This window comes from Ostrinia furnacalis, unplaced genomic scaffold (assembly GCF_004193835.3).
Source record: "Ostrinia furnacalis isolate ACB-3 unplaced genomic scaffold, ASM419383v2 OfSCF0631, whole genome shotgun sequence".
Classification (NCBI taxonomy): domain Eukaryota; kingdom Metazoa; phylum Arthropoda; class Insecta; order Lepidoptera; family Crambidae; genus Ostrinia; species Ostrinia furnacalis.
The window spans coordinates 153,585-225,673 of NW_021130870.1; the positions used below are offsets into that span (position 1 = coordinate 153,585).

General features: G+C 36.0%; 7 protein-coding genes across 7 annotated transcripts in view; 4 read left to right on the forward strand and 3 right to left on the reverse strand.

The window, feature by feature from the left end:
* Nucleotides 1–6,824: 6,824 nt before the first annotated feature.
* LOC114366408 (tetra-peptide repeat homeobox protein 1) lies at nt 6,825–10,696 on the reverse strand. The gene is made up of 4 exons (XM_028323277.1): nt 10,619–10,696; nt 8,457–8,753; nt 8,027–8,176; nt 6,825–7,754 (listed from the first exon to the last, which is right to left on the reverse strand). Exons 1-4 carry the CDS (start codon nt 10,628–10,630, stop codon nt 7,536–7,538), a joined length of 678 nt encoding a protein of 225 aa, XP_028179078.1. The 5' UTR covers nt 10,631–10,696; the 3' UTR covers nt 6,825–7,535.
* Nucleotides 10,697–24,224: 13,528 nt separating this feature from the next.
* LOC114366411 (tetra-peptide repeat homeobox protein 1) lies at nt 24,225–26,095 on the forward strand. Its single transcript, XM_028323280.1, has 3 exons — nt 24,225–24,268; nt 24,484–25,176; nt 25,644–26,095. The coding sequence occupies exons 1-2, from the start codon at nt 24,251–24,253 to the stop codon at nt 25,138–25,140; spliced, it is 675 nt and encodes a 224-aa protein (XP_028179081.1). The 5' UTR covers nt 24,225–24,250; the 3' UTR covers nt 25,141–25,176; nt 25,644–26,095.
* A 480-nt stretch (nt 26,096–26,575) lies between these two features.
* Nucleotides 26,576–31,674, forward strand: LOC114366403 (uncharacterized). The gene is made up of 5 exons (XM_028323271.1): nt 26,576–26,829; nt 28,376–28,470; nt 28,970–29,143; nt 29,743–29,896; nt 30,643–31,674. Exons 1-5 carry the CDS (start codon nt 26,793–26,795, stop codon nt 30,756–30,758), a joined length of 576 nt encoding a protein of 191 aa, XP_028179072.1. The 5' UTR covers nt 26,576–26,792; the 3' UTR covers nt 30,759–31,674.
* On the reverse strand, nt 31,482–55,999 carry LOC114366404 (uncharacterized). Its single transcript, XM_028323272.1, has 5 exons — nt 55,902–55,999; nt 36,729–36,828; nt 35,615–35,779; nt 33,490–33,619; nt 31,482–32,344 (listed from the first exon to the last, which is right to left on the reverse strand). Exons 1-5 carry the CDS (start codon nt 55,928–55,930, stop codon nt 32,247–32,249), a joined length of 522 nt encoding a protein of 173 aa, XP_028179073.1. The 5' UTR covers nt 55,931–55,999; the 3' UTR covers nt 31,482–32,246.
* A 1,068-nt stretch (nt 56,000–57,067) lies between these two features.
* On the reverse strand, nt 57,068–62,039 carry LOC114366389 (uncharacterized). Its single transcript, XM_028323253.1, has 4 exons — nt 61,935–62,039; nt 61,430–61,594; nt 60,814–60,943; nt 57,068–57,185 (listed from the first exon to the last, which is right to left on the reverse strand). The coding sequence occupies exons 1-4, from the start codon at nt 62,037–62,039 to the stop codon at nt 57,076–57,078; spliced, it is 510 nt and encodes a 169-aa protein (XP_028179054.1). The 3' UTR covers nt 57,068–57,075.
* Nucleotides 62,040–63,547: 1,508 nt separating this feature from the next.
* On the forward strand, nt 63,548–66,037 carry LOC114366409 (uncharacterized). The gene is made up of 4 exons (XM_028323278.1): nt 63,548–63,706; nt 64,110–64,250; nt 64,510–64,699; nt 65,375–66,037. Exons 1-4 carry the CDS (start codon nt 63,599–63,601, stop codon nt 65,527–65,529), a joined length of 594 nt encoding a protein of 197 aa, XP_028179079.1. The 5' UTR covers nt 63,548–63,598; the 3' UTR covers nt 65,530–66,037.
* A 959-nt stretch (nt 66,038–66,996) lies between these two features.
* LOC114366406 (uncharacterized) overlaps nt 66,997–72,089 on the forward strand; it is a 13,210-nt gene continuing 8,117 nt past the window's right edge. The window contains exon 1 of the mRNA XM_028323275.1: nt 66,997–67,199. Coding sequence (XP_028179076.1) covers nt 67,092–67,199 — 108 coding nt within the window. The 5' untranslated portion in view covers nt 66,997–67,091. The remainder of the gene's footprint in view (nt 67,200–72,089) is intronic.

Sequence of the window (72,089 nt, forward strand, 5' to 3'; positions counted from 1 at the left end):
ACGGCACACCAAGTGTAATATTCTCATAAGTAAATGATGTTATAATTTTACGACAGAACGAATAATGCCGTTGTGCTGGCGACCGTACTATAAGCTATATTATATTATTACATTACAATCTAAATATATAAAAGGAGAAACTGACTGACTGACTGACAGATCAACGCACAGCCTAAACGGCTAAACGTAGGCACTTGAAATTTGGAAGGGACGTAGCTTAGGTACCGTAGAGGTGCACTAAGAAAGGAATTCCCGCAATTCCCACGGGAACGGGAATTAGCGGGAAAAACGGGATTCACGCGTACGAAGTCGCGGGCGGCCGCTAGTAATAAATATACTATACAGGGTGTTTCTTGTAAGGTGTCAAGCCGAAGGCAGGTGATAGGTGAGGACTAGACCTATCGATTTCACCCCCATGTATGTTCTACAATTTTTCGTAGTTTAGAAGTTATCGTTAATTTTGTGATTTTTTCAAATTTCAGGACCTAGTGGCTTAATTTTTTTTATCTTTTTTTTGGGTTGACTTTTCTCAGATTTCTTTTTTTTGACAGATTCCCTATTAGTTGCAGATATTTGAAAAAAATAATCACCTTCCTATCTTTGATTCAATATAAAAAATTTTTGTTAGAAAAAAAAAAAAATGCTTTTAGCAAAAACATTCTAAAATTTTTCAATTGAAATGTATAAGAAAAAAAAAAGAATTTCCATAGGTCCAAAATAATTTTAAAAACTGCGCAGTTTTCTAAACTTTCATAATAACANTAGGCAACTAGCCTATTGTAGAAGCTATCAAGGTGTTTTAGGAGTGTTTTGCAGCTTTCAATTTAATAATATATTAAAACGCTATTTTCACTCTATATCGAGTGGTTTAGTTATATTTTTGTTCGGGAATAGGTAGGCACTAGAAATTAATTTCCGTCACGCTCTACATTCGATTGTAAAATCGAATTTAAAAACAAACTAAATAATACTCGTAATATGTCTCTGGACAGAAACGAAAAGAATCTTACAAAATACGCCAGTTTAAAAAACTCGGCAGGCTGCAGATTGAGGATCGCTGGACTAGGTAGTCTCCACTCTACATTTGATAGCAGTAAATTGATACCATTTGTGGAAATGACTAAAACTTAGACAGGGGCTTTCGGGACGTGTGGGTTTTTATGATACAGCTACAGCTACAGATAAAAATTAAAATGTTTAAAAATCTCGAAAAAGGAAGTTAATTCGGAAAAATTGGGACATAAAGGTTTTGACTCGCTTCAAGGATAGATTTATAGAGCTGGCTGTAATGAAAGCAGTGTATTACCAAACTGGGACATGTTACCTTTGTATGTCCCACCCGGCTAACATAATCGAATCCAGGCCTTAGGTATTAACTGAAGAAAATGCTACATTATAAAAGTTACAAATTACATAACCTAATAATTTATCTAAGATTAGCTATGATTTTTTATTCTTATTAAATTAATACTTAATTCCGATTAAATGTAAGCTCTCTACTCCTATGATTTAAAACGTTTTTCCAAACAAGCGCCACACAGAGCGACATCTGTGAAGTTTATAAGGCACCTCATAAGACCTAGGCACAGCTGGCGAGCTAACGAATACGGTGCTCAAGAACCTTTCTATTTAGGGCTTAGGTATAATAAGTAAGTTGCCTTACAGTGAGTGAGTGAATGAATGAAACATCGAGTGTCTGCTAGATGGCGGAATAATTCATTGTGCGCATTTACAGCTGAACAATCGTGTATCAAAGATATTGAATTATCCTTCATTATTTTTAGAGTGCGGTTTATTTTGTGAATTTTTATAAAGCACAGGGCACTTATAGGACAATTTTATCACATTTATGGATAACGGTCATAATTTATAGAGGCCATTCATTAAGCTCATCTGTGAAGTTGTGTGATTCTTTCCAAAACATAAAAACTGTTAGTACTAATTTATTTATTAGGCTGATCTCTTCATATCTGTACCTAAAAGAAAAATAAACATCGTAATTACTAAACATGTTTTACTTTATGAGTAAACCCGTTATTACAGGATTTACAGGCTCTATTCTTAATAGGGACTTGTAATTTATCATGTTATACATCAAGCTGTATCAGTAGTAGACAGTTTGCCAGTTCCTGTTAACTAAAATGTCATTTCGTTTTCCAATTTGCAGGAAGCTAACACTCAGTCAAGAAACATGAAGTCTTCGGACACCGTATGACGTCATGCGGAAAATTGTGGTGTGCGAATTCGACCGACATACGTCACAGTGTGGTATCGTTCCGATAAACACAGTCGCAGTGACACTAAACCCTACTGCAACTTTTCACCGTTATGTAACGAGGTGTGTACAGTGACCAAGTTTAAAATTCTGGTGTAGAATACCGAATTAGAAAGAAAAAGAATCAGATATTTATTATAGTTTAGCAGTTTTAGCTTTAGTTCACGTAGATATCGGTCTGTCATAATGATGACGATGGGTTTTAAGAAAGTATTTAATAAAATATGGACGTCCTATGGTTCAAAATTAAATGATGATGATGATAATTTAATAAAATATCAAAATCCATGATAATAATAATCTTAACTTTGGAAGAACTTTTAATTTACTGATTATTTTTAAAATTTAATTCACTTTTGAACGTCCTGTTATATGCTGCCATAAGAAGGCCCGTCCGTATGGACGAAAAAAAAACATTGAACTCAAATTACAATATAGGATTTGATTACCTACGGAAACCAGGATAACTTACAAAAGCTTATAAAAATACTTTCCTGTTACATTTATGGTCACCCCAACCTCCATAGCGTTTAGGCTTCGAGCGCGCACGCGCACGTAGAAACCCATAGCTTAGTTGGGCAAGCGTCCTTAGTGCCACGTGTAACGTAATCCTGTGATCTAATCTATGGTAATGCAGCCATGCCGGGCTTTGTAGGTCGCAGAGGAGCTATTAGCTAATTTAATTGACGTTTGTTAATTAATTTGATTTTATCGGCCATTTGCATAGACGTTGCAGGGTTGTAAGTATTTCAAATGTAGATTGAAGTGAGATTTTGAGATTCATAAACTTTTGTAGCTACTTGAGATTTGGGTAAATAAATTCTGTATCAAGGTGATAGACAAATCAGTTTTATGGTTCCAACTTCCCAGAGTCATCATCATCATCATCATCATCATTATCTTAGCCATAGGACGTCTACTGCTGAACATAGGCCTCCCTCAATGATTTCCACAAGGGCCGGTTGGTAGCGGACTAGCGGCCTGCATCCAAAACGCCTTCCTGCTATATTCATGAGGACGCCCTACACTGCTCTTTCCGGTACGTGGCCTCCACTCCAGACGTGTTCTCAAAGTACTGGTAAAATAACTTCAAGAATCTGTCCTATGCTGACTTCACTCCTGATAATTAAAGCTCATACGAATTTTATGTTCAATATTAAGTCTGTACTTATACAGTACATAATATGCTTTATTCAAGGGTTGGGCATACAATATAAATTTTAAATTATCATACTCAAGCTATGTTTTAGTTTGATGGGCTCACAAAGTAAAGGCAATATGGTCACGACTACAAATGTCAAATTCGTGTACGTTGATCAAGCCTTATGTCATTCGCTGACTTATCATTTCCCTAGGGTCTGTGTTGTGTCTATTTAGGACAAAAGGTTGATATTGTGCCATACTGATCGTAGATCTTTAATAGCAATAGTATTATACAACTTACTTGCCAACTACATATTAATATTTTAAAAGTGTATTCATATTGATAGCAAATCTTTCAATGTGGAATTCTGCATATGTTATGATATTAATCTAAACTTTATGGTTTTTATATGCTATAAGCGAAACCTAGTAAAGAGATGTCGGATTCCATGCCAGTTGTCGCGGATTCGAACCCCACATAATAGATTTATGTGCTTGAACATAACTTTATTTTAGTGTGGCTTTGATTACCTTCAATTATTTCTCATGCTCATTACATTCTACATTTTCACCCATCAAATTCCAACCCATTACTACCTACCAAATTCGTATTCATAAAAATTGAATATCATTATAAAATGCGGCAATTAGGCAAGAATAGCGCTACAGCAAAGTTTCTTTAATAGGATACCCTATTCATCGATAATTATAGATATCTCTCACAAATCCATCCTTTTTTTATGCATAACAAGGCAGGTATTTGACCACAATCGCACCTGATGTTAAGTGGGATGCAGTCTAGGATGGTCATTACTTAGTCCTATTGTCATAGTCCTGTCATTACTTAACATGCCGCAGAGCTTAACTTGATACGCTGTCGTATGAACAGTCAACAGCACATTAGGCTTTACATTTTCGTTGAAAAATAGCAGTTATCACAACGCCATTAAGATGCCGCAGTATGCCGCTTCATATGCCGTCACCTGTCCAACCAGTAGCAGCTTCCGTATACCCTAAACTGGTAGAGCCGTCAGCCCAGAGTATGTTCCTGTCTAGAAAGCCGCCGGTATTGGACAGGAACGATGACGTAAGCCGGTCTAGATCGAAGGGGAAATGATATGGCTGCCTTTGATCTGGTCTAGATTAGGTACCTACATACTTGATGAGTATCAGTGTAATCAGTGTTACGATGGTTGTTAGCAATTTTGTTAGAAGTTCGTAATTTTCAGCGTATTTAGGGCAATTTTTTCAATCGCCAATTTTAATGTGTATGACTCAAGAAAAAAACTAGCAAAATGTTGACTTTAGGAAAAAATATGTTGCGAACGGTGTAGAGAAAAGATTCATGAAAATATGGACCTATGCATATCTACTTGAGTAATAAAATGTTAGTTAAGGTAAGTGCCCCCTACTTCGGTATATTAAGGCTCTTACGACTTTAACAATTTATTTAAAAATAACCAAGGATGATATCAGTATGAAAGCTTTTGTATGCTAAAGTTTGGTCTTTTGACAGTAACTTAATACATAAATTATAGTTATATTGTTTAAACTTTTTTTAATATTAATTGTTCTGCGGACCTCTTGTTTGGATCCTGTTTCGTGATAAAATTTTGCTCTGTTTCTAAGTTCGTGAACTCATGTCCCCTATTTCGGGATAAAGTTTTACGAATCGAGTTAGGATATTTTAATAATGATTAAGGGTTTAATAAATTTATAAACGATAGTATAAATTTAGAATAAAATAATTCTGTGAAATTGACGATATTACTTACCTGAAATATTCATGAGAAATAATGTGAGTCTGTCTAGCTAGGTAGGTACGTACCTTCGTATAAAGTTTTGATTTATTATTCTAACAATATGTGAAAATATTTATATAACCATCAGAAATATAGGGGGGCCTTACCCCCCCCCCCCTCCTCCCCTTCGTACCCATAAAATTTAGATTTTTTATTTCTAACGATGTGAAAATATTCATACAAGTCTAAATTTAAAAAATGAGGGGGGGGGGACTAATCCCCCACCCCTGGAGCTGCTTCAAATGAGGGTAGTCCCCCCCTGAAAATAACCCCATGTATACGCCAATGACACATAATAAAAATTCATTAATTTATTACTTAGGTAGGTAAGTATTAAAAACTAAAAAATATGTCGATTTCTTTGATGTCATGTGTCATACAAGTACCTAACACTATACATTTATATATCACGAACTTGGGAAAAAGTAACAATAATTACGGTTCCTTGTTTCGTGATACTGATTATTCCAAATTCCCCAAGTAAAATTCATGGATTATTGTCAAATTGTGTCAATTAACTATTATCTATCCCATATAAAATACAAATAAACCAAGATAAATAAAACGAATCGAATTAAAACCAAAATTACGCTCGTAGAACGTATGCTAATTTATCTTAAAATTGGTCATTTATGTGAACTTTAAACTCGTGTCATATAAATTCTAGTGAACGAAACATATACCGAATTTAGATCATGAGAAACTTAAATAAATGTATTATTTGTTTCATAACTTACATTTCAATTATCATAAATAATTATTTAAAAACCAAGCATCAAAATATTATTCATAATAATTATCCTTGATTCGGTAGTATCACGAAACAGGGGACACCCGAAAAATAATATGTACGCTATTTCGTGAGTCAATTAATCGCAATTTTAAAGGAATTCTACGTTTTCATATAACTTTTTTCTAAGCCAAATCAATTGTCAAGGAACACATGAAACCACTATTACAAGCTTTATGCAAATGGACGTTACTTCGCCTTTTTATAAGCTTAAGAAGTTGGAGCGCTAACCTTACGGTGAGAGAAACATTTTCACGCCGCACGGCTGTTTTTGGCTCTCTGAGAGTTTGAAGCTTCGTATTGCTCTCATTTTTGGCGCCACAATGTTGGTACTTGGTTTTTTAGATAGCTTAAATAATAGAGTTTTTGTAGTAATAAAGAATTTTTATAAATAATATTCCATTTGCTTATTATTTGAGCTAGAAAAAAAACTTACGAACTTACGTACTATCACGAACTAGTAGCCGTTTACCTTACCTACCTAAACTGCTAAGTTACCTAAGCGTATGCTTTGATTAGATATTTACTACATTTATCAATAGGTTAATTAGAAATGCACGATGGAGGTTTGACCCACAACTTGATTTAAGCAATGGCTGAGCACAATGGGCTTGCAAGAGCAGGAAGGGAATTGAGACATTATTTACATTTAGATAGTAGAACCTGCCACAATTGTTCTATGTAGTTCTTATAAGTTGGTAAGTTTCATTACTGGAATAAACTAGTAGAGTATTAGGTAATTGGGTAAATATTAAATTGAAACTAGGTAACAATAGGAAAACAAATGAAAATGCGTCTTAAATGTCATATATTTTATTACAAAAGTCGTCGTTTATTAAATAGTTTTTAGTCGACTGCGGTCGAAAAAACTTATTCATTCATTGAAAACTTAAACTAGAAATAGAAAATCTATATACAAAAGTACGTATAACCAGGTACAAACATCCACGTCCCGTCATTGCCCCAAAATTAAACAAAAGAGATCAAATGAAAACATATGAAACGGTTGAAAAAATACTGGCAACTACTAAAATTCAAAAATGAAACTAATGTGGTAACTAAAAAAGAATACAAAACAAATGATAGATAGTACGAGTCTGCTAAAATATCAGTCGAAAGCTACACCCAGATAGTTAATTTTGATCCCATGTCCATTTTCGTTAAAGCTTTGAACAATTCTAGTGTTAATGGACCTTATATTTTACTCCCTTTAAAAAAGGACGGTTATAGCGACCTTTCATTGCACTCTACCCACCTCCAGACGGAAGAATAACTATGATGCATCGTCACCGAACCAGCTTACAACTAGGCTAACCTACATCACATAAAGTAAAATCGTTTGACTGTTTAGATTCCTTATAGAAATGCCTTTACATACATCGATTCTTTCGTAGACACTCGTTTTTAATTATTCTGCAATATTAATTGAACATCTTACAAAAAATTTCAATTTTTTACTTCAGTCAGTCGAGATTATTGCAGATCGTTACCCCAAAATATAAACGAGTGGCTACTCGTAAATCTTTTACCAAACTTTAGCGTGAGAAGAGAAGCCATGCGCTAATCCATGTCCGAGGCCTAAGCCGTGGGCGAGGCCTAATCCGTGGGCGAGTCCGTGGCTTTCAGCCAAGTACGGGCCGGCTACGGGCCCGTGCGCTACGGGGACGGCTACGGGCTGAGGCACTGGCACGGCTACGGGTTTAGGTACGGCTACGGGGTAGGGCTGGGGAACCGGCACTCCGACCTGAAAAACAAAAAATATATTTAGCATTATTTTAACTGCTACCTCAATTATTCAACTCTAAATAGGTAGTTCAACCGTTTTAAACTTGAATGAAATAGCTACAGTAGGTACTAAATTAGCGCTGTTATGGCAAGTTGAAACAAAAAGCTGACAAAGGTGACCGAGTTTCTTTCGCCAATCTCAGCACCAGTGAATTTAGGATTTATTTGTATACGTTTTCTAAAATGGGCCTTTAATGTAATTTGAGTTTGAAACTAGCAATATTTACATACTTGTTTGATCACTGGGACGGGTACAGCGTGTGGTACAGGGTAGGGCACCGGCCTGTCGACGGGGACGGCCACGTGCTTCTCAACGGCCACGGGGTAAGGCTTGGGCACGGGGACGGCGTAAGGCCTATCTACGGGGTAGGGGACGGCGACCTGAAAGAGACACAGGAGTTGTGTTAATTCAAGATTCTTAAATAGTGTCGTGATTTAAAAAAAATATTCAGGATAATGAATGAACGATGGTAAGATATAAGATTTATTGATAACACTTCATTCAATGTAAATGAAAATTCATAAAATAATGAAGGTAATTACAAGAAATTGGATCAACAAATTAACACTGAAAGTGACAATGAAATGAATGAATTATCCAGAATTGTTTTACAATTTAACCCGATGATAAAAACAGTTCGTTTATAAAACAACAATATACCTTAACGGGGTATGGCACAGGCCTGTCAACGGCTACAGGGTACGGCGCTGGCACCGGCACGCCGACATGCTTCGTGACTGTAGTATGGACGTCCGCACCTACAATAGTCCCCGAACTTAAGGCCAGGCCTGAGCCCAGGCCGCCCAGTCCGTAGCCGTAGCCGTGCCCGTAGCCGTGCCCGTAGCCCAGGCCGTGGCCTAGCGCAGAGACCCCGTAATGGCCGACCAGGCCGCTTCGCTTCTGCACGACTTTGCTCGGTTCAGCCAAAACCGACGCTGTCAGGAAGAGGACTGCCACCTGAAAAAGAATACCTAGGTGAATTACGTGTACAATAAATGAACATAGATGTTCATTTAGCAGAATAGTGGCAGAAGTATCGGCATGAGTGACAGATGACTGTCTCCATCCATTCATATCAGATTAAAAGGTCAAAATAATAATATTATTTTATTATATTTACTTTTAAGCATTAAATATGATCAAAGGTATGGCGTGTACACCATAATTATGTAGAGAAAATGCATTATGTTCACGGTCGTATCAATAAATTAAATAAATCTGTGATAGGCAAATAATAAAGATAAATTATGTTTACTTTATATACAGAAACTTGTATAAAAGTTTCCAAAAGCATTTTAAAACTACATTCTCTAAAGAAAGCTCATTCAACAAGTATTCCATTCACAGGCGGAAACTTCCTTCCGTTTGCCAAAACTTGAGGTTGCGTTGCATCAATCGCATAATTACTGGCAGACAATGCACCGATCGCTTTTACTCGTTACGTGGTGTGACTCCATCGCACCATTGATATTCCCATGGCGGAACGAAATCGAAATTTCGTGCGTGCATTGGGTAACAAAAAGGATAATTTTGGCGTTTGTTTTGGCAGTGTTATGGTGAGGTTATGGCTATTACGTATTCGGTGTCGTGACTTGTAACCTATTGGTGACACTGCAGTGGTATTGAGGGTACAGTCAGCGTCAAATAGTTCGTGACATCCAAAGTAGCCAAAAAGTTGAAAACACCTTATTCCAATTGTAACAAAGACGTGTTGCGAACTTTTTGGCTACGTTGGGTGTAGCGAACTATTTGGCGCTGACTGTAGGTAGGTACTAGTAGGTAATTAATAGTTATGACTAGATAGGAAAGACTACTGAAAAGTAATTTATATGCAAATTATTTTTTGTTTATGTTTAATACATTTTACATGTAATATACAACATTTAAAACCACAATGACTTTTAAATGAAAGTCAACTTTGCAATAAAATATATTACTTTACATGAAACGTAGTTTATGAAAGTACATAGGCATACATAAAAAATCTTGTAATTATTTAAGTATTTTTTAAAATAATTTATATGACATTGTGTATAGAGAAAAAATAAAAAACTAGGCTGTAGGCACTTCTATTCAATCTCACTTATGTTATATTCGGTTTACCTAATCTGCGCTTGGACAAGTTGCGTGAAAAAATATCCGCACGTAGCGTACCTACTAGCGTCGTTAGTGTGAATGCATGGATCATGCCTTTGCCTTCTCTTATCGACAATAATGAAAACAAACATTCACGCGTCATTTTTGTAACAAATAAATTAATAGGATTTGTTTTATAATTATATTAGCTATCGAAATTAAATGAAGGAAATTAATTTTGTTTAGAAAATCATAATTTTTAATTAAAAAATAAATGTTTTATGCGGATGTTGGATGATAGGTGATAGGTAGGTAAATACACATGTTACAAGAATTAAAATATTTGTTTTTAAATTAAAAACTTAAGTAGGAACATCAACATGTACTTCGATCGACCTGTAAGTACCTGATCTTGAATATTTCATCATTATCATTGTTTCGTTTATCAAACATTTTTTGTTCTATGGCTTAAAGTTTTTTGAGTACCTCCCAACCAACTTTTGATTTTAGTTATCTTGTATTGAAATTATGGGAGGACATTTGCTCAATAATTTATGGGCCAAAATTATTAATCTTCTTTTATCCACTCGCACGCATTTATGAAGCTTTAAATAAATCTCCATGCAAGATCAACAGATGTTATTTGCTTCCATTTAAAGTCCGTAACAAATCCTCAGATCCCTAAAATATTTATTACCTAATTCATAAACTAATTTTATAAAATGTCATAACTCATTAACACTTACAAATGCCTTCATTTTCAAAACAATGTAACACACGCACAACACTACAAAATCGATTACGTAATTAGGATCACCGTCCACTGCGACGCGCACTGGTCATGTGTGACGCGTTCCACTCCCGGGACTTATATAAGGGACACCGTACACGACCCCACTATGCTATTTTGCCAAACGCAGGTATTTGCGACACTGCACTATAACTGAGAGTTACGGTTATTGGGCCAATTCGGGACTATGCATGCATTTTATGTTAAACAATTAGCTTTTATTATTTTAGCCATATTGAGCCAAAAATGTTGCAGCCTGATTTTTTTCAACTAACACTTAAAATTTCAATCAATGTACGACCGCAAATCCTTCTTATAAACTTAAAAAAACAATACAAGAAATTTTCACATTTGATAAAAAAGAAAATAAAACTGTTATGACCTAATTAATGGTCAATGGAAATTAAAATTATGACTCTTATACAACGATTCACGGGCGAAATAAATTACCCATATTAAGGAAAGTCTGAAGAAATGATTAAATAAAATAATCAGTGTAAATAAAAGTGCATTATGGAAATCAAATTGATTTCTTGCTATATTTAGTCATTTCATGTAATGTCGGATAGCGAGAGTCTAATGTAACCTCATTTAGCCGTTTCCCTGACCATTGTAATCTGAACCGTATCTATACAGTATTCTGAACATTGTTGATACAGTTTCAGGGATCACTCACTAAGTAAGGAGGTCTTGGTAAATTGGACAGTAAAGTGATATAAATTTTAACAAGGATCGGCGCAAGATCCTGGCCCGTCACTGTTAAGTGATATAGCGACAGTGAAATGTCGCAAAGTAAATATTTGGTTAATTGATCAGAATATCCTATAAAGTCCCGGTTATATTGCTAGGTAGAATAATACGTCATGTGAATTTGAAACTTTACAATCTGTCATGAAATATGATTTCAAGCTTTAGAAAACACGTGAGGCCCTGCCTTATAATCGTAAACAAACGTCAATGGCTAATGGTTCAGTTATTGGGGATTGATTTAAAAAAATATACCTACTGAATCCGCTAAAATTTTAGCACGGAAAAACCGCCATAAAAACATTGTGATTCTCTTTAGTTATCTTTACTATTAGATATCATTCATAATTTTGATATAAACTTAAAGTCATAAATTAATGTTTTCATGTCATTTTCTAGTCCATGTCGCAACAATACACAGTGCATGGTGTGGCCGCAGCCTTTGAAACTGAGCAGTACGTGGTATTGTCGTGAATGTGATAACCGGCTCGCTCTTGACAGAGCTACTCATACAAAGTTGTATTAATTAGAAGACTTCAGCTTCACACCAATATGAAAACTTTATTGTCATACCATGTCGCACCGAGTCACACCGCGCGTGGTGTGGCCGCAGCCTTTGAAACCTGAGAACAGTATTGTCGTGAACGTGATAACCCGTTCGCTCTTGACAGAGCCCACGCGCAAGCAAAGGTTTAATTACGGTTCAAGGCGAGGGGTGAATGTTGTCACGAGCTGAAAAAGCTTTCAATTATTGTACTCATACTTACTTAGCATTAACTTCAGCGTCACAGTCACAATAGTACACGTATGAAAGCTTTGGAAGCTTTTTTGACTGTTTTTGTTGCATGTCGTAGTGCATCATTAGTATTTCCATATTTTCCTTATGCAACTTTGGATCAAATACAATTAGTAACTAGGTAATTTATATTTTTCCGTATAAATAGATACTAAACTAGTATTATGACTTTATGTAAAATGAGAAAATTTAAAACCAAAACAACTTTTTCTTTATTGTCTATTGGTAAAAAAAAATGCTGCCTGCTTATTAGACGTTATCGCAATACTACTAACATAAATAGAGTCAATAATAATTGTAACTTTTAAATAAGTACTAGGGTCTAAGTTACCAATCACTACATAGGTACAGTAATAAATGTGATAATTGCTCATTTAGCTAGTTGCTAACCCCATAATCAAGTTAACTATTGAGCCACTGACGGATACCCGTTAAAACTAAACTGCTGGCGAACTATTGCGGACATACAAATAGTGTTTATTATTATAGGCCTGCTGCAGGGCTAATGGGATGTCTGCCGGGCCACACTCTTGCATAATTTGGACATAAATCCAAGCTACTTCGAAATATGGGTCAGAGTTGCGTCAGCATCCGTTTATTTGAATATCTCCTATGTATTGTAATTACGATACAAAATTGCCTTTCCACCGTTGTGGAGGTGATTAATTATTTGCTACAAGATATCCAGCCAATTAGTTCTCAAACTTCAGGAAGAGATCCGTTTAAATGGCGAAGCGTGTATGTGTGCGAATGTATTTTTCTTAAAAGAAAATCCATTTCCATATGTAGTTTTTCTCAGTTTTCCAGAGTTTGAAATATATCCGGGAAAGTTTACCAATTTTTGTCATAAGACCTTCCTCGGAATTGGTCTAGCTAGAATTCTTTAGTAAAATCCACGGCTACTCTGGAATATGGGTCAGAGTTGCGTCAGCGTCGGTTTATTTGAATATCTCCTATGTATTGTAATTTATTTTCTTGTCCTGTGTGGTGTACAATAAAGTGTGTTCTAATCTATCTTAATTATGGCCTTTCCACTGTTGTGGAGGTGATTGATTATTTGCTACATGATACCCAATTAGTTCTCAATCTAGAGAAGCCGCTAACGCGGTTGCTGTTGTAATTTTTTTGAAAATTAATTTGTTTTCCAAATTATCCGGGAAAATTTCCATTTTTTTTATAAAAAAAATATTTTAAATATAGGTTAGGTTATCTAGTAAGAAATAGGTATATGAGCGTATTGCACCACTACGAATACACGCATCATGACGCATGCTGCCTGCACACTGCGGTGCGTCATGCGTGTGTATTTCACATCACGCACAGTCTGTCTCCAGCCTTATTTGCCGTATGAGATTTATTTATTTATTTAATTAATCACCAACAAGAAGAGTATAACAATTTTCATTTTCATTGAACATTATTTTCATTTCATTATTTTTGCCCTTTCCTAATCTCTTCTTATTATTTTTATGTACAACTACCACAATAACTATTTCATCAAATAGCAGCGCTTATTTCCCTGTACACGATTTAATGGCACCAGTACCAGTTTCACAATTGAGCTGGCGAAATGTAACAGATCCTTAGCGGTGTGGCAACCGTGCGGTCAGGCGATCCTACCTGATATAATCTAATGCCTTTTTGGATATGCATTTTTTATTGTTTTACATCATAACAAAGTACTTAATGACTTCTTTAAGTTGAAGCAAGTATAACGTTTACATGATTTTGAAAGACGAATTTAATTTTTTCAAATAACAATTGAAAAAGGCATATTTTAAATTTGACAATTTAAAGAGAAAATAGGTTTTACCTGCTTTGTTTGATATGATTGCAATCTCTCTGATAACAATTTTGAAGGATGATACTTATTATGATAACATAATTTGTAGATTGTAATAGGTAGGTACTCTCTCAATTTGAAGGTTCCATGTTCTATTCCCATGTGGATCACTCACTGTGTATGTTCTTAGTTAGGTTACGGGACTATTCCTACCTCTCGTTCCCACCGCTGCAACTCCTGTGTAGCCAGGATCTACAGCTTGACCGCCAATAAAACCCAACCAGTGAAGGTAAATTTTGTTCCGGGGGAAAGTTAAACTGTCATTGGACCCGCAACGTAATTAATCAGAAGAACATAGGAGGAGTTGGAATTTAAGGTTCGACTTCTCTCCATTGCAGAGCGGATGACAGGTGACAAACATATTTCATTTTCCAAAAGCTTCCTTGCTCCGTATGGCATTTAATAAGCCATCGATCTGACATGCCTTGTTAATCGCCTATGGCGTCCACACCAGGGTTGTGACCTCAGTTGTTATTAGTTACAGAATAGATCCAATCCAGCGCTGGTGAAGCAATACAGGGTGTTCAACTGTGGCCGGTGGCGCTATCGGCCACGCTATCCGATGTCCGTGATGTAAGGGCTCGCTGTAATGGTAAACTGGCGTAAACAAAAAAACATTATTGGAAACTAAGAAAAATTCTTCTGTCTACAATGGTAGTTTTTCACGTGCAAGGGCAAAAGAAAATTCAATTGTGGTAAACTTTATTGTGACTTCGATCGATCTGCGTCTCAATTTCATCTGATGACGAGCTTAAGGTCATTATCGCTTAAAGGCACCAAGAATAAGAGGACACGAAGACAAACCATAAGCTTTTTTATGTAGTTACGAGTGATTTACCTTTTTCAAATATTTGGAAAAAACTTCAATTACTTTTCATGGACCTATAAAAAAAGTCGGACGGATTCTCATCAACAAAATACTGTGACATTAGGATACACCAGCTTGCCTGTACGTACAGGCCGGCACGCACACATTCACACCCTGACGCACCACTTCGAGTGCAAACTTCACACAGTTGACACATTTAGGCGGTGAAAAAACAACACGAATACGACATGTCTTGTGTGATGAAATTGTGTAAAAACCGTTCTGTTCGAACAAACAAAAATTAAGGAATCACATTTCACAGGTAAAATAATAATCCAATCACTTATTTCCCGACATTAAAATATTGAAATAAAAAATAAAAAAATAAAAAATGTATTTATTAATTATTTATTATTTGTAGCGCGAGTTCCGTCCGTCTTTTTTTATAGGTCCATGTTACTTTTCATAAGAATGCTACGCGTTTCAACAGTATAGCACATTTTATAAAAGAGGATGAAAGATTACAGTTGTAAAATCATTAAACGACTTAAAAAAGGAAGAGGTTCTCAATTCGGTTGATAAAACTTTCTTTAATTAAGTTCTTTAGTAAATTAAATACTACCAAGGCGCAAAATAATGTCTTAAAACTTATGTAAGGGCTGTTTTAAATCTTGGGCACGTCTAGCATAAACGCTTTGTCTGCAAGTTCACCTAAATCCTGTAAGTTGAGTAATGAGCCACAATAGGAGCTTACGGCTTATGTAACGATCGTGGGCTGCATGCTTAGCCGCTTTGTATTTATCTAGGGCTAGATCTAGATTAGGCAATAAAAATACACCTACATTTACATATTTGGATTTTCTACAAAGTTGGTCTAATAACATGACGAAAGGTTATTACTAGAAGAACACGAAACTATATATAATATAAATAATTTGAGAAAACAAAAGCTTGTGATCAGGCTTGGTCAAAATTATGAAAATTGGTGTTTTGTTTTTCACATATTTATGTATTGCGTAGTGCTTAACATAATGGTAAAAAATATTATTATGATGTTACTTTCAGACACAAAAAGTGTCTAATGGTCACAGACGAGAAGAGCATGATCGATATTTTGATCTATAGTTGATGGATCTCATATCTCGTAATCGTAAAAACAACCGTAAATCAATATTTATTTCCAAACGTTTTTAAGTACGACCAACACTCTCAATTTAATGACTAATCTATAGTATTGGAGACATAAACTACACCGTTTGAAAGGGACACCGTTCCCACAGTTCCTAGATCTAGATTAAATAACAAGGTCCCGTCCAAAAGAGCCTAACTTCTAATTTAAATTTAGGGGAAATTAAAGTTAATTGGTTTGTGATAAAGTAGCTTTTCTTTTGCGGTAAAGAATCCATGGTTATAAGAAGAATGCTGCGACGCTCTACTTTCCACAGTTCATAGGCATTTCGGAGCCAAGGACTCTGTCCTATGTATACGTAGGTATATTATGTATAATAATACACAGTGGTCGGACTGGTCTGCCATGTAATAGTTGTGAAAGATCATTCGTATAAATGGATGCGGAATTTAATTTGCTGGTATTTGAAGACAAGACTTCATTCTGCTTGAAACAGTCACGAATTCTACAACCGTTGCCAATAATAAGGGGATATAGAATTGTTTAATAACTATACATATTCGTTACCAATACTAATAGGTACTCCCTTTTGGTAATTTTTACCACAGCGTTATCAAGTCCCAAATTAAGTAAAACTTGTACATGGGAACTGACAAAGTTAAACACATTTTATAAATACTTATGTACAGTCGCGGAATGAAAAGGTTCGTCACCTTAGTGTCGGTTTTCGCTTGCACCAAAGAGTCAAATCTGCCAACATAACAGTGCAAGAAACAGTGCTGCTAACATTTAAATAAATATGACGTTTGCTGACGAATAAGGTTTTGCTTGTTTATTTTTCTATCCCATCAGTGCAATGCAATGATGACATTGACCAATTGACAATATAATAGTCTTTTTTATTTAATAGACATAATAATGGCAGGTTGAACCAACAATAGGTTTTAGTTTATCAATCATAATAATCTTCTTGACAAGATAAATCGTCAAACAACTTTGATCTGAATAATTTTGAACTTTACTGACGAACAGTTAAAGATTATTTTCTGTAATTTGAGATTATTCTGTAACATAGTTTCAAAAGGTAATATGTGCTCGCGATTCGTTGAAGAAATCAATTTGAAAACTGACGAACCTTTTCATTCCGTTACTGTACTTACTTTTTTTAAATAAATGCCTATGAGGTCCAATACCTATAGAGAACAATAATTCAATAAGGTATGTTCACGCCGATAAATATTTGCTATGTTCGATGATCGCACTGCGCTCTATTTCGTCTCGTAGTAGCTGAGCTCTCAGACAGAGAGCCAAATCGCCTATTTATAATATTAAAGATTTACAATATTTAAGAATTTTATATGATAAGTACCTACTTTTGTTCCTTAAGATTAGTATCATAATGACGTCATCTGCATCAGATGCATAAAATTATCAGCATCAGCTAATGAACCAAAAGTGTGCGTCCTACATTACAATACGAGGGCTGCACTAAAAGTATCGGGAATGGAATATTTCCACTGTTCCAGTCATATTAAAATCTATTTAATTGCAAACTCCAGGGTTTTAAAAATCGTATACCATTTATTTATTTAAAAAAAGATTCTCGGTCGTATCACAAGGTCTTGTCAAACTTGTTTAGTCGTTGAGAAAATGGAATTGACTCGAGAAAATTCAAGAGCGATGATTTATTATGACTTTTGAAGTGGTTTAACACAAAAACAGTGTGTTGACCGGATGATTTCTGCATTTGGTAATGAAGCCCCATCCAAAACCACAATTTATCGCTGGTTTCCTGAATTTCAACGTGGACGTGTCAAGCTCAGTGATGATCCCCGTCAAGGTCGTCCAAAAACTGCAGTCACCTAAGAAAACGTTGATGCTGTGCGTAAGCTGATTGAAGAAGATCGACATGTGATATACCGCGAAATTCAGGCAACTTTAGACATTGGCATGAGTCAAATACAAATAATCTTGCATGAACAATTAGGTGTAAAAAAGTTGTTTTCCCGATGGATACCGCATTCGCTCTGTGAAGAGCAAAAAGCGGCTCGCGTTACTTGGTGCGTCAGAACTCTCGGGAGATTACATGCAGGATCCTCAAATGCTGTATACAACATCGTATCAGGTGACGAATCATGGATATACGCGTACGAACCCGAAACAAAAAACCAGTCACGAGTTTGGGTGTTCGAAAATGAATTAAAGCCAACAAAAATTGTTCGTTCACGGAGTGTTGCAAAAAAAACGGTGGCCACGTTTGTCTCCAAAACCGGCCATGTTGCGACTATTCCTCTTGGGGGACAAAGAACGGTTAATGCAGATTAGTATGCTAGCATTTGTTTGCCACAGGTCGTTTCTGAACTCCGTAAAGAGAACTGCAACCGCCGCATCATCCTCCATCACGACAATGCGAGTTCTCACACCGCGCACTGAACAAAAGAGTTTTTAGAGCAAGAAAACATAGAATTATTAGTCCATCCGCTGTACAGCCCCGACCTAAGCCATAATGATTTCTATACTTTCCCTAAAATAAAGAATAAATTGCGTGGTCAGAGATTTTCATCACCTGAAGAAGCTGTGGAAGCCTACAAAACGGCCATTTTGGAGACCCAAACTTCCGAATGCAATGGTTGCTTCAATGATTGGTTTCGTGTATGGAAAAATGTGTCAAATTTCGCGGAGAATACTTTAAAAAGCAATAAATACATTTTTAAATAGTAATGTTGTTTCACTTCCTTGATTCCCGAAATTTTCAGTGCCGCCCTCGTACACTAAAAAATAATCATGAAAAAGTCCTTCCATGCAATATACCTAGGTAGTTAGATGCCACCACAATATATTATAAATTGCATCATTCAATTAAGTGTTTAACCATGCGAAAATCCGAATGCCATCAATCAACACGTCTATGCCGACGTTATGGGCACGCGCATTACATCAGAGACGAGTGGGCCAGACAAAAATGCCGCTCGCCTCACGATCACACTGTAGGCTACTGGATTAGGACTTTCCTAGAATGTCCAGAAGTTTTCCTACACACATAATAATCAGATACCCTCCCACAATAACTGTACCATCCCAATCGCTAATGCAAACCTTATGCTTCCAACTTTAGGGTGCAGCTAGCTGCATGGTTAAGTTTGTCGAACTGCAGACGGCTAGGTGCGGCTCTTCATATCGTTTTTATTACATTTTCACCGGCGAATGACATAATCCGATCATACCAACAGCTCTCGTATTTGGTTCGGTGCAATAGAGACGTCCTCATAACGTTTTTACGTGCGTGGAGCTTAATTAGAAATGTATAATTAGCAAACTAATTATTTAATTAAGTGGGTACGTGTATTATAAATATCGTAAATAGACTATGTTAAATACTTATTTATATTATCTTTTGAACAGATAATTAATTACCTGCCTATTTTTACAGGAACGCTTTTCTGCTCAACATAGCATTATGAAAGACACTATGATTATACAGGGTGTTAGGTAAATGGGTATATGAGCCGACACTAGCCCATGTTAACATATGCATATAAATGGTATGGTGAAGTCAGAAAATTGATATCATAATTTTAATTTTCATACAAATCTGATTTTATAAATTTTATTTTGTATGAACATTTCAAAAATTAAAATGATGATATCAAATTTCTGACTTCACCATACCATTTATATGCATATGTTAACATGGGTTAGTGTCGGCTCATATAGGTACCCATTTACCTAACACCCTGTATTTGTTAATTAATAAATAATCAACTTTAAAACCACATAATTTGCATACAAATAATTTGTGTTTCCAAAATACTAATCTAGACAATAGAAAAGGTGACCGCTATGGGCTATAAAGCATCGTATGTCTTGACTTGGGCAAATCAGAACGATTGACGCCACAGAAAGGCTAAATTGGGAATAAATTGCCAAATCAATTACTGAGTACTACCGTGTAGCAAGTGCAGGTCTTAATCCAGGTCATAAATCTGTATTCCAATAAGTGCTGGGTCAATTGCAACGCGGACGGTATGCTAAGTCGCGTTATTCACAACTGCATATTACAAACTGCCCGTCGTGTTACGGAGATACCCGTCACGTTTGTCCACACTTCACTGGAGCATGTCACATGATGACACTGCATTTGAATGAGATGGGTTTTTTAACAAGTCGCACAACCTTACATGCAGTCTAGGAATGCACATGAAAAGGCGATGATCCGGTATTTTTAAGTCACACTATATCTTTGCCCCCAAATATCTGCTTTTGCAAATTTTGCAATCATTATGGGTACCTACTGTAAAAACTACCCATAACAACCATTGGAACAAGTGCCAAACTTTGAAAATAAGGACAATGTTTTTGATACTATTATTTTGAAAGTAAGGACATGATAACAATAGCAGTCTGTTACGGTGGCAGTATCGAATTTAAAAAGCTTTTTCATAGGATTTTGCCTGAAAAGATATTTTCCCCATGCTTGTTAAAAGCGAAATTGCTCTAAGCAGCTCATTCTTTGATGCTAGAAATTAAAGCGGAGGAAATCTTTTCGCACTTTTTCTTTACATCCTAGACATTTCTAAGAATTTTACGATTATACTCGTAGGATTTATAAAACAAATTAGCGAAGTATTTATCGGACGTGCCAGATAAAGTTACATGATTGTCCGTTGCGTCAGCGGACAGGATAAATAAAAGTGTAAAGCGCTATTTGGAATCCGCTTAAAATACTTCCTTACTTCCATGGAAACTTTATAGCAATGTTTGAAGACATTAAAATTTTGAACTACTTTCTGAATAAAAATATGTTTAATATTTTGACTCTACATATTAAGTGCTGAACTGAATCAGAGATGGATGTAGTTTTTAGAAAAAAAAGTATTTTTTCAGAATTTTCAGCCTAAGTAGGTAACTATTGTATTCAATAGCTAAAGTTATTTTCCTGAAAGAATTTTGAAAGGTAGAATAAATTTTTTTCACGACAGGTCAAGGCGCTGTAATAGCGCGTAGATAATTTTATGTAAAGACAGTTGAAAGACTGATAATTAAGTAGAGCACTTCCGTCCCTAACTCTTGTGCGTTTAAGCTGATAATAAAATTTTAAAACATTGACCTATTAAGATTACGTACTTACTACAAATCCGAGACATCTCTTGAGATAGTATCTTGGATACTTACACACTTCTTTCTACACATACTTTCTACTACATAGCTCGTAGAGCTGATGGCCGCTGGGGCAGGAAAGTTCTTGAGTGGCGACCACGAGCCGGAAGACGTAGCGTGGGCAGGCCTCCCACTAGGTGGACCGACGATCTGGGAGGTGCCTGGATGCGAGCGGCGCAGGATCGGTCTTCGTGGAAATCCTTGGGGGAGGCCTTTGTCCAGCAGTGGACGTCTTTCGGCTAAAACGAACGAACGAACTTAAAACGGAAAGGTATTGGGGGCAAACCCATCTCATAATGTTTAAGGACGTAATTTTAAGTAACCTACCCAATTAACTATCATTTAGCCTTTAAGATTTTATAAAGAGTCTTAGGGACAGGTTGTTATGAAACAGGCGGCTTCAACTCTTACGCATTGTTTAGATTTGTGACAAGCAATAAATCGGACTTAGTAGCTTAACTTAAATCGTAAAGTGCAATGTTGTTTGAAACGCAAATCGTATCGTTTCCCAATTCTCAATATAATTAATCCCATCAAAAACAATACTTGTCAAAAAAACCAAGTCTCGCAACTCAGTTGTTCTACGGTAAAAAGTTGTGAGATCCATGTAATACCAAGTCCAGGCCAGGAAATCTTTAACGTTTTACATAAATATATTGACTTGGCCATCGCACTAAATAATTTAATTTACACGTGTTTTCATGCGATTTGATGCCAAGTGTAGAAAACTGGACCGAAATTGAAAAATTTTACTCGACTTGGCGGTTGCACTACCGTGCCCCCAAATCTGATTTTTTTGTATTTTGTAGACAGCAGTTATGTATTTAGAAAACTGGACCGAAATTGAAAAATTTTACTCGACTTGGCGGTTGCACTACCGTGCCCCCAAATATTTTAGTTTTTCCTTGATTCATACACCAAACACTACTTATATTCCAAATTTGAAGCTTCTAGGTCTGCTAGAAGTGCCTTAGAGTTTTGATGATCGGTGAGTCAGTGAGTCAGTGAGTGACAAAATTAAGTAACTTTGACCCGTTATAATTCTTAAACTGCTGGTTCAAATTGAATGAAATTTTAAATATACCGTGTCTTTACAATGCCTGCATAGCTAATGAAAATTCAGCCTTCTAGTTTTATCCACAACGAAGTTACAGGCAGTCGAAAATGGCCTGAATTGCTTCGAGAAAAGGATGGTACGGCCGTGCCGCTTTTTTGCTCGACTTGGTGGGGGCACTGCCGTGCCCCCAGATTCTTAAAAGAATAAAATTATTGACAAAATAGGCCCACCTTCAAAAAATATTGTATAATAAACCTTGTTTTTAATTGCTACATGATCTTTTTAATCTAATTCTTCCATGAGAAGATTTGTAATAAATCGGGATGGTGAAAAACAGTTTACAATAAAAAAATATTATTTATTATGCTATTTATTATTATTCAGTAAAAATAACATAAAGTCTCATTATAACACAACACAAGATAACACCATGCACAAATGTACTCACCTCCTTAACGATTTCAATAGATAAACGGATTTTCATGACCACCGCGTGGAACGAGATTTCACTTCGCAGCTATCTTAAAACAAAGTGGCCGATTTTGGTTTGGTTAAAGATATTTGTCCAAAGATATTTGGTGACGTGTGTCAAAATGATAGCCCAAACGTCTATTGATTGTGATTTTAGTGTTGCCAGTTCAAAATGTTGAGAAAGTTGCTTAATTCGATCAACGAAAAAATGACCATAATTGGTGCCGTGTCCATTACTGGTGCCGTCACCCTACCGTTTATTTTCGTACAAATATTGAGCATTTGAGTCTAAGCATAAACAAACTTTTAATGCTCGCAGCGATTATCGCCTGAAACAACATTGAGCTTAACTTGGAAAATCTCACGAGGAAAATAACTCCGTCTTATTAGTGCGCACACGTCACATTCCTCCGCGGATATTCTGTCGCGTAACATAGCTTCTTTAGGGCGTCGCTTTTTCAAAATCACATATTTGTTTTAATTGAGCGGCTTGTGAAAAGATCTTGCATTAAAATAGCTTACCTAGCTAGGCTAACTAAATTACTTAAATGTTAGGCTTAAAAAAGTATTTTTACAAAATGAAAAATTTGAAGAAAATGGTTTGAACACTAATTGCATAGGGAACGGATTTTTGTTTTTTTGTTTATGGATAAGTAGAACTTTTTAAGCTGAGAAAATGCGTACCTGGTACCTTATGATTGCAGTATAGCAGACCTACTCAAATTATACTTTAAAATGAAAAGGCCTTTTTTCAAATCTTTCGTAATCGCACATAAATTCAGAGGTAATCTTGTACTAAACCTTAGCGATTCTATAAGTCGTTGCGTAACAGCGGTTTGTCGGCAGATTACGTAGAGGTCTAGTCCAGATCTAGTTCTATGCATTAGTACTAAGTGCACACCCTACTAGTTCATTCGATTGAGCCTTTATTGTAGAAAGTAAATACTAAGAGCTGTTACTACATACCTTGAAATTGAAATAATATGACATGGAAAAGTCTAGTGATGATATGATTAATATTTTCATTATCCCTAAGGTTTTTCAAACAGTCTTTAAATGGCTTTTATATTAGTTAAGGTACAGATAACAGATATAGGTATCTTTTATTATATTTCACTTTTTTTTCCTTGTTTTGCACCCTCGTTACTCACTAGTCGTCCTCTTTAAAAACTAAACATAATATAAACTATGGCGAGTAGAGACAATGAAGTACCAAATACATTACTTCTTATCAAACGCATCATGTTTTTTCCACGAATAAAGGTGGTACTTAATACAAATTCTCCTGATATTAGGTATGTCAGAGGGATGACGTAATGCTATAAACGTTCGTACTATCTGTAAACGCATCTGTAATTGAAACTAATACTCAGACTAATGTACCTATGTAGACTTCTATGGTTTTATCAACTCCATACAAATCCGTTCAGCTTTCTTCTGCTGCAGGGTGTAAGCTGAACTGGGTTCCGCACATGCTCCGTCAATGTGTAGCATGTGTGACGTTTATAAATACATTTACTTTCCACGCCTCTCCACTTTCCTTCCTCGCTTCCATCGGGCTGGTCCACTCGATACGGAGAATGATCCGATTAACTTATGTGAGTGTCAATAAACCTAGCAAAAGATTATTGATTTAACTAAATTACCAACCAAGTAATTTATGTACGCGCCGCGAACGTGTTAAAAATATAGAGTGCCAGAAGTGGGCAATAAACTCGCCCGCGAACTAAAGTGTCTCACATTATCAAACAAAGTTTGAGTCAGATTTTATGATCAAAAAATTTTAATAACAAAACGCCTTCTCTTATTACAGATACTACTATTCCTGTGCTTCCACCATGTCCAAAGCGCGTCACAAGAGAAGCGAGAAGCTGGAGCAATCGCATCTGGTTACCCGGTCCGTCACACTTACTCTGAGCATCACACCCGGGTAGCCGTACCGGTCCCGCAACCGATACCGATCAGCGTCCCGCGACCGGTCCCCTACACCGTACCAGTAGGCGTACCGGTTGACCAGCCTCGTCCAGTACTAGTCCCGGTACCACACCCCGTGGCCCACATCATCCACCGACCGGTAGCAGTGCCGGTCGACCGGCCGTTCCCGTATCCGGTAGCTCAGCCCGTGCCGGTCACTATTACTCAGGGAGTCGCGATACCGGTTCCCCAGCCGTATGCAGTTAGTATACCTGCTCCGGTACCAGTGGGGGTGCCACAACCGGTCCCTGTGCCGGTTTCCCCTGTGTTAGTAGGGCCAGGGGTGGTCGGTGGAGGTGTGGTCGGTCCAGCCGTTGTGGGACCTTCAGCCGTAGTCGGGCCTTCAGCCGTCGTGGGTCAGGCCGTTATTGCGTCACCGGGAGTGGCAACGGCAGGAGTGGTGGGCTCGTCTGCCGTAGTCCACGGTTCTTCTGCTAGTAGTTATGGTCATACAGTAGTAGCTTCCCATGGCCATGCCATCCAACATCCTTATTAACTATAATAGAGGTTCGGGGGTAATTTAGTATTTATTACAAGCTTTTTATTACTTTCACATGTCTGGTGTCTGTCGTCAAATCTTGCAACTTAAAATTGACCCACTTCCCGGTTTCCTATTGAGCTGAAATTTTGCATACATGTGTAAGTCCGATGACAATGCAATATTATGGTACCATTGAGCTGGTCTGATGATGGAGTCGGGAGGTGGCCATAGGAACTCCTAAACAAAACGGCGGAAACTCATCGAGTTTGGGTTCGTTGGATTTGTCTTTTCGAGCACTTTAGTGTTAGATAACGTCCAGGGTCCTGAGATTAAGATATAACTAAAAAGTGTAAAATAAAATTATAATAAAAATAAACTTTTTTAAAAACAAGCTTTTATTCTGAATTTCGAAAGCTTGTAGCGCAAACAGAGAAAAAGAGGAATAAATTCCATGCGCGATACAAACTTTCGAAATTCAGAATAAAAGCTTGTTTTTAAAAAAGTTTATTTTTATTATTTTTGTTATGAGTTAGTACAAAATCACCGGTGCCAATAGAAGGTAGTTAGTTATTCAAAATAAGCCATACTTTAGATGTTAATATTTATCTGCTATTCACTTGATACGCTGTCTCTAAAGTCACTGAAAATATCTTTGCTTATCTTATTCTGTCCAAGTGCAACCATGTTGTTGTCAAATATTTTAATCAGTTTAGCCAGAAAGACGTTCGATTATACGGACGAAGGTATATCAAGCTACACGCTGGGGCATCTTATACAAGTTGCAATAAGTGCTATTTTGCAATAAAAATGTAAAGACTGATGTACTGCACAAACATAAACATGTAGTAATATCAGCTAAGTTATTTTTGTAGCTTTTATTTACGCATATATTTTACTTTAATTTATTTTAAAGCCTGGTTTAATGTTTAAGAAGTTTTGTAAATGAAACTTAGTGCCCTAGTTAATCATACCACCAAATTACCTGTAAATATTTAATAGATAATTAATGTTTGTAACCTGTTACCTAATTAAAAATAAATATTTTGTAATACTTGACGTGTTTTAATTAATATCTATAATTGGGAGTTTTGTAGTTATTATTTGTTCAACCCGCGAAACTTCTTAGCACCTAAGCCCTCCTGAAACCATCGTTTTTCAGCTGAAAGATCATGTTTGAAACAAAGACGATAAGAAACATAGATATAGAAAGATATCTCTTAATAATTAAGTACCCGACTGCGCCAGAAGGAGGGTTATTTAATTTTACACTTTCAGATATCATTATTTTTAACGACTTGCGTATGAACTTACTTGGTACATATACGATAACAAATTATTTCTTGGTAGGTCTTCTATACTACTTAATACGCAAACACTCAAAACATCTTACAGAATCGAGTCCAATTAAATTGGTAAAACAAATCAGTAACAAAAACATATCGGTCGAGGATAATCGTGTTTACCTCGGCTATCAGACCGTCCATTTGTAATTTTTGATACTGTGATAAGATCCGCGCTATCAGAAACGTGATCCCTGATAAACAGTATCAGTACGTGCTAGACATCCGCTGGTTGTATATTGGTGATTTTTAAAGCTAAAAAATAGTTTCAAAGTGCACATAAGAAGTTCAGAAAGTCGAATTAAGAAAGTGTCTGTGAGATACACCATGGAGTACAATAAGGTCGACACAAAAATGACGTCAAGTGAGTTTGAATTTTATTAGGTCTTGATAAGGGTTTTATTATTCTTTCTGCCGGTGACAAATTAGTACCTAAGTACCTACTCTAATCAATATACACGATGCTTCTGTAGAGCTATAAAACGCCTGTATAGAATTAGGGAGACAGTTTGATCTTGTATGTTTTACAATTTCGGTTGCACCAGGCGTTTAAACTTTGAATTGTTGTTCGTTAAAATTTTATCGCAAAAATAACTTACGTCCGTATTCTATTCACAAACTATGAGGTCTCACAGTGCGCGTGGACACACAGGGTGACATATAAACCAATCACAGAGCTCTATTTAACGCTGTGCGTTCGATTTGCTGCTTCACATAAGCAAGCATCGTTTGTGAATACGGGCGCTATTGTAGGTATAGTACGCCCCTTGTTAAGAGTACTAATTGAATTATCATACCAATTACATTTATGTACTTCTTTATCTACTAGTTTGTGCCTTGCCGTAATTGGCAATTACCATGTAATTATGCGTTAATTGTTGTTGTAAAATAACACCTAAACACAACAACATAAGGTGCCACAGTTATCTTGATGTGCCCTCGATGTTAGGGAGATCTTTGCGAAGTACAACACTGCCTATTCTGAATATCGATCGGTATTCTGGTTGTAATTGTCTCCTCCCTTAGTGTACAATGGTACAATGATAATTTGCTTAAGTACTTGAAAAACATATTGCACTTCCCCCAAAAGATTCCTTCCTAATGGATGCAGGACTCGGAGGCGAACTGTAAGGAAAATAGCGGCGATCACAATAGATCGGTACCGGTTGCAGTGATACTAGGACTTTATTGAACTAGAATAGCCGCTCAACATAAATAAAAAAAATAAATAAATAAAAAGTACTTGAAAATATAATTTATGCATTGGTAAAGACTATACTAGTGTTGTAAGAAACTCGAGTGTTCAAAAATAGCAAAAGTTTTATTAAACAAGACTCCAAGACTTGAGTTCCATTCAACACGTAGCGTAGAGTCATTCACACTAGAGAGCTGTTAGCTGACATCTGCTTTTTATCTAAATAAATTACTATAGATTACGGTTATAGTTAATACTCGAGTTAATCAACACTCGTGTTATGCAGTCGGGTTCATGTACTTGATATGGGGAGATAACCCTTGACTCATCTTCATAGTAGACTGAAAACAGTCTACTGGCTGTCACTTGTAAGCCAGCACTGCACTGGACCGAGTAATCGTTAGGTACCGGTCCCCTACAGGATTTTATCCTATGGCTAAATTAAAGTGACAAATTGGTACCAAATAACAACAGTTTTGCTGAAGTTGCAATATTACGAAGGCATCAAATAACATCAATTTTTCAGTGTACCCTAGTTCTATTTCAAAACAAGGGGTGGTCTCCTTTAAGCTTACGGTTATTCCCCCGTAACTTCAATGTAGGTACCTACATTAATTACTGTCATAAGATCAATCTATCTAGATGATGACGCATTTCAAGTAGTAATGTTTCGTACCATTCATCCATTAATTAAGATATTTTTTGTATATTTCAGAGTTCCCATTCTCAATGGAAAGCTTACCACGGCAGAAGAAGTTTGTCTGTCTCTCTCTCAAGTTTGGCAGTATTTTTGCAGCGTTAACTGTTATAGTGAGTATCTTCACGTATTACATATTTTGTGGCATTTAATACTGGGCAATAATCAGTGCTTAGTTTTAATATTGCAAAATGACTCATATCGCTCTCGTGGCTTTTATTCGTGGCGGCAGCTTTGCGTTTAGATTCTGAAAGGAGCTTGATTCTAGTATTTAGAAATATTCATTTTCCTTGTCTATAGTATAACTAGTATACTGATTACAACTCTAGTTTTAGACTTAAGAACCAAGCTTTTACCATAACTCAATCGAATCACCAAGGCTTAACCATATTTCTTTTCGGGCAAATAGGTTAATTCAAGCTGTAGGCTTAAATTCTCAACTGTGGCAGTTTTCTTTATGTTTAACGGTTTTTCCCAGCTTGTTCCTGGAGCCTGAGCACGTTCAAGATGAAAAGTGCCCCGTTGATCCTGAAATACCCAGGGCCCCTAGTAGGTTAAGATAAGTCGGCCTTGCCAAGAGGGGGTTATCCACAACATTTTTTCTTGTTCCAGCTATACTCAGTACTAGCTTTAGCACAATGCGCCGCAGCGCTGGGCATGCTTCCCAACCAGCTGGAGGCAGAGAACGTGGCCAGCATGGCGATGTTCGGCATCATCATCGTCATCACCATCACCCACGCCGTCACGCTGTTCCTGAGCGCTGTCATGCTGGTTGGAGCTTTGTGTGTAAGTAAACATCTTACGCCTACGTTATGTATTCACAAACATTACTATGAAGTGTCACAGGGCGCGTGGTCGCACAGGGGGTGACACACGAACCAATCACAGAGCTCAATTCTACGCTGTGCGTTCGATTTGCAAGCAACTGTGAATACGTATGTTAAACCTACTCCCAAGTCGTAATACCGTATAAGTTATTTTAGGCGCTTCTAAGATGTTTATGCTATTGATTGAAACTAGAGATCCCGGGTTCGATTCCCAGTGGTGGACAAATTTTCTCTCGGTTTGAGTGGCGGGGTTGTTCTAAATTCACCTGGCTATGTAGCCAGGTATCATTCTAGTATCTACCAGAATATTAAACTAAGCTGTCACCGGAACAAACAAACAGCATTGATGTGTTTCGACGTTGGAGGTACCTACGCCAGTTCCTTTGTATCGAAAGATTGGTATGGAAGGTGATGCTGGTTTCCTTCTTCGGCCTGATCTACTATTAAATGAGCTTTCCCGTAGATTAAAAAATGGACCCTGTAGAGCTGAATTGAAAGCAGGAATTTGAGTGAACCTCTTCCAAGATATTCACGATAGATCAATCCCATATGTTCCAGGACCGGGCGTACCTCATCAGGCCGTGGGTGATGTGGATGTCGGTGCAGGTCATGGTGTCCATTCTCCTGTTCGTGTTCTACAGCACCATGAACATGATCAACCACTTCCAGGACAGCACACCCTTGATATACATCATTGAGTTCCTTATTCTCCGTAAGTATTATAGGTACTTATATTATTATACTTGTACACACGGTCACACTATTAACTATCCATTTCCGTTTTTGCTGCGACAGAACGAGATGACATGACTGGCAATGGGCAGTTAACACTGTTGCCGATAGTACCTATTTATCATGGATAATAAATAAACAATTACATTACAATTTTATGAAAGGGCATAATATGTCTACTTCACTTTTATACAGGGTGTCCCAAAAAGTAGTGTCAAGTCAAGAAGCCCAGAGGTAGAGCATCACTAGGGCTATCCAAATCACCCCCATGTATGTTTCGCAATTTTTGATAGTTTTCGAGTTATAATTGTTTTAAATTTCTGTGCTTAGGCACTTTTTGGGTCACTGTGCCTGTGGCGTGAATTTGTATAAATTGCGATAACATAGTTACGATTATATGAAACGCGCATTTACGGCGCCTGAACAAAATGATGTTCATAATATGCCCTAACTTGAACACAGTGGCATATTCTCAAAGTTTTCTTTTATTATAAACATGTAGCTTTTTAAGAATAACAAAGATCAGCTTCCTCATCATGAGTGCTGAATGATAAGACACACTTCACATTTAATTACCTTGATTTCTTTTATATCCTAGGGCATTTTACACTGCACAATATCTCCTAAACTAAGCTAAACTTGCACTATGTAATGGATACCAGAAAATGGATATAAACAAACATAATAAAATTATTTTGTGTGCTTATAAATTAATCTAAATTCCAGTGGTTCGCATCTACATGCTGATGACGGTGGGCAACTACTACAGGCAGCTAGTCGAGGAGCACGGGGAGTCCGAGCGACTGGTCAAGCTCATGAACAGCGACTGGTACAACGCCTGACCAGTGGCACCGACTGCTTTGAGAGATAACCATGTGATATAAGACTCCTCGCAAATTAGATACTTTTAGTCGGCTGATATAGATCGTTTCATCCACGAAGACGCGCCCCACCATCTATTGGTACACGCTAAATTGACACTCGCAATCCATGAGTGCACGCACACGCACACTACAATAATGACGCTCGGATTGCTCGGATCAAACTCCCCGCATCCCGCGCTTCCTTTTCGAACTAAAATTGGTGGGGCGCGTCTTCGAGGATGAAACGATCTATAGTTGGGCCCGATTCTAATTTGTATGAAGAATCGGTCAATTCCAATGTGCGCACTTTCATACAATATGTCCATACTGATTAACAGCATACTTATTATTATTCTGTGTTAGCAGCCCTACCCAACTATCGGCTGACAAAAAGTTTGTAGGCTAAATCTTTTGTTATTTGTAAATAATATTTAAGCTTTCTTAGAAAGTGTAAGTTATGAAGTTCTGTTTAAGGATCAGAGATTTTTTTATATTCAGTACAGATGTTACTAAAATTGCAATGTATTTATTGTATAAAGTTGTTAGTAATAAAATATTTCTACAATTAAAATATATTTATTTGGCATAAAAGTCGTAAAATATATAACTGGTACTTACAACTAGGTTTTTATTGGTACTCTTGGACAATACAAGTTCTCTACACTTAAATACAATATGCACAATTTTAATTACATTAATATGTTTTACTTTAATAAATGTTTTCCAAAAATATATGTACGGTAACCTTCATAGTGCTATAATAAGATCTATCACTCCACTCATCTTATTTTAACAAAATCTCACTGGAATAAGGCACTCACTACTCATATTAATAATTTAAAATTGTATATCTGTTTATTAATGTCTGTACAATATTAATGGACATTGGACAGGTGAAAAAAGTTGGTATTAAACGTTAATTTAGTAATTTTATGAAAAAAATATGTTGCAGTCACTTTTAGTCTCAGTCTACACGTTCAATTTAATTCTACGCGCATTTCACAATCATATCACGGAAATACTTTCTAAAATATATCTTTAAAGTTAACATTAATAGTTTCGATAGATAACTAAGGTAAAAACTTACCTAACCTGTCGTGTGGATTGATAAAAATTCTTATAAATCATGACAGAGATAAATTCATAAACAAACATTGGTAGGTTGTCATCACGTCTCCTCTAAAATGATTTTTTTACTTTGTTCCTTACTTGTTTCTAGGTAGGTAATAATGTTGGAAGTACTTATACTTTAACATATAGCAGATAACTCAAACATACATTTGAAACAAATTTTACCTCGTCTTTGTAATAATAGTGTAGATTTTGTTGATCAATTCCAAGTTTCACAGAAGAAACCTTCCAGCCTCGTCTCATGTCAAAGATTTCCTCTAACAAATTGCGCACAATAACTTTAATAAATTGTCCATAATTAATACTACTTTTTCGTACAAACAAGATCCGTATAAATTATACGGGATCCCTTTCGCGCACGTACTTGACCGTATCGTCCCTTTCCATCTTTGTGACGGAACTCCAAATTAAGACGGCGAGGTAGATTTGCCACACTGAAATGAAAAAAAAAAAGAAATTAAATAAAACAAATTACCTATCAATTAAAAAATCACATCCAATCATCTGCCAAATTCTAAACTAAAAAGCCTGGCTTGAAGCCTGTTGTTTGGCTAACAAAAAAGTTACTAAATAAACAAAAAAATAAAAAAAACATTACTATTAGTTGTATTGTTGAGTATGTATTTACAGGTTGACACATGAACCAATCACAGATCCCTATTCAACGCTGTGCGTTCGATTTGCTGCTTCACTTAGGCACAGATAATATACTTAGGCAAGCAAAGCAACTTAGTTTGTGAATACGGGCGTTAGTTACAACTAGTCTATTCAGAACTTCTTTAGGAATATAGAGTTCTTAATAAAGTCAATAAAGCGCCTCTTTAGATGGTTATAGGCCTATTTGATTAATTAATTCCAATTAGAACATCGTAAACGAATAAAATAAAAACTAACTAATGCCATGTTATTAAATTATTCGAATAATTAACAGCAATCTTTGCTTTTATTATTTTATCTCCAACGTTAATAAATATGCTAGTAAAAAGTAGATAAGTAGATATCCAATAATGAGTGAGCATCCATGACTTGAGGAGTATCATTAGTTCATCACACATCCATCAGTTTGTAACTATTGGTTCATCATCATTTCTGTCATAGGACGTCCACTACTTAACATGGGCCTCCCCCAATCATTTCCATAATGATCGGTTGGTTAGCAGCCTGCATCCAGCGCCTTCCTGCTACCTTTATGATGCTGTCGGTCCACCTTGGACGTTCCTACGTTATTCTTTCTGTTATGTGGCCTCCACTCTAGAACCTTGCTGCCCCATCGGTCTACCTACACGCTGGTAGGGCCCAAAAGATAAGGAGACATGTAAAGTGCCCCATAAGGGCTACCTTTTCTTTTTTTATTATTTACTATATTTTGACGTTCATAAGTGCCACTTGTGGTCCAACCTGAATAAATATTTTTGATTTTTGATATTGGTTACGCTTCGTTTTTTTTGGCTCGCTTTATATGTAGTATGATGGAGGAGTAATCAAATACAAACATTATTTTGTTCAACGTTCAACAAAGTGTAATCTTTTCTGTAGAGTCGACTGAAAATAGTTCCAATTGAGAAGTAGCAATACTTACTTAGCTGGAACAGTATTAGGAACAGCTCGCTGGCAGACTCGCTGGTGATGAAGGCGATCCCGTAGATGAACCCGATCACCGAGTACACGATCTCGAAGTAGAGGTACACCTTCATCAGTAGCACATGTTTCTGGAATTGGGAAACGAAGCAAATATCAATAGGTGCAATCTACAATATCTATAATAGCGAAAGGTCACTTATTGACTGACTCACTCATCACGAAATCTCAGAAACTACAAGTGCTAGGAGTCTCAAATTTTGCATGGCGATTCCTTTTAGAACGTAGGTGCTCACTAAGACGGAATTTTGCAAAATACAACCCCTAAGGGGCTAAAACGGGATCCACGCGTACAAAGTCGCGGGCGGCCGCTAGTTATGAATAAAAGAAGAACGGTCACGCCCCATACAAAAAAAACCCAGACCCGACAGNCATAGCAGCTATTTAGGTACATACATTTGCCAATTTTGGTGATAAATAGGCATTTAGTATTAGTTTTTGTATGACGCCTGAACAAAAACAAAGGGTAATAATTTGATGTTATACATAGATTTCGAATATAAAAAATATATAATTTAACTAATTAAGACATGACAAAAAAACTGAGGTATGTCTCGTTTCTGTCGGGCCTGGGTCACAGATGACCGTTCTTCTTTGTGTTAGTAAATGGTCCTACTCATCACAACTAGGTATACGTTATTTGACATGACTCTACATTTCTTGACTTAATCCTATTAGTGTTTAATCTATGTACGAATTCTTATCTAGCAAGTTTTCAGCGCTTCATTGGTGAATCATCATACCTGTTAACAAGTACGTATCACATCATACATGTTTAATTAAATATCTGTAAAAATATATGAGTAACAATCATTGTGACTGGCAAAGGCAATTGTTGTTGTTACACTTTGAAGTTTCGGCTCTTTTTGCCCTCTGTGCAACTTTTCAGAGAAAAGTAACACCTCTCGGCACCACATAAAAGACTGGTTACCGTTAGCTAGCGCTTTTAAGAACTTGCTAACCTACTATATAAGGAGTAGGTAGGGGGAGTCCGGGAGAGTTTACCCGCTTTCCACTAAAATGCTCATAAATATTTATATACTTACAAATCGCTATTTTTTATTAATTGTATCTTAAGCTACATTATTTAGCTATATTTTCTTCTAAGAAAGTTTAATACATCATTATTATTTTAAGAGTAATTAACAATTTTAACCAAAGTGATATTTGGCTAATATCTCCCGCCTGGGTGAGGAGACTTGACCTCGCAAGTAGGGAGCCTTTACCCGGGTTTTAAAATAAGCAAAATAATCACTACAAACTATAATTCTATAAAGAAATTTAATCTTCTTGAATGAAAATGTGTAACAATTTAATTCTTTGAGGTTTTCAAAAAAATCAGCCACGTTTTTTCTATTAAAACTGGTTGATCTGGATAAACTGGTTTCTACTGGGGCTACCTCTAATAATTTTCCTTTATCGATATTAATAGGTGCCTATAGCATTTCTTATTACTGACATATCTAAATTTATCCTGTTTCTAGATGTTCCTTTTTATATTTAAAAGGCATTTTGGATGATTATCTGCAATAAAAGTACCAGATTACCCTGGGTAAAGTCTCCTCCCGATGCCAGGGTAGTGTCTCCCACCCCAGGCCAAGCTGTTCATTATTACATTTTTATAAAAAAACTATAACACTTAAGTAAAAACCGTCTACCGTAAATGGAAGTAGGATAATTACATTTACGATGTATATAAATGACATGCTGGAATCTATTCATAGTAAACAACTGAAATAAAATATCGAAAATTGAAAGAAGTTACTTTTCGGGCTCGAAAATGTGTTATCACTTGTCACTCCTAAACCAAACTGCCAATCGCAACGGAAATGTGTGGGCTAGGTGGGACGCGCCTATGGAGTCTAAGAAGTGTGGCTACGTCGCAATATTTAGTTCTACAAAAATTCTATGAGCAGTGGCTATTGTCTCCCACCTCTCCTCTCCCGGAACTCTCCCGGACTCCCCCTATCTAAAAATTCTCATGTCAGTACCGTGTGCTTACAGACTGATATGACTGGCTTGCAAAGGGCTGGTAACCTTTGATATTAGTACAGTATGATACTGACCCTGTGTAGTGCGACGATGAAGGTGACAGTCATGGAGATCTCTATCACCAGCGCGACGGTGTCCACGACCAGCCGTGGGAATTCTGCGGCCACCTCGGGCACGTCAGATTTCCTCGCGAACGATATGTACAAAGACAGGAAACTTGCTACGGTGAGAGACAGCACCTGGAATATTATCATTTTATAGGGTGAATAAAATATCACAGAAAAACTATTCCATAACATTTGCAAAGATAACTAGATGTCCCAAATTTTTGATGCAATGGGACATCGCGTGAAAATATTATGGTTCGGGGAGGTGAAATATAGAAATGAAAATAATATACAAATAGAAATAGAAACGTTAATTGGTAACATTAGGTGTAGTAAGGAACTAAAATTATGCCTAGTCAGCTAGAGTCACTATAAAACGATGCTGAGAAAACAAAAGACATAGGAACATTACGTCTGTTGATGAATAATTAAGATCTTCTATTTCCTATTCTGTTATGAGGAATATGGTAAGACTGACCCAATGGGGTATAAGGTCAAGGCATCCATCCATTATCTCTAAACTCTCTCATGAATTTCGTGACTTTGAAAGTGTTCTAAATACTTTCGACGATGCAAAAATATACGCCGGCTGCATTTGACAACTTTGTTTAAATAGAACTTGGCAGATTTCCAACTAAAGCATTCCCTAAGAGCATTCCTTGGTCAGTTGTTTAAAAATGCAGGCAAATGAAATATGCAGTATTTGAAACTTTCCTGGAAATCGGGGCATTCCCGCATACCACGACACACTTGGTAACAGCACAAATAGATTATAGAAGAAACCACAGGTACAAAATTGGTTTTATTTTTGTAAGTAGAACGATTATACCTATATCACGCCTATATTATTGTTATAATATGACATTACAAAACACTATTAGGGTGGAAACGATAAGTGATCTCATTTGATTATTTCTAAACTATAAGATATCGAAAAAGTGGTTACCTTGAAAGTGCTACACGAGCTCTATCAAAATAAACTGGATCTATCCGAAAATTCTATGTGTTCCTGTTCATCTTATATCCTGTATGTAGGTACGATGTCTTAATAAATGTAATGAATAATATCAAGAATACTTACCAAATTGATATAAGCGAAGGCGATGAGACCTTTTCTAAGAGGAAAGCAAAAGCAACATCTGGTGAGGATCGGGATTTCTACGGAGTTTTTTATTTTTTCTCTGAAAAGAAAATAACACAGCATTAAAATATGAATATGGTTTTTATACAAAACTAGCTTTCCGCCCGCGGCTTCGCCCGCGTGGAATTTTGTCTGTCACAGAAAAACTTTACCGCGCGCGTCCCTGTTTCAAAAACCGGGATAAAAACTATCCTATGTTCTTTCCCGGGACTCAAACTATCTCTATGCCAAATTTCATCAAAATCGGTTGCGAGGTTTAAGCGGGAAAGCGTAACAGACAGACAGACAGACAGACAGACAGACAGACAGACAGACAGAGTTACTTTCGCATTTATAATATTAAGTTGGGATGTAGAGTTTACTTATTCTGTGGTATAGTACAAGTTACGCTAAATTGATGCAATTTGTAATGTGCCGCGTTTTATCTAATGAACATTAACTGTTACCTAATTAACCATATTGTGGTCCTTATCTAGGATTTCCTTATCAAGGCATTATGATTAAAATGTTAAATCTTTTTAAATATTTGTAGTTGTAAAATTAACTTAAAACGTTAACGTCACTATCGGTATAATAATTAAGAAATAACAACAACTGAGAACGTAACGTGTGTTTAGAACGTCAAGTCACCGTTAAGTGCTCGTTATATTGTTAGTGTAATGAAAATTACTTTAAATTGTTACTATGTAAGTAGACAATCAACTTAAACACCTATTCTACGTAAAAGAGTTGCCTATTCTAAATATTTGTATCGCGACTATGTTATGTACTTACATACCTGTACATACAATATGAGTATTGAGACTGTGTAATGTATGTTGCAAAATAACTTTTAATATGAACGTCCAATTACATCATAAAACTACGGATTGTTAACTAGTTAACGATTTAGTCTAATTAAAATATTTTGAATTGAAAACTAAGTACATTATTATAAGTACAAAGGTTACAATGATTTATATGTACTATCGGCAACAGTGTTAACTGCCCATTGCCAGTCATGTCGTCTCTATCGCAAAGAATCACCATTTGATTAGAGCGAGAGCAAAAACGGAAATGGATAGTTAACAGTGTGGCCGTGTGTAGGTACATTGCATAGCAAGTAGTTAATATAACGAGTTTTTGCGAATACTTTTACGTCATTTATAAAGTTTCCTAGACACAGTGTTTGATTTTGCAGCAAAAACAAATATAATGATGTGCTGCCAACTGTATAAACAAATATCTGCAAAGAAAACAGGACACGATTTCTAAATGTTGGCTCCAAAGAAACTGGTTAATTCCAAGTGACGTAGACTTCCCGGGGATTAGATAAGGCCTATAAACGGCTGCCTGGCTTGGTGGTGATGGTTTCATCGGTCAAAAGCACCAGAGTTGTGGGTTTGAACCCCACAAGGGGCAATTGGCAATTAAATCCAGAGTCAGTTATCTTACATTGTTATAGGAGCTTTTATTAAAAGCGCTTTACAAAAGCCTATTTGTAGAAAATAAATTACTTTGCGTTCGTTTTGTTCAGCCAAATGACGTCTACTGGACAAAGGCCTCTCCTAAGGATGTCCACAACAACCGGACCGGACCTGCGCCGCCCACATCCAGGCACCTCCAGCGACCTTCACCAGTCACCCTCAAATGACTTATTAAATTTTATTTTGTCACAAAAAATTATGGAATTGAGAATGGAGAGTTGAATCTCGTAAAGTCTGAAAAACCCATGGAACTGTTGAAAAAAGCTTTCTAAAAAGGGATGCGATAAGAGAAGTCTAAAGACCTTGTCCTATTTGATAACATACTAGCTTTCCGCCCGCGGCTTCGCCCGCGTGGAATTTTGTCTGTCACAGAAAAACTTTATCGCGCGCGTCCCTGTATCAAAAACCGGGATAAAAACTATCCTATGTCCTTTGCCGGGACTCAAACTATCTCTATGCCAAATTTCATCAAAAGTTTAGGCGTGAAAGAGAGACAGACAAACAGACTGACAAAGTTACTTTCGCATTTATAATATTAGTATAGATAAACATACACAATAGTTAGAGGATGCGTTCGATAATGCAGCTGCATTGATTAGCTTATCATTGGTTCCGGTTCATTTAAGAGTGCATTTTATTGATAAAGTATTTATTTACAAACCGATATAAACAAACATACTTAAACAGTTTTAATTAAAATAGACTAATGAGCCTTTTTATATTAGCATTTTTTCCAGGCTTTTCCCAGTGCTGCAAGCATTTAATACTATGTAGGTAAGTACTATGTCATATTTGGGAATTGATCCAGATCCAGCCAGCCAGATCGAAGACGTTACAATGCGTGGCTTGACAAGAGACACGGCTCTGTTTAATTGGCTATATTTTTTAAAAAGATTTTGAGCGTGTATAAATAAACAAGTTTAGCCCATAATACGTATGTTGTCCCGAAGTGGTGGTAGGGCAAGCTACATTTGAGACGTGTATAGAGCGCCCTGAAAAGGGCACTGAATTTGATTTAATTTGAAAACAAACATACTGATAAGACACAGGACGGAAAACGGAGTAGGTACTAACCGTTCGCGCTAAGTTTGCCGGTCCGTGGAATGCGCGTCCCCTCTCCCAACCGCGATTAAACGCAATTAGTTAGTGATTAAACGCAATTGATGTGTCTTATTTTACGCAAATACACATTTTTTTATCAATATTAATAAATAAAAAATATTTTAATATAGTTTGCTACGTAGTTATAAACGCTTCCCTTCGAGTGACGTCATATCGCCAGTGGTAAACTTATCGCGAACGGATAGTATGAATATTGCGAAGAATCGTAACGACGAAACGTTTTGACACGCATTTAATAATGTTATTGTCTTGTAACTTAATTGAGCAACACATTTATATGATGATTAATTTGCCGAGTTCAATGCTTGTTACCTTGCGTGTGTTACTTGTGTGTCGATGACGTGAATAGTTGCGTAAATATTATTCGACAACTATTTAAATACTTAATCATATTGTGATAAATTAATTATTTAATGCAGTTTAAACAGATAGAATTAAAATATTTTTAAAAGTTTCTGTGGGTGATAAAGTACGAATTAAACACAGTCTAGGGTTTCATAAAAAACGTGTGTGTAGGATGAGATCAGATTTTGCGATTTTTTCAAGGAAATGCATTGAAAAAAAAATACTGCGAAAAACCCTAGATTCCTTATTTGAATCCTTAGGAGATTGTTGAGGACATGAGGATGCAAAGCAATAAAGTTATTTTTGTAATACACTACGCGATGACTCTCCAGCATCGCTTACTACGTCAGTTATGAAATAAAACAAGCCCAGTGACTCTCTACCTACTCTACCCTTGAAATAATATTTTATTTAAATAATAAGCCCAAGGCTCTTTACATATCTTCAGCATTTAAGTAAGCCCTACAAGCGCTTTGAGTTAAATATGTAGCTAACTACTAGTTTTAAGCTAGTATTGAGATTTACATGGTTAATGGACAATATTCACCGAGTTTGCGGTTCTATGTCATGCAGTTTGCTCGTTACATAATGCTCACCGCAGAACAGCTGCCGGCGCAGGTTGTTCCACGGTATATAAGTACTCGTATATTACCATCACATCAAGCCACAGTGCAGCGAGAAAATCCTACACAGACAAATCCTCTCGTAAGAGGCTCTATTTTTAACCGACTGCTTCTCAATTCTTTTTTTGTGAGATGAAATTGATAACGAGATGACTGGTTTGGTAGTTGCCATTTGAGTTTAAAGTAGAACCCGACCGACCCGACCCCACAAAATCATTGAGCATAATCCCACCCCACTCTATTTCATACATACGAGTATTGGAACGAGAATCAAGATTTTTCCAGATTAGGCTCTGTAAGGATAATTATTTACCTAAATATCTACTGTCTGAATTACGCCTTGAGCCCTTCGGTCGATAAAATATTGATGGTTGTTCCAGAACGACTGTACCTATTTACACTCAAATTATGTAGGTATTCAATATTCATACAGGCTGTACAATTTGAGCTATGCCCATGGGAACGGTATTGAGGTTACGATGATATAATTGTAATGTAAGCTACCGTACCGGCTCTTTAGTTTTTTACTGTGACAAAAATAAATCTAAGTCGCTCAGTATTTGTTATAGTGATAAGTAAAACAATTGTAAAACCATTGGAAATAGCCAGAATAATAAAACGTTTGACGCCTAGATAGTATTGTTAGTTCACGATCACAGATTCTCACATAACAGGATGCATTTTAATCTTGCATTTGTATTTGTATTAACATAACTACTATTTTTCAACCGACTTCAAAAAAGGAGGAGGTTCTCAATTCGACCCGTATGTTTTTTTTTTTTTTTTTCTATGTTTGTTACGCGATAACTCCGCCAATTATGAACCGATTTGAACAAATCTTTTTTCGGCGTATAGGTAATACCTCAAGGGTGGTCCCATTTAAATTTAATAATAGAAAAAACAACCCCCAAGGGTGGAAAATTGGGGATAAACTTTTTTATACGCAATATCTCCGCCGATTATAAATCAATTTGAACGATTATTTTTTTGTTGAATAGGTATTATCAAAAGGGTGGTTTCATGCGAATTTGAAGAAAATATTTCATCCCCAAGGGTGGAAAATTGGAGATGAACTTTTTTATACGCAATATTTTTAATTTTTAGTTTTTTTTTGTGTTCACGCATTTGAAGTCGGTTTTATTTTTTTAAAAAGTTATTTATTGTACCTATAGTTCGGTTTAAAGAATCTTTATTCTCATAAGAACAGGGTAGTTCACTTACATGAGATTATAATAATTTACAACAATTGTCTTGTGACGAAGCATGCGCAAAGCCCACAAACAAAAAATAATGTAGGTACATAAATAATTATTAACATTATTTCGAATAAGTAAACATCAGATCTGCAACTCCGTTGACACAGAAATAATGGCCCTCAAACTAACTATCATTTACTCAGTCAGGACTAGGTAGGTGTGACTAGGTGTAGTGAGTAAGTATCCACCTACTAAATAAATAAGATTGTAAAAGAATACGAGATTTTTTTTTATTTTTACTGTTCGGGTACTCGTAGAAAACTGTGCGGGATAGTGTTTGGTTCGCCCAAGTTGGCAAGTTAACAGTGAGCATTGGAGTTGTGTAGTGTAGGAGACAGTGTACCAAAATTCATATTTACAAATAGTTGTTTAGTTATTATATTTTTGTAGTTTGTATTTCAAAATAAGTTTATATATTTAATTTATTAATTAATTTATTTATTTATTTAATGTATTTTATGAGTCTTTCTACAGATGAAAGTTTCATAATTAGATTGCAAAAAATAATAGAGGATTATGTATTTTAATTTATTGTTTTACGTTTTATTCACTTTATAAGTAGGTGTAAGATTTAGTTTTTAAATTAATTTGTCATTCAAGTAATAGTTAATATATGTTCTTTGAGTTTTCGTTTGTAGATTTGTATACTTTCACTATTTTTGATTGAATCCGGAAGTTTATTATATAGTTGAACACCTTCATATATTATATTCTTTTTTCCATACCTTGTTGTTCTCGGTTGACGAAGAAATAATTTGTTTGTGTTTCTTAAACTGTGTGTGAATGTTTTTTTAGTAAGAGTTATATTTGTTTGAATAGTGTTTTCCAGAATTTTTTTGATCAATAAACACAAGTTGTAAGTGTATAGTTGTGTTATATCGAAAAAGTTTGTTTTTGTATAAAGCTGTTTTGTAGGTGTTAAAAAGTCAAAGTTATAAAGTCTTTTTATTATTTTATTCTGTGATATCTGTAGATCCTTAATGTGCGTTTTTGCTGCCGATCCCCAGATTTCCACAAGATACTCCAAATGAGGTTTCACTAACGCGTTGTAGACAGTATGCTTTATTGTTAATGGGAGACAGTTACCCATTCTACGCAAGGCGCCAGAAAGTGCTATAAGCTTCGACCGCACATGGTCAATGTGGGGTCTCCATGTAAGTTGATCATCTAATATTAATCCTAGGTATTTCTCACTACTAGACTGACTGATGATGTTGTTGTTAACTTTTAAGGNCATCATCATCATCATCATTTCAGCCACAGGACGTCCACTGCTGAACATAGGCCTCCCCCAATGACTTCCACATCGCACGGTTGGTAGCGGCCTGCATCCAGCGCCTTCCCGCTACCTTTATCAGGTCGTCGGTCCACCTTGCGGGTGGACGTCCCACGCCCATCTAATATTAATCCTAGGTATTTCTCACTACTAGACTGACTGATGATGTTGTTGTTAACTTTTAAGGGGGTAAATTGAGGTAACTGTTTATTTTTAGCAACAAATATCATAAACGATGTCTTGGATGTATTTATAGTAAGTAGGTTATATAGAAACCACTCGTTTACGATATTTAGATCATTTTGTGCGTCATTTATGATTTCATGTATACATTTTCCAAAATAGAATAAGCAAGTGTCATCAGCGTATAAAGTTAGATAACCCTTCAGACCGATTTGGTTTATGTTATTGATATAAATTAGAAATAAGAGGGGTCCCAGTATTGAGCCCTGCGGAACGCCGCATGTTATATTACAAATCGCACTTTCATAGTCACCCATCCTAACAATCTGACTTCTATTTGAAAGATAGGATGCGAGTAGGTTGTAGGCAGATCCAGTGACACCCAAATTACTCAATTTTTCCAGAATAGTTACTGGCTGTGATGTTCAGGATGTGTTCGTCAAAGCTGTATTTTTTTTAATTTGAAATAATGAAGCGTGCATATTGCATCTCGCTTCAAGTCTGGCCGATTTGAAGCGAGATCAAACGCGAAACTGAAGACCGAACGCAATGGAGGACTGTTGATTGTGGACGCCCTCTGCCCCATAATATCTAAGGGACATAGGACCTTAAGTCACATTGCATACCTAGAAGGTATCATCCTTCAAAAATATAGGTAGGTTTTGTTAATCGATTTTTTATTACAATCAAAGTAAACACCCACAATAACCTTGAATAAGTTATTGAGGTTTATAATCATCACACATATCGATTACTCAAACACGACTTCAATCAATTATTGTATTAAAATTTTTGGACATGGGATCGATTTTATACGCGTTTTATGATACTGGTTATTAACTTTACATTGATATTATGATCTTCGAATCTTCGATGAAGATTACGAATTACGATACAAAAAATAGTTTAGTAATCAACAATAATTTCTTCGTTCAAGAGAATCTATTTTACTTTAGCTAGACCACGTAGAATTTACAGTTCTCTAATAGTTTTGCCGGAGACCTTATCTTGCTAGATTGCCAAGAAAAACTAGAATTCGCCTTAGTTTTAAAAGCGTCAAATAATGCCATTCTAATTCGATGCCGTTTGCAGAAAAAACTACAATTGTCAACAAAAAGTAAGCCTACGTACACCAAATAACTTATTCATGAAGGTAGAATTACTTGCGAAATACCGAAGGATAGAATTTCTTACTTTTACGTAATTAACTCTACGAGATAACAGAAGTTAATTGCAATTGTAAATATCTCATTTATATGCGGGTTCATGGTATTAAGTTACCATCCACTTGCTTGTTTGTGTACTTTTATAACATTTTTAGTACTTACTTAGTTAAAATGCTCCGATTTTCCATGAATCTTTACGTAGGTATAAGGGGTTCCTGGGTAAAAATAACTTCCACTCGGTTAGTACCGCTCTATTCTAGGGCTGTCAAGATCTACAGCTTAACCTCCAATAAAACCAGTGAAGACAAGTTAGTAACAAGAGAACTTTAACCTCTCGAGAGGTTAAGAGTTATAAGATGATATTTGACGAACAAAGAAAGGTAGTATGTACGTACCTACGTACAGTCAGCGTCAAATAGTTCGTGACACCCAAAGTGGCCAAAAAGTTGACAACACAACCTTATTTGAATTGTAACAAAGACGTGTTGCGAACTTTTTGGCTACTTTGGGTGTCACGAACTATTAAAACGCTGACTGGGTACATTCAGCGTTAAGTAGTAGTTATTAGGTATAATCAGGCCTGTTCATCTCCGCGAGTTTACATCGAAAACAAAACACGCACGATGGCCCACCTACAGGATACTATTCGACAAGGCCTCACACACATACGAGCGAACAATGTTCGCTCGTATGACAACACGAACAATGACTCACGCACGCGTGTTCTTGTGTATGATGGAAGAAAATAAAGATAATGGTGTACTAAATACTGTGCAGTATTTAACTGCCTAAATAATAATAAACATAGAATGTACTTTTTTAAGTTGCTTCAAGACACTGAGAGGTAAATAAGTAGTTAATATTATTCATGATAATTCATGCTAAATCATGTATTTCCTCCGCCATTTTCCGCAGTTTGGCACCTCACGTCACATCATTTTACCGAAGTCAGCCCTATAGCTTCGGCGCAGTGCCGATCACTGACGTTTGTCAACAAAATGGTGCTTGACTCTTGAGACAGGCTAAATTACACCATATTGTTAATGACATTGAGCATACATTTTTTTAAATACCTTCGCGAAGTAAAACTTCTGTACGTAGTACTTTTTATTATTCTGTGGTATAATATACGATAGTAGAAACGAACTCTAATAGCAAATACCTACACTTGTCCTTCTTGTAAGCATTTAGCTGCGGCCATCATAATCCGAGCTATTATTGCTATTATCTAATTGAGCATCGATCGGTCATCGCTCGGGCTGGCTAATTGTCATTAGTCCTGCATTGTGTAGGCCAGGGCTTCCCAAACTGTGCGTCTTATCCCAAGGCCGGGCGTCACGAGGCGATCGAAATAAATGTAATGAGAGAAAAAATCCTTGGGGGAGGCCTTTGTCCAGCAGTGGACGTCTTTCAGCTGAAACGAACGAACGAGAGAAAAACACAAAAAAAAACACTGTTTTAAGAAGCTATGCTCAGAAAACCAAACGCATCCTTCTCATTAGTAACCATTCAACAAAATAAATCTCTTAATTTTCATTACTACATATTTTAGTTATTTTTTAAGTTATTTGGATTTTTTCTGATAACTTGTTACTTAGTTGTAGAAATTATTTATGCCAAGGGCATATAACAATAAAAAAAAGTTTGAGAAGCCCTGGTATAGGCACTGGAATTCGCGTGCTTAGCCGTGATCTTCAATGTCCTGGCTATAAATGATTCAGTAGAGACAATCATTGAACTTACAATGTAAGTCATTAGTCCAGTACTCCAGTTGCATTGTCTAGACAAGAACTAGCATGCTTTGCCGTCATATTCAATGTTCTTGGTTATAAATTATGTAGAGACAATAAATACAGGATTTATTTCCATTTAAAAAGCGTTTCAGCAGATAAAATAACTGTTCACAGACGTAGAGCAATGAATTGCATTTTTAATAAATATGTAGCTACATGTGAACAGATATTTTCATAAGCTTACATAAAACTGTAACAGCTGAACAAACTTCTTAAGTTGAAGGACGCATGAATAAGAAAAGTCTTTGCATTCTTTCTCTACATCCATTACTTAACGTAAAAAATCATTGACCTTAATGAAGTTTTAGCTTGGTTAACAGAAACAAAAGACGGTAGTACACTACCGTTACGTAAATCCTTGTCAGAGAGGAATGGAAGCGCCAAGGTCAATAATATGGAAGATTGAGGTAAAGTCACTTGAAATCACATCAACCTTTTTAGTAAAAGTGATAGGAAGGATTAAGGAAGAAAAGAAAATGATTTAATACGAGACATTAAGAAACCTCAAGTGTCTAAGTAACTAAGTACCAATAAGAATATTAACGTCTGTATTCACAAACATTACTATGAGGTCTCACAGAGTGCTCGTGGACGCACAGGGTCACACGCGGACCAATCACAGAGCTCTATTCAACGCTGTGCGTTCCATTTGCTGCGTCACTTAAGCAAGCATCGTTTTTTAATACAGGTGTAATAGTAATAGAATAGGCAGGAACCTTTATCTCAATTGGATGCCGTTTCGGCGAAGAACTAAAGAAGAAAACTTGTGAAGGAAGCATAAGTATAATATTGGACACCAAATTAAAAATTCTTATTCATTCTTAAAACTACTAACGTTTCGACGTTATAATACCTAGTTACTTGTCCTAATGGATATGTAAGACGATCTTCTAACAGTAGTTATAACTGGCAACGGCCACACAATACAAATAATTATTCTTGGTACAATTAACATACAGCAAGACCAATGGCGTGTTGATAGCGTTATCGCGACATGATAGTTAATCGTTAGTTGTGATGCATTTCAAAGAATATTGATATTAGACACTGACCTAGCATGATGGGAACATTAACAATAATGTTACGATATCAGGTACTGTATAATATAAAATTTTAAACTTATGTTATTGTATGTTACCTACATGATACTATTAGTTAATTGTTAAACTAGTATCGTTAGTAAAGAGAAATCAAATTAAATTAAATCCTTCCATGCTTACATGGACGACGTATCTTAATACGAACACAAATTAAGCCATGTTGGCTTTATTTTTTTACGCTTAATTCAACATGGCAAACATGTCCCATAATGACTCTACTAGGTTCTATTTCTATCAAATTAATTGCGATTTCTAAACACTATTTTTGCAGCATTACCTACACCTACTAGAAATGTAAGGTTTAAAAGCACCATTAGACTCAACGAGATAAAAAAGTGACATGTCTCTAAGCTATTAATAAACTTCAATTTATTTATATAATTATTGTATTGACGTGAAAAACGTCTTTATTTTAATAATTCTTGAGGCCAAATCGCGGCCATGGAGTTTGGTCGATGCACTGATCTTTTTTTCCTCATCGACCAACGTTCATTCTCAATTCAATAATAAATATAAATAAATATAAATATCTTTGGACAATCTCACACAGCGCCATTTAGCCCCAAAGTAAGCAATTAATATGCTTGTGTTATGGGTGCTAGCTTAACGGATATACTACTTATATACTTTTTTTTTAAATACATACATATTATACATATTACATAGTAACACCCAGACCCGTCACAGAAATTAAAATTCATCATTTCAATTTCTGCCCGGCCGGGAATCGAACCCGGGACCTCTCGGCATAGTAGTCCGTTCTGAACCACTACACCAAACGGTCGTCAATAGTTTTTTGAATCTCAGAAAAAAAGGCTTTTGTACAATAGGAATCTATGTGCATCTATTTTTACAGATTTGTTAAAAATAAGATAGTTACTTGCAATCTGCATGCATAATGCCGTTATAGGCGTATGTAGAGCGCTGCAATGATGATAAAAATGGAAAATATTATAGTCGAATAGGAAAAAAAAATGTAACTAAAATAAAAGTTATATTTCAAAGAATATAAATCGACAAAATTTATTACACAGTTTAGTCTCGGTTCCTTTACACAGCTTATAATGATCCGCAAAATTGTCTGTGAAAACGTGCAACTCAGTCACGTGTCGCACAGTAATACATCATGTGACAAACTAACCATACCTGACTTATTATAGAGTTACGTTGCAGATTCTATTGTGAGGTAAATATACCTCATCAGTGCGGTTGCACAATGGTACGACATGGGCCTGGCTGTTATTAGGAGCACAGCACTACAAAGCCACAGCCTGAATTGAACAGCTAGTCAACGTGAAACTTACTAATTTGGCGACTAGTTAAGTAATGCTATTGAATTCTGTGCATTGTTAAATTAATGAGATGTGAAAATTTAAAACACCATTTTGTATTGTAACGTAGGCTATTTTTTTTCAGTATGGGTTGGCTTGGGTGAGTAATTTAATGAAAAAGAAAAAAGTCAGTTTAAAGTGTAATCTACTTGTGCGTCACTTGTTTGAAAACGGAAAACTACACCGTTACGAGAATCTTAACTGACTGGATCGCCTGCTTGTAAAACCGACTGAAAACAAAACTCTTAAATCTTAACTGCAACATTAAAACTGTTTTAAATATGTGCCCAATTGCCCGCCTTTCATATTTTGGAAGTTTTAACCTTTTTTACGAGTGCTCACTACTCACAATGTCTTAATTTAAGGATTTTCAACCGACTTCAAAAAAGGAGGAGGTTCTCAATTCGACCCGTATGTTTTTTTTTTCTATGTTTGTTACGCGATAACTCCGCCAATTATGAACCGATTTTAACAAATCTTTTTTCTGCGTATAGGTAATACCTCAAGGGTGGTCCCATTTAAATTTAATAATAGAAAAACCAACCCCCAAGGGTGGAAAATTGGGGATGAACTTTTTTATACGCAATATCTCCGCCGATTATAAATCAATTTGAACGATTATTTTTTTGTTGAATAGGTATTATCAAAAGGGTGGTTTCATGCGAATTTGAAGAAAATATTTCACCCCAAGGGTGGAAAATTGGGGATGAACTTTTTATACCCAATATTTTCAATTTTTATTTTTTTTTTGTGTTCACGCATTTGAAGTCGGTTTTATTTTTTTTAAAAGTTAATATTCTAAAGTTTTTCTTATTTTTCCTTTGAAGACATAGTTAATTTTAGTCTGTAGGACTCTCCAGTGGCGGATTTACAGTTTTTCCGCCCGCAGGCTAGGGTGGGGTTGGATCTTTATTTAACTGCCGCCCCTAGGCCGCGGCCTATACGGCCTATTGACAGATCCAGGACTGGGACTCTCCCTTTCGCATGCAGAAGGTGGTCTCAAAGCTTTTCACTGCCACTACCTTTTATTATTCTGAACGTAGGGACTGAATATTTTTATTTGTGACAAGTGCAAGTTACATTATATTATTATGTAGAGACAATAGCACTCTTGTTGCAAGTACAAATATTTAACTACGAGACGTTAGACTATTGTTTTCTGGAATTCGACGTCTTAACAAGCCGAATGCCGTCATCTATTACTCGTTTCGTGAGTTTTCACGAAAATAATTAAGAATCTGTTGTGACATCTTGTTATTGAATTGATATGATTACGTAAGAAATATACATATATTGGTGACAAATCAATGTTTGTAATAGTTTACCCAATCAAACAGAATGGGGATCATGTGCCAACGTTTGAGTTAAACAGCAGCAGCACAAATGAGGTTAGTAATATCGAATGACGATGATATTTTAGGCTTTGGTCAATTTAGCGTGAAGAGTGATTATGGTCTCCCAGCCCAGTAGGTGACCACACAACATGAGGATCTTGGGTGGGTGATAGATTACAAGTCGTTGATAGGTATGTAGTAATACAGAAGCCGAAAGGCCTTAAAGTTTATTTTTTATCTTTAAATGTTAAAAATGTCTAATATTGTCGAAGAATGTCAACCTCTATCTAATTGTTAGGTGTTAGACAATGCATATATTTTGGCATACAAAACCATAGAATAATAGACCTTGTGAAGCACTCAAGTTTGACATCAATATTATTTGTTTTGTTTTCCAAAGTCAACCGACCTAATGATTGAGTTGAAATAATTATTTGGGAATTAAATAGCAATCGACTTCTTGGCACGGAAATCTAGAGCTTGAATGATGAATCTCGGCCCACTTTTGTGCAGCCAGACCAGAACTTAGATACAAGTAGATATTCAAAATTCCACCAAATCGACCTGTCATTGTTCGCCCTACGTCACGGAGTGCGCCATAAAACAATCGCTTTCTATCGAACCCGGTGTTGTGACCAGACAACATCGCGACACTTTCTCATGACCCTCATAATATTTGGCCGGCTATACTGGGTGGCCATTTGTCACTCTCACTGATCTTTGACCGAAGAAACGACTGTGTTATAGTAAAAAAAACGCAAAAATTTATTAATTTGAAAACAAAAGAAAAACATTTTGGAGCCAGTGGAGAAAAAACGCTTGACTGACAGCTTATAAAGTATCCCAATCGACTGGTGGTGTCCAATTCCACGTTCAAATTAACAAATCATAAAAACTGACTCACATTGTCACTGTTGTCACCGATTACTGTCCCTAAGAGCGCTTGTAGACGTCCGTTTTTTTCACCGGATAACGGACCGTCAAAAAACGATATCCTTTGTTTGCTGTCAATTTTCTCGCCGGACCCATGTCCGATGCATGTGCACACGTTCATTATAAACCATACGCCACCGCGAATCCGGCAAAAAACACGGTCCGTTATCCGGTGAAAAAAACGGACGTCTACAAGCGGCCTAATGTATAAAATCTTAAACCCCTCATACAAGGTGAAATACATTTTTCGCTTCTCGGCCCTTTGGCTAAAATCAAAGTAAGTATGAAAGTGAAATAAATTGAAAAATCACTGAAACAATTTCCTTTGAAAACTGTTTTAGTACATTTTCATCAGGAGTGGAGGTCACGTATCGGAAAACGCAGCGTGGGACGTCCATCCACAAGGTGGACCGACGACCTGATAAAGGTAGCTGGAAGGCACTGGATGCAGGCCGCTACCAACCGTGCGATGTAGAAGTCATTGGGGGAGGCTTATGTTCAGCAGTGAACGTCCTTTGGCTGAAATGATGATGTGATATTTTCATCCAAATTACCAAAGGGTAGGCGGAGGCTATTAATACCATTTGGTACTCAAGTTTATAAATCAGTTTGTGTATGAGATTTAGGTTTATGTATAAGGAACCGAGCTTACGTTATTATTGGTACCTAAAAGGTTATTACGTGTTGTAATAAACCGGTTAAAGTTACCATAGGAGTGGATTAGTGACATTTTGAATAAACGCAATAGCATTATAACTTTATACGTATATTATAAATAGGTAAACCATTCCTTTGTAGATTTTATTCTATTCTATACCAGGATTTCAGTAAAAAAGTTTTGAAATCATAGTTCAATCGGTATACCTAATATGTGTGCAACTAAAATTTTATAGCAAATACTAGTAGGTACAACAATCATAATATAAAACAGGAAAAAAACATTATCAGCTAATTACTGAGGATCGCACGCAAATTAATTGATCCTCTAGAAATCATAATAACACATTACAACCGCAAAGTATAGCAGTCACAACGCGAATTACTAAAAGTACCTACTTACTTAATCGTAGGTTTAGTTGATAGAAAAATGTCACCATCTTTTTATAAGAAAAGAGTCATAATTAGGTCTGGGTTGCACCATATAACAAACGTCGATAAATCTGTTAAACTGCATACAAAAACACCTTTTATGGTTATAGTTACTGTTAAAATAAGATGCAGTCGCCTTATGCAAGCATCAACCGTGGAGGTATTATCGACTACTTCATCGTAAATTAGATGTCGGAAGTCAATAAATTAATTTACAGTCACACAAACACTACAAATAATATCCTAAATAGTGTAAATTGGTTCAAATAGGTGTTAATATCATATTGTTATTTTTTAATACAGTTATGTGTCTAACTTTATTGAGCTAATAAATCACGGATGATTAACAAACTTATGTATACTTCTGTAACTGATATAATTGATTATGTATAATTTACGTGAATGAAAGTATACTTACTTAATTCTCGTATTATATTCGTGTTTCAATCGTTAGCTTCATTTTTCTCTACGACTGAAAAATGATAATATTTTATACTTTTGTTTGAAATCCATTAAACCGCACGGATCACTTGCTTTTCCATAACAATTGAGCGAAGTTAAACATTTAGAAATAGCAAAGAAAATTATTTAAAAATGAATAATATCTATGAATCAAACTGAACGAATGCACTTGCAAGTGGATTGAATTAAAGAGTAAGTGTTTCAATGAGCAGATAATAAATAATATAACATTGTTTACTAGCGGCTCGCCCGGCTTCTCTCGGGTATATTCTTTTATATAATTAACAAAAATATAAAAAAAACATTTTGAATAAGAAAATGTGTTTTTCTTTTATTTTATTTTTTTGTTCATTTTCCTAAGTTTTTAATAGTTTTCTCTTTTAGGGATGGAGAAAAATATGACAAAAAAAAACATGAAAATCGGTCCAACTGTTCTGGAGTTAGAAATGGTGACCAAACCCGACTTTGTTTGAGATAATGCAAAAAGGAAACAGTTTTTATGCTTGTTTGTTGACTTCATAATTGACCTTATTGACATTAATTAAGGTTAAATGCACAGTAAAATTAGGAGTCATCATTATTGTTGAAAACATTATTATAATACTAAATCATTATTTGGTTTGTCGGTATTAAGAAAATAAAGAGTTGAATAAAGTATGACCACAGTTATTAAATTAATTTGATAAAAAATATTTTATGAAACCACTTTGAAATATAAAATGTTATTATTTTTAAATTATACCTACAACATGTTAGTGTGAGCGTTGAAAGTTATTTTTGTTACGAAATGTTATATTAAATTAATATTAGTTGCATTTTCCTAAAGTTGTTCAGCGAATTTGATTACAACAAATTAACCCGAAAGTTACGAACGTCCTCACCGCTTTACAATGTATCTGACATCTTATATAGGTGTGTAATAGAGGATATTTTGCAAAAACCTAAAGTCAGAAAATAGGTGAAATCTTTGCCAGACTGTATAGAGGAGCTAGAGTCATCTGTGTGACTAATTAACAGCTTTGGCGAAACTGAATCAACTCTACAATATTCCTGAAACAATATTTAAATTGAAGCCCATAAACATTTACTTAATCATGTAACAGCAAGTTTTAATCACAAACAAATTATAATTAATTTAATTAATTAAAGCAGACAAGCCTAAATCTAAAAGTTATCGTAGTAACAGGCGACAGGACTACACATTGAACAGAGTAAGCATGGAGTTTATGGTAAAACCCCCCACTAAAGTGGAGGAGTCTCATATTCCAGCAGTGGACTGTAAAGGGCAGTTGATAAAGTCTAAATACATTAAGTACTACGGTTAATTAATTTAATATTAAGATGATTTATCTTTTCTTCAATTTTAAATTGTATGTAGAGGGGCAAAATACCCATTTCCACAGCAGCTGTACAAATGTAAGACTCTAAAGAAACTTACTAATCCACCGGCTTACGATAACATCTCGCCTATGTAGGTTTGTAGGCAAAACATACAGATTCATGGCCAAGCTAATTACATAATGTGAGGTCATTAAATGTTTTACACATACTAAGCTGTTAACTTCGAACTCCTCCTATGTTCTTCTGATTAGTTTCGTTGCGGGTCCAATGACAGTTTAGGACAAACTTGACCTTCACTGGTTGGGTTTTATTGGCGGTCAAGCTGTAGATCCTGGCTACACAGGAGTTGCAGCGGTAGGAACGAGAGGTGGGAATAGTCCCGTGTATACCAAACTGTTTTTAATAACCACAAACAGAGGTTAGTATTTAGTTTAAAACAAGCACTTTTCAAGTAGAATTTAATTAATGACAATCTGACCGTGACGATGTCTGTGGTTTAGATCAGCGGTCGGATTTAGAAGACATTATTATGTACACAACCACAACTATTATACGACCCGTATTATTATGAATGTATATTCAAAAAGAGATTTAAGCCTACTAGCTGGTTTCAATAGGCCTTTGACTTATACGTATGATATTGTAATTTTTTCTCCAATTTTCATGAGTCAATTTTAGTACTAATTGTACTAAGGAAATTTTTAATATTAAAAAAGGCTTTGTAGATTAAAATTTAGTAATTGAATACATAAAGTATTCGTTATGTTATAATAACCACGTTTGAGGTAATATAATTTATTAACTAAGTAGTGCATAACAATCAGTGAATCGTTTGCCCTCCAACCAATGTAAACCATTTCATATACGTACCAAACTATCCAATATGCTTTTAATACTCGCATCAAATAAATACTTTCTTTCTTTCTTTCAAATACTCATAGGAAAAAATGCTAACTTATTTACTAGCACAAAAACTTACAATATGTTTTGGAAAAAAGTCAAATTACCCACTATAACCTTAATTTAACTAAGTAAACAGACGGTGTTATAATGTAATAAACTGTAGATAAACGTGAGTACAATGAACTAAGTAGTTACTCCGAGGTTCTTAACATTACCTTACTATGATATTACGTAGTTATACACTAAGCTATCGTTGGAATGCTCAGTTGCACCAACTTAACTTTAACCGTAACTATAACTTTAACCGGTGTTTTTGTATGGAGTTTGACAGACTTGACGTTTGTTAAAGTTAAAGTGTCCCCGCAGGATAGGTATGCAATTCAATGCATTTTTTACCCGAAAAAAAAAAAAAAAAAGATGGTGTAACCAAGCCTTATACAGACAGACAAGTCACAAGAAAGTGTACCTTAGTATATCGCATAGATCTATCCAAACAACGCGCCCAAGTCAAAGAACAATATCGTAAATGCACTTACGATATTGCTCGAATGAACTAAGTAAAGAAAACAAACTTTATGTGAAAAACTCATATTGCTTGAGTGAGTGAGTGATATCAGAATGAAGACAACTTTCGCCTTATTAAAATGCAAATGGCGGCATAAACATAGTAAGGAAAAGGTTTTGAGCGTTATTTGTTTTGATTTGTCTAAAGTAGTTCACAGATCAACGTACTGTAAAAGCAAACCTTTTACATGGCCAAGAAAGCTCAATAAAGCTTTACTTGTTTATCTCGTTTTCAGTGGAAAATTTTACGTCAAAATACCAATTGAAATGGACTCATTAACTTTCAAACAAAAAATAAATTGGATAGAAACACTTGACATTTAATTAACAGTAGTTAAGTAGTTACTTAGAACTTATTTACATTGATAATATATTTATCTATGCAGATAAATGTGTTTTGCTAGCCGAGTTTTCAGCTAGGCATATTAATTTGAACAGAATAGCAGAAAACATCTTTGTGTCGCAATGTTTACCTACTTACTATGGGCGCAAAACGTACATTTATGCCTACAACATAGTTATTTCCTAAGCATGCTCACTTTCAGTTTAATAACACGCAATGACAGCATTAAAAAAAGGCAATCCACTCGTCGCATCAGCATAATCGACCATACAAATTCCGGGGCCATTATGCGAAATTTGAACCGTGACCGTAAAACGTAAAACTTGAATGAAAATTACAGCTGAACAAAGTTTGTGACATCACAGAATGCATCTTATGAGCGTATGGGCGTAACTTTTGCTTTTACTTGCACAACGACCTACTAAAGTGCATCTCGGTGCAGAAGTCGGTCGTGTTATGGAGGGAAAACTTTCGCTCACTTACTTCCAACTCGTTTCGACTGAGGCCGACATGATCGCGTGCGCACGGGCGGCGCGTCGGACGTCGCGAGAAACACTGACTCGAAGCACCGACTGTCTTTCAGACGATTTATTTGGAGTTGATAATTCTCTCCTAAAATAGCTGAGCACACAAAAGATTGATACGCTCAACGCTTAGTTTACGTGGTAGTTTGAAAAGATGGCGGACGAAAATAGTTTTTCTCGTGGAGCCCTCGTCCGTAGCAAATCGTAGCAAATAAGTGTCACACATTATAAAAAAAAATGAATAACAGGTACTATTTGAAAGCTTCTTGTTTAGGACAAAATTGTTACCCGGGACATTTTAGTTATTTATCTTGAACTTTTATTGAAGTTGATTGACTCTACATCCCTAAAATTGCACTAATTATGTGTATGTATGTATTAGGCCTGACTTTGGCTTCGACATGGTTCATGATTTAATTTTGATGTTTGCTGTATGCATATAGATTGAGTTTGGGGGTACAATATTAAAAAATATGAACAACTCTATATAAATATCAAAATACACAGGTAAACAGTCATAAGAGTAACACCGTGGGAAGATCACTGATCGCGATTGTTTCCAGTTTCAGCGAAGTTTACTTGAGGTATCCTAAGGCCCTTTTCACATGTCCCGGTTGCCGGCTAACCGGGACATGTGAAAAGGGCCTTAGCATTGTGTGCTTCTGGTTTGATGGAGTGACTGCAAGTAGTGGTCCTCTAGCCAATAGTGTGGCATTAGGATACTTTAAGGGGTTCTAGAGGTTTATTATTCTAGGTTCGTTCAAAGTTCGAAAAAAAAATTTAGTCCCAAATTAAGCAAAGCTTGTAACTTGCGAAATTGGCTCTAAACTAAATATTCAAAAAACTTTTTTTCAGGATAATTAATAAGTATAATCGTATTCCCAATTAAGGACTGATAAGTTATGATTGCAAAAAATATCGAGCGTAAAAACACATTTCACTCGATAAAATCAATTAAATGAGACATAATACCCAGGGATATTTGTGATGAAAACCTCAAGCATAAAATATTTAAAATTATTTCAATTGACAAACGCGTAAGCCGCGCGAGCCAATAAAAAAATGTGAATACTGCACCGTGATTATCATAAGTTAATTAAAATTACATACATATAAATGACTTACGGAATATGTCACAATCCAAGCTGGTTCCCCTGCTGGTACGCCATGTACTGGACCTCCAGGCCTTCGTCCACAATGCGTATCAGGTTGTACACCAGCACAAAAAGGTACACGTCTAAAACTGAAATTAAGATCTGTGTTATTAAAAAAAAATGTATAAGATGGGCAACAAATTTTTGCTAATAGCAACGCTTGATTTGACAAACTTACATGTACAGAATGAGAAAAGTATAAGTTCAACATGCACAATGCAATTGTATTTAATTTACGATAAACACACTCTCCTTCAGTATATCGAATTGATGCCGAGTAAGTAAAAAAAGTTTATAGAGTCATGTTTTGACAGTAACAACTATTCCGGATTCCCTATTACTTAGTAAAATTGCAATGGAAATAACTAGAATGTCGGAGTTTATCAATATAAAATATTAACTATAGGCAAAACGTAATTTGATCGATGGATTAGACACAATGATATTACAGAACTATAGATATGTTACGTTCATAGAAATTACGATTTTAATCCGTGCCGAGCTATTCCAAATTGCACACATTGACAAATGTAACTGATAAGTGAAACAAAAGATACGAAATAGCACGCAAATGAAAGAGATAGCTATAGTTTTAACGATTCTGCACTAACTAATCTATGTCCGCAGCGCACGCATCCTTATCGCTCTAACGTCAAAACAAGATCGCTTTCTCTTTCTTAACTTGAACATGGCGCATGGCGTCTTGATTGTTTGCATAAATAATTGAAAATATAAATACTAAATAATTTTGCATAATCACATGTGGTAAGAGATCCCTTGTATTTTGTTTACTTTAGAGTCATAATTGGTACACTTTCGAAACACACACGATGGCATTTTTTATTTATTTTGGTAAGAACACAGGAACTTACGGTGTGGTACGCACGCGATTGCGCACGACGCAGGCCACACGAAGACTAAACACAAGACGTCCCAATTGGGACGTATTTGAGTATTCACAGCGCGAGCGCTTATAACATATCTGCTTTTGTTTTTATATAATATCATTGATTAGACATATGATTCCGTGCTCAAGGGCTGTTTTAAGGCCACAGGTGGCTCGCAAAATCTTAAAACATAGTTAATTAATAATAAATTGTTTATTTTCACACCTTATAGGGCTTATACATTACATCTAAAGTTACAATTAGAATTAAACATACATTATGAAGGAACAGAGAATGGTGTGACTGGAGCCTAATGTAGGGCAGCCCTGTATTTCAGGACTCCAGGTCCAAATTGAGATAACTGTTGTGACTAAATGGTTATAATTCACGAAAAAATATATTTTATACTAGCTGACCCGGCGAACTCTGTTCCGCCTTAAAGGCAATAAATAAGCCGTCGCAATTTTTCCTTATTTGCTCACCGTTTAGACCTACCCTGGACTACGACAAACATTTTAAAACCAAAATCAGCTCAATCGGCTCAGCCGTTCTCGAGTTTTAAATCAGACTAACGAACAGCAATTCATTTTTATTTATATATAGATTGCCTACAGATGAAAAAAGATTTGAGTACGATGAAAAATAACGTCAGAATGTTTAAAATTATGACTAAAACGTAATTGTAAATCTTGTGTAATTTTTGCTGCTTACAACTTACAATATGGGTCGTCTTTTGTTTTAAACAACTCAGGCATGGGAAAGTGACCCTTTTTTACAAGCTTTATATTGACTTCACTTGTTAGTATGTGTGGGACAAATCTTGCAACTGAATTTAAGACCAGTTCTCCTCAACCGATTGAGCTGAAATTTGGTATACTTATGTAAGTACGATGACAATGCAATATTATGGTACCATTGAGCTGGTCTGATGATGGAGTCGGGAGGTGGCCATAGGAACTCCGAAACAAAACGGCGGAAACTCATCGAGTTTGGGTTCGTTGGATTAGTCTTTTCGAGCACTTTAGTGTTAGATAATGTTCAGGGTCCTGAGATTAAGATATAACTAAAAAGTGTAAAATAAAATTATAATAAAAATAAACTTTTTTAAAAACAAGCTTTTATTCTGAATTTCGAAAGCTTGTAGCGCAAACAGAGAAAAAGAGGAATTAATTTAATGCGCGATACAAGCTTTCGAAATTCAGAATAAAAGCTTGTTTTTAAAAAAGTTTATTTTTATTATAATTTTTGTCAAGGTCCTTTTTCTAAGGCAAATGTCCCTTGCCATGTGTTGAAACATATTAACTTGCTTTTGTTTTAAGCTATTTTTATTTCTTTTGAAAATGTGATGGGTACACGTGCGCCCAAAAACAAAAGTCCCTTTTGTTTTAAAGGAGCGTAACATTATTATATGATGTCCATAGAGGTCTTAACGACATACAAAAAACAAGAATAAAACAGATTGAAAATGTACAGAGCATTCTTATACTAATGCCAAAAAACAGTAAATTTTACATACATATTTTTATAGATTTAACCCTGTATTTATTAAAAAATAGAAAAAAATCGTGAGAGCCTACAGTGATTCTACCATAATTTTGTGATAATAACTGTGATATTATTGTGTGATTACTGAACTCGATGGTAAACCCCCGTAATCCAATCATAATAGCAATAGTTTAGTAAAAAAAAACTAAATTGCTTAGGAGTGTGTAATGTGTGTACCTACTTATCAGTCGCACATTATTTGCGCTAGCTAGGTAGGTATAGTTACGGTTTTTTGCTAACATTCTGTTGATAGTTATTAACTAAATTAAATACCCGTATGCAGAGTTTTTTAATCTTTTTTTTTTCAAACTCGATGGTAAACCCCTCGTAGGTATTTTATAAGAGGTACTTTTTTTGATAACATATTATGACGTCGTAAATTATATAATATGGTGTATGGTATTAAATATCAGTTGAAAAGATGTTATTGGTAAAATTCTGTAGTTTGTTGTCATTGTCAATGTCATTGTCATTTTCAAGGACATTGTAAATAAAGAAATAATAGCGAAAAATGACTCGCATTCAGCACCACTAATAATATAAATAATTCTTGCCTGAAAACAATGAGTAGGTATAACATCGTAACTTTCCTAAATAGACAGAATGTATGAAATAGTGTAGGATGGGTAAAAATGCACATTGCACACATTATTAAAATTAACGGGGTTGAAATACGACACCAATGTTTACTTGGCAATGTTGATTTTGCAACATTGAATTAATAATGATGCAACTTTATTATATATTCAAAAATGTCGGGAGAATTGAGAAAATTATATTATGACGCTCTATAAGTTTTTTAAATTAAATATTGTAAACGTAAACTGATAGTTCGAAATAATAGAAGTTAAAAGTTATCGAACTCTGTCTAGAAGTTCCCATGGTAATTTTTTCATGGAAAGTAACAGTCAAAGATACGATTTTTAGAGATTTCATCGATTTTTTATGGGTATTCCTAAAGGACATTCTCTTTTGCACTACAACGAAAGTGTCTTATTTCATCATCATCGTCATCATTTCAGTCACAGGACGTCCACTGCAGAACATAGGCCTCTAATGACTTTCACAGTCATCGACTGTCTTATTTACCAGAGGCAAATGGAGGATTTGGAATGCACTTCCTACGTGAGAAAGACTGTTGGGGAGTTCTGATGCTCACATGTTTGTCCCTCAGTCGCCTTTTACGACATACACACGAAGAGTAGGAGTGGGCCTATTGCACTCTGCTGGAATAGTATGGTATTAAAGTAATACAAATAGTAGGTATTATACTAATAATACTTACAAACGAGGAAGAAGTAAACAGTGTTGGCGATGTACTGTGTATGGTCGAAGATAATGATGTCCGTGCCGAGAGAGAGTGCTAGCGCCGCAGATCCGACGTACAGAAATATTTGCAGGAGCAATCGTTTGTTCTGGAATTAAAAATAATAAGAAGTACACTACAGGAAATTAGCTAATTGAAACTTTTCAACTTTTGTTGTGGATAAATCGTCCTTAATAGACGCGATGGATTTTTTTTATGTAAGATTTTCTTTCATTTCAAGCGAATTCGGTCCACTGCTGGACAAAAGCTTTCCCTTATCCCCATGGATCTCCACAACGAACGGTCCTGCGCTGCCCGCATGCTGGTGTTTTACTTTTATCAACTATTTTTTTCTAATCTCTTAATGTCTGGTACGGGACTATTCCCATCTCTCGTTCCCACCGCTGCAACTCCTGTGTATCCAGGATTTATAGCTTGACTGCGAATAAAAAACCCAACCGGGGGTCAAAGTTAACTGTTATTGGACCCGCAACGAAATTAACTAAGCAAAAAGAACATAGGAGGAGTTCGAAGTTAAGGTCCGACTTCCCTCCATTGCAAAGTGCATTTGCTGCAAAAATAAATGATATACTACCTTATGAGTGCCTATAATCAATACAGCTTGCACGAAAATGTCCACGAACAGGAATACGGTGGTCACGATTAGAACCACATTGTACTGGTTGTACGCAGCGTCAGCAGTGGTCAGGCGCGTCACCACGTCGCATAGCATCGCCGGTACGGTCAGCAGAGTAGCCGCCTAGAAATATACCACCAGAACCATATTGGAATTGAAAAAATATTGGAAACTTATCACCTAAAAATCGGAAAATGTAACTCTACATGCCATCTATTGCACAATTTTGGATCCTGTAGTTAAAAAAAAAGTAAACTCAAGTACTACTTAAGATTCGATGTTTCTTTAAAGTAAAAAACTTAGAAATGTACGAAAATACAGCGATATTGTCTTGAGTGTTTTTGAACATCTAATGTCAACTGAAATTACTGAAAATGTCATATTTTTGAAAAAAACAGCTATTCTTACTTTTGAAGTTCTATTAAACTAACAATAACATAAAATAAGAGCAATCTCTACTTACCATATTAATGTAGGCAAATATGAGAACACCCTTCCTGAGAGGCACACAAAAGCAGCACTTGCTGGTAATCCATATGGCTGAACATTTTGACACGCACAATTTCATTTTTATCCTTACTGTGAGCATTCGTCGTAGACATCAAAACCGATTTACTTATCTACAAAGAGAGTCAACTCGCCTTCTAGACTGCAGGGATGGCGAACCAATGGCACGCACCACAATATTTTGACCACGCCACGCCACCAATCACAAAATTCACTATAACATAGTAAATATGTGTTTTAAATAAGGTCTATCGTATTTGCCCTCATCAGTTGGTGCCACTGTAGAGTAAGGTCCTGTCGCTCGCCAGTGGCGCCACTTATACGATAACCCTCATTTAGCATTATGTTTGTGTTATTTGATGGCACGTCTAAGACTACATCAAACATTTTCTTTAGAAAAGTGGCACGTTAATTCATAAAGGTTCGCCATCCCTGCGCTAGAGAAAGGCCAGCTAAACAAACTTAGATGTTCTGTTTATTGCAATGTAGCCTTTAATCCTTAAATATTAGAGTGCTTGAACCACGAAATGCAAACATCGATCATCTTTTGAATACAGATTTAAATAAGACGTTTCCTGCCCATAGAATGGAGCTTCAAATGTAACACATCAGTTCCGTGTACAATGGATTATACATTTTTGTAGCAAAACAGCATATCACAACAATATAAGATCACAGTTCTAAATTGATGTAAAAATTGCAAAAAGTTAGTAAACAAATTGAGTGGGTATATGACTCAACATCAAAAAACACCTGGGTTATCTATCCAAAGAATTTCACTTCTTTACAGTTCGTATGACCTATCTTCTAAAACGTGCAAAGTCCTACTTGTGAATTGTGAAGGACTTTTGTAATTCAGACAAGAAAAGAAAAGTAAACTACGAGTATGTACTTACTTATGTGTAGCTTCATAGGCATAATATAATGAATTTTATATTTATCGCCTTTATGAGACCATAAATAAAAATATTAATGTATTAGGTAGTTGTAATTACTACTTAAGTATCTTAAATGATCAAAAGATTAAAGATGTCTTTCCATTTTTGCTCTACAAACCGACCGCCTTTTAACCGCCTCTGTGGTCTACTGGTAAGACCACCTGCTTCAGACGCAGAGGTCCCGGGTTCGATTCCCAGTGGGGGCAGATTTTTCTGTTCGGTTTGGTTGGTGGTAGGGCTTGTTCTAAGTCCGCCTGGCTAGCTACCACCATCTTACCTAAGTCTGTCGCCATAACAACAATGTTAACAGATTTTTTGTGTTACGGCAGTTAGAGGTAAGATAGCCAGTTCCTCCGTGGTTGAGGATTCCGGGTGAAGCTCGCTTCCACCTTCGGCCTGATCATCACTTACCATCAAGTGAGATACAGACCAAGAGCTTCCTCGTTGTGGATAAAAAGAAACAAAAATAACTTAACCCAAATAACTCAATGACCTTTATTGAGTAACCTACATAAAAGTACATGAAATCGCAATACTTTGTCATGAAAATTAGCTGTTTATTTCACATTTTTTGTTATCAATTCTGCGCGCAGATTCAATTTCACATGTTGCTGTATTGAATCATTGGCACTTGGATCAACTGGTTGAGGAATCGAGTCACAGCGTATTTCATATTGCAATCATGTTTAGGGGGTTGTGGAGCCCACGCACTGATGTGACTGAGTTCACAAGGTGTTGTTTTTGTCTACCTCTGAGACATGGATTGATCGCATGGGGCTACTTGAAAACGGTAAGTGAATAAAGCTCTATTAATTACTATTGAAATGATGTAGAGTTCTCTGTGGCTTATAATTAAAGCAATAAGTAGTTTTTAATTAACTTTTATGGGTTCAGTGGAGTCACGAACTGGTTTGGGGTGTAATCAAAAACGTAGTTGGCTGCTGAACTTGTATTTTGAAATGTGTATGATAGTCCTAATATCATGTGACATTACTGGATCAAAATAATAAACAAACGGCTGAAAACGATACTTGTGTTTTTTACTCCACTTTTGAGTATACATACATACCAGCCGAAGTGTTGTCCCGAATTGGTCCACTGTCTACGAGTCTATGGCTCTACCAGCCGTCCAACAAGGTGTAAAGCGACGTGAAAAGAAAGTAATCAAATACTTCATGAATTTGTCATTTCAGGTACTACTTTCAGTTCTCATATTCGAACAGTTTCTAGAACAATCTTATAGGGAGAAAATTGCACCGATGTGGGTCATAACTACAGCAGTTACTATAATTGATCTAATTTGGACTGCAGTTTTTATACTGGCCGGGCATATGGTAAGTTCAGTTGTTTAAGAAAAACATAATTTTAAAACAGCACAAACTAGCCATTATGTCAAGAAAACAAGGGATTTATAATTTGAGATGTAAGCCCCTGTAATACAGTCCTTGCCCTGAATAAAATCAATTATACTCATATACAGATACATACAGATGTAATACATAATAGATAGTAATCCATTAGTCTATCATCTCCTTAAGTTTGGCACGCTCTTCTTGTGACATCCTGTATAAATTAATGTCTCTTTTTTTACAGAAACATCGCTTACTGTTTAAATTATATTACAAGTACAGCGTATGCTTTCTAGTTATATTTATAGTTGTGTTTCTTGCAAATACAATAGATGACATCATTGAGATCGAGACTGGCCGAGACCGAGGTGGAGATGTCACTTACTTGGTGTATTACTTGTCGTATTTTCTATTGGGAGCTATCCCTATGATCGGTAAGTTCATCATCATCATCATCTCAGCCATAGGACGTCCACTGCTGTACATAATCCTCCCCCAATGCTTTCCATGTTGCCCGGTTGGTAGAGGACTGCGCCTTCCCTTTACGATGTCGTTGGTCCTCCTTGTGCTACTTAGAGATGGACTGTAGGTAGATATGTAAATTCAATCGAATACCTAATAACTTCTCCGAATATGTATATGTACCGCAGTCGAAACATTCAACCGATGTAAACTATCTCTAGTTCTCTTCATCTAAAGTCGTTCATTCCATTTAGGTATACTAATCCTCACTAACTTTCGCATTTACAATATCACTAGTTCGTACGAGTAGTAATAAACTTGAATCACTCTATTTATTGCTGAAAACTAAATTTTAAATAATTTTTAGTTTGAGAAGCGACTCTAATCGCTAAAAAATTTTAACAACGATTGCTGAAAACTGCTTTAAAATCAATTGCGTCGTTCAGAAAGACCGACAGCGGGAGCGACTTTGTCTTATACTTTTTATAATGATTTAATCATTAGGATAGGTTATTAAAATGTTAGTCTGATGTGCTGGCGATAGAGACAGTTATTAATTGTTTTTGGGGCGTTCAACGATTTTTTCAAGTTATTTTAAAAATATAGAGACACTTCTAAATCAGAAGATTTTCTCAATTTTATTCCAGCACTGCATGGTTACGTCACTCTGCTGGTGAGAAGCGAGCTGCTCAAGCTTGACAGGGCCAGCATTCAGTTCGTGAACAAGGTGAACGATGGCAACAGCCCCATGTGCCTTGAGGACGAGGATCATCACTCTACTACTTCTAAAGAAGTCTATTAGAATCATCAGCATCAGCAGTTCATTTAGACTCCACTGCCAGTGGGGGTCTAGGTCAAATCCTTCATTTTCTTTTGGTTTTTACTGCGCGACGTTGCAGTGGAAACTAACGCCCGTATTCACAAACACACACATAAGTGAAGCAGCAAATCGAACGCACAGCGTTGAATAGAGCTCTGTGATTGGTTCGTGTGTCACCCTGTGCGTCCACGCGCACTGTGAGTCCTCATAGTTGTAGTTATGTTTGTGAATACGGGCGTTAATGACCTGCTTAAGTACATAATTATTAGAATATAGATTTTTTTTCATAAAATGGACTGTTTTCTCCGTTCTCACAGATACATTTTGTTAAACCCATACTATATTTTATTAGTACCTAACATATTTTTAAAGTCATTGTGCGTAACTAACCCCATAGTCTCTAAGATGAAATTGCTAACTAAACTATTTGTGTGAAAACAAATGAGTTTAATTTTAGTGTGTTAGTAAAATGTAACATTTGTTCCGGGTTCAAAATGGCAACTATTGTTTTTATTAGTTTAAGTTACATTAGTCTAAATAAATAACTGTTTCGTTTCGAGATTTTTTAATTCAGTTTAAAAAAAAATCTGTTTATTGTACTTAAATAAAGAGTTATTCAGTTTATGTCAACGTAGCCTCTATAATTCCTTAGAAGTTAATCTCGTGTAAGTACCTATTTACTGTTAATGTAAAGGCAGAGGTATGTTTATTGCAGCTTATGTGCTTTTTTATTATATAATAAAGAGAAACAAGTGTTTTTAACCATCGGTATTTTTCTTCTTATACCTAATTACCTAACTACAATATACCTACAACCTACCTATCGTCGTCAGGCGTCTAACTTGGATCAAGCAAGCAAGTTTACCTAATAAAAAAAGAAACAGTATTAGGTACATTATGACAATGAGAGCAAACGTAGTCACCCCAAGCAAACTTGGCGGCGCACTGTGGCAGATGAGGTGAAGAAGATCGGCAAGACTTGGAGCGAGATCAAACGCGAAGCTCAAGACCGAACGCGATGGAGGACTGTTGTGGACGCTCTCTGCCCCATCTAGGGGACATAGGACCTTAAGTCAAGTAAGAAAGTCATGACAATGAGTCGGTGCTAATCTACGGGCAGAGATTGCTAAATCAAATTTACCCCACTAGAGTGCACGCAAACCCTAAAGAAAAAGCCTGATAGTAAGAACATGTTCCGATATCGAAACTATGTCCGACCTTATCGAAGTTATATTAGATTTCATTTAGTGTATTTTTTTGACACAAAAACTCATACAGTTTATAGTTTACTTACTACTACAATGTTTCATGTCAGTTCGATACGGAAATTTGATATTTTGCAATACCAGCCCATCCTATTGTACAATAGAAGATGATATGATGTAACTACATCCTACATAACTCATAACCCAATATGGATAATGTTTTGTCATTAATATTATCTGCGGACAACAGACATTGCATATGGAAATATTTTAATAGTTGTTCATTATTTAATCAGCCAACAGTCATAGCAGACCTTTTCAGATTTTTTGTTGTTTATAATGTTTAGAATACCATGGAGACCTCGTGTGGAAGTGCCAGAATTCAACAGGTGCTGTTTCTGTCTACCACTAAGACCCGGATTATTAGTTTGGGGGTATATCAAAATGGTGAGTTTTCTCTATTTTAAGGCCGCCTTTAGGTTTTACTTACGTAATTAACTTACGATAGGTACATTTGCAAAAGAGTGAGAGAGAGAGACATCCACCCACAAGGTGGACGGACGACCTGATAAAGGTAGCAGGAAGGCGCTGGATGCAGGCTGCTACCAACTGTGCGATGTGGAAGTCATTGGGGGAGGCCTATGTCCAGCAGTGGACGGACGTCCTGTGGGTGAAATGATGATGATGATGATGATATTTGCGAATGTAAACATTTGTAAGTAGCTACAGCCGTAAGTTACTTACATAGGTACTTACGTAGAGACAGAAGGAACTTACAATGTAAAGGCGGGGTAAGTCAGATTTAGCATCAAAAACATTATCAACATGTTAAACAAGAAATAAGCCAAAGTGAGATTAAATCCTTATCGCATAGTCAGATTACAAAGAGTCGGTTAGAAAGGGGCGGTATTACAAACATATACTAACAATAATACCAAACTAGCACTAATAACATATACCTACCTACTTAGTAGTCTTAGGCTACTGGGATCATGAAGATTTTGGATGCATTTAAGTCCTCCCTAAGGCTAATGTGCAGCGTGAGACGACCTCATAAAGGTAGCGGGAAGGGCGTTGGATGCAGGCCGCCATCAACAGGTCTACATTATAAAGAAATCATTGGAGGAGGCCTTTGTTCAGCAAGTGGACGTCTTGTGGATGAAATAAATGATGATGATGAAATCCTCCTAAGAGTGTTTTGGGGCAAATGAAGGAAAAGATGATTCTGCGGTTAGGCGATTATTGCCACGTTTTATTAGATACGCGAAAGCCAATTATTATTATTATTACCTACCTACTAGGTATTATTTTGTGGCCATACTACCGTAACAACAAAGAAACAAATAGAGGAATAAATATTTAAAATTGAATTTGAATTGGACTTCGAAGCTAAGCGTCAATATAACTATAGACCTTGTGCTAGCTGAGAAAATTGATACTGAGAGATTATGAATATTTTTTTCACAACGAGGAAGCTCTTGGACTGTATCTCACCTGATGGTAAGTGATGATCAGGCCGAAGGTGGAAGTGAGCTTCACCCGGAATCCTCAACCACGGAGGAACTGGCTATCCTCTTTAACTTAACTCTAACCTCTAATTTGAGATGATCTACAAAATTAGTGAATAGATTTAACCAAATTGTATAACTAAACATTAGGGTGTCCCTTATATGGCCGAAAAAAAATTTTTTTTAGATATTGAAATGCATACCCCCTATTTCTTTTCGTACTACTCAGACATACTTAAATACAAAATTTCATCTTCCTACGTCAACATTAACCCGTGCCGACCGAGCTCTGAAGATTTTGAAAAATGCTGAAATATTTATAAAAAGAAGATAACATTACAGATCAGACAATATATTTTACTTTTGAGGGACCCTTTTTTACATTCTGGATACAGATTTCCATGCTCCTGAATATTGGCCTGATTTTTGCTACACTGTGTGTAGCAAAAAAAGCTTTTGCTCTTCCTTTGCAGTGATCAAACCATGAAAATCTTGTATAAGCTTTATAGCTCTTTCAGCTGTATCATTAACTACTCTAAAGAAAGCACTTTTTTGCCTTTAAATAGGCAACATCTTTATCTCATATAGAAATGTGTCTCAGGGGGAAATTATTATCAATTTTCAATCGAGAAAATAAATTTATCCTCTTGACAGACACAAAACCACTCAATGGTTTTCCAGCAACAATAAATAAGGCAATTATTATCAATATCCATTAAAAACAGGATAAAAAATTACTACAAAGTTCTATTTACCATAGAAATAATCATACCTTCTTCAGATGGAATGTATCTCTTCCCAGAATCATACATACTCTCTCTTTGTACTTTTACTACAATGTTGACGGTGTTTGTTCATTACCTTCATCATCAAAGAGTGATAAAACGGCAATTTCTTCTGATATGAAGTACTAAAGATGTTGACTAAACTTGCTCAGGGCTGCTTTGGAAATCAATTTGTCAACACTCTCATATACCTCTTGGAAAGTGGATGTCAAGAGTTCCTTAAGGCTTTCCTCAGAGCTGGTAAGCTGGTCGTGATGTCCTTGCGTTTGTATAGAATCTTGCGTAGTAAGAGATGACGATAAACCTCCGAAACATATTTGCTCTATTTTTTATTTATTTATTTATAATTTTCTTTGTCTTGCACTTTCTACTTTCTTTACTAACTTTTTGTCTACACCTTAACACTCTGGACGCCTTGGTTTTATTTGTTTTTGTTAAAATATTTTATTTGTTTTTAAATCCTCCTCACCGCGGCGCTTATAAATCTTGAATTTTTTAAATAATTTTTCTTGCAACTCCCTCCAAGCATGGTGAAGATACACAAGTTTTTTTACACAGTTAGGGACTGGTAGGATTTATAGCTTTTCCCAAAATATAATACACTCCCGAATGATGAGATTAGAGCTTTCAATAACATTTAATTAACTTCGCAAAATATGTTAAAAAATACTGCGAAAATTTGACGATTAACGGTCACTTTGTGCCTATTATTTGATAAATTTACGTCCCCGACTAAGAAAATACTATTTTTATTGCTTCTTAATTCCACAGCCATCTTCTAAATGTCAAACAATAGGTGTTAATCACGAGATTAATTGAGAACAAATGACAAATACCGCGAATACCTACGCACCGCTACTGCCGCGCAACATGTTCCGATGCAAGTCGGCACGGGTTATCGTACTCCAAATGGCACTCNGTGTTATGATAAAAAACAGTAGGAGTTTAAATATACAGGGTGGAAACGATAAGTGATCTCACTCGATTATTTCTAAACTATACAAGATATCGAAAAACTGGTTACTGATTCTAACAGTGCTTCACAAGCTCTTTCAAACGGTACCAATAATAAGTTACAGAATAAACTGGAACTATCCCAAAATTCAATGTTTCCAGCTTCCATACTAAATGTATGCCGACGACACAATATAAGAAGTGTAATTTATTTTTTGTTAAATAATGAACTTAAAAAGTCGGTTAAATAAACTCGTAACTTGCTATTTAAAATTATTTGTGAAAAATATTAGTTTTAGGCTTTACTTGCTATAAAATTATCAAGAGATGAGTGCCATGACTGTGATAGTACTAAATGTATGGAAGACGGAAACATTAAATTTTAGGATAGATCCAGTTTATTCTGTAACTTGATATTGATACCGTTGGATAGAGCTCGTAAAGCACTTTTAGGATCAGTAACCAGTTTTACGATATCTTGTGTAGTTTTTAAAATTATGTAACTTTACCAAATGTATGGAAGCTGGAAACATTGAATTTTCGGATAGTTCCAGTTTATTCTGAAACCTATTATTAGCACCGCTTGAAAGAGCTCGTGAAGCGCTTTTAGGATCAGTAACCAGTTTTTCGATATCTTGTATAGTTTAGAAATAATCGGGTGAGATCACTTATCGTTTCCACCCTGTATTTACATAAATGATATTATTAATTACAATTTTCGGAAACATGAGTGTTATGAACATCGCCGGTAGCACTACAAATAGTATGAATGAAAACTTTAGGATGAAAAATTTTAGGAAGAGTGATCATTCGGATTTAAAATCGTTAGGAAGAACAATTTCGGGTAAATAACTTTAGGTGAGCCAATATGGACCCGGAGGCTCCTCCTGGAACTCTGTGTTTGATATAGCGGAGAAAGGACTCTTTAAGATCTCTAACTGGCTCAAATCTGCTCTTCTAACCCTAAATATTGCTAAGACCAACTATATTTGCTTTGCTATTAATAAACGAACACAACCATCTATTAACTACGAACTAAAAATTCACTACTGCGACTACAGCAACACCAAATCCTGCGGTTGTGCTGCAATCAAATGTGTAAACTTCACTAAGTACCTCGGGGTAACTCTCGACCAACGGCTATCTTGGCATCATCAAATCGATCATATTGATGATAGAATAAGAAAACTTGTGTGGATCTTCAAAAAACTGAGGCACGTCACTTCTCAAAATCTTCTCTACAGCATCTAGATAGCTTTGGCCCAATCTGTCATGATATATTGCATAGCTATCTGGGAAGGTGCCACAAAATCTAAATTCCTCGAGGTAGAGAGAGCACAATGATGCTTACTAAAGACGATGTTTTTGAAACCGTACAAATTTCCAACACTTAAAGTACCTACATAAAACCATGACATACAAACCCGACTTGATGACTGGTAGAAGACAAAACAATGTGATACCTATTCCGACTTGTAAAACTGAATTCGCCAGACGGCAATTTTATGTTCAGTCTACTTTTGTATACAATAGATTGCATAAAAGACTTAATATTTATAAATTGCAATACTTTGAATGTAAAAAAATCCTGATAAAGGGACTTGCATCTTTTGGCTACCATGACTTAGAAGACCTTCTTTCAAGGCCTGTACTGTAGGCTTTTATTCGAACTTAACCGTGTCTTGAGTAGTGGTCTTTAAAAACCGATCCCAAGATTAAAATCGTAGGGCTACCCATCGCACACAAACTCACACACACACTCTCTCTCTCACACACACACACACACACACACACACACACACACACACACACACATGCACGCACGTACACTTACAAACAGTGAGAATCGACCGTTATTTAAATATTTAAAAATTGTAAGAATTTGCTTCTGTAAAAAACTTCTACAAATCCCAACTAATATTATAAATGCGAAAGTAACTCTGTCTGTCTGTCTGTCTGTCTGTCTGTCTGTCTGTCTGTTACGCTTTCCCGCTTAAACCTCGCAACCGATTTTGATGAAATTTGGCATAGAGATAGTTTGAGTCCCGGGAAAGAACATAGGATAGTTTTTATCCCGGTTTTTGAAACAG

Excerpts from the sequence above, each read along its gene's own strand:
- LOC114366408 (XM_028323277.1), bottom strand. Across the intron at positions 8,177-8,456 it reads CTGTGCCATACCCCGTTAAG|GTCGCCGTCCCCTACCCCGT; the intron begins GTATATTGTTGT and ends TGTCTCTTTCAG. Across the intron at positions 7,755-8,026 it reads CCGTCCCAGTGATCAAACAA|GTCGGAGTGCCGGTTCCCCA; the intron begins GTATGTAAATAT and ends TTTGTTTTTCAG.
- LOC114366403 (XM_028323271.1), top strand. The coding sequence starts at position 26,793 with ATGGAGTACAATAAGGTCGACACAAAAATGACGTCAA. Across the intron at positions 28,471-28,969 it reads TTGCAGCGTTAACTGTTATA|CTATACTCAGTACTAGCTTT; the intron begins GTGAGTATCTTC and ends TTCTTGTTCCAG. Across the intron at positions 29,897-30,642 it reads CATTGAGTTCCTTATTCTCC|TGGTTCGCATCTACATGCTG; the intron begins GTAAGTATTATA and ends TCTAAATTCCAG.
- LOC114366389 (XM_028323253.1), bottom strand. The coding sequence starts at position 62,039 with ATGAAATTGTGCGTGTCAAAATGTTCAGCCATATGGATTACCAGCAAG. Across the intron at positions 61,595-61,934 it reads TATTTGCCTACATTAATATG|GCGGCTACTCTGCTGACCGT; the intron begins GTAAGTAGAGAT and ends GTATATTTCTAG. Across the intron at positions 57,186-60,813 it reads TGTTTACTTCTTCCTCGTTT|TTTTAGACGTGTACCTTTTT; the intron begins GTAAGTATTATT and ends TCTTAATTTCAG.
- LOC114366404 (XM_028323272.1), bottom strand. The coding sequence starts at position 55,930 with ATGTCGGCCTCAGTCGAAACGAGTTGGAA. Across the intron at positions 33,620-35,614 it reads TCATCGTCGCACTACACAGG|AAACATGTGCTACTGATGAA; the intron begins GTCAGTATCATA and ends TCCCAATTCCAG. Across the intron at positions 32,345-33,489 it reads CCTAATACTGTTCCAGCTAA|TGTGGCAAATCTACCTCGCC; the intron begins GTAAGTATTGCT and ends TTTTCATTTCAG.
- LOC114366409 (XM_028323278.1), top strand. The coding sequence starts at position 63,599 with ATGTTTAGGGGGTTGTGGAGCCCACGCACTGATGTGACTGAGTTCACA. Across the intron at positions 64,251-64,509 it reads TTATACTGGCCGGGCATATG|AAACATCGCTTACTGTTTAA; the intron begins GTAAGTTCAGTT and ends CTTTTTTTACAG. Across the intron at positions 64,700-65,374 it reads GGGAGCTATCCCTATGATCG|CACTGCATGGTTACGTCACT; the intron begins GTAAGTTCATCA and ends ATTTTATTCCAG.